The sequence below is a fragment of the Salmo salar genome, chromosome ssa05 (assembly GCF_905237065.1).
Source record: "Salmo salar chromosome ssa05, Ssal_v3.1, whole genome shotgun sequence".
Taxonomy (NCBI): Eukaryota; Metazoa; Chordata; class Actinopteri; order Salmoniformes; family Salmonidae; genus Salmo; species Salmo salar.
In genome coordinates this window covers 1,871,958-1,944,046 of record NC_059446.1, presented here as the reverse complement: position 1 = coordinate 1,944,046, position 72,089 = coordinate 1,871,958, and the positions used below count along the sequence as shown (strand labels likewise).

Here is a 72,089-nt window from a genome sequence, read left to right as displayed (position 1 = left end):
TAGTCTAGTACTGTAACCTCACTGTAGTCTAGTGATGTAACCTCACTGTAGTCTGGTACTGTAACCTCACTGTAGTCTGGTACTGTAACCTCACTGTAGTCTAGTACTGTAACCTCACTGTAGTCTGGTAGTGTAACCTCACTGTAGTCTAGTGGTGTAACCTCACTGTAGTCTGGTACTGTAACCTCACTGTAGTCTGGGTAACCTCATGTAGTGTGTAACCTCACTGTAGTCTAGTACTGTAACCTCACTGTAGTCTGGTACTGTAACCTCACTGTAGTCTAGTACTGTAACCTCACTGTAGTCTGGTAATGTAACCTCACTGTAGTCTGGTACTGTAACCTCACTGTAGTCTGGTACTGTAACCTCACTGTAGTCTGGTAGTGTAACCTCACTGTAGTCTGGTACTGTAACCTCAATGCAGTCTAGTACTGTAACCTCACTGTAGTGTAGTACTGTAACCTCACTGTAGTGTAGTAGTGTAAACTCACTGTAGTCTAGTGGTGTAACCTCACTGTAGTCTAGTACTGTAACCTCACTGTAGTCTAGTAGTGTAACCTCACTGTAGTCTAGTGGTGTAACCTCACTGTAGTCTAGACTGTAACCTCACTGTAGTCTAGTACTGTAACCTCACTGTAGTCTGGTACTGTAATCTCACTGTAGTCTGGTAGTGTAACCTCACTGTAGTCTGGTACTGTAACCTCACTGTAGTCTGGTAATGTAACCTCACTGTAGTCTGGTACTGTAACCTCACTGTAGTCTAGTAGTGTAACCTCACTGTAGTCTGGTAATGTAACCTCACTGTAGTCTAGTACTGTAACCTCACTGTAGTGTGGTACTGTAACCTCACTGTAGTCTGGTGCTGTAACCTCACTGTAGTCTAGTACTGTAACCTCACTGTAGTCTGGTAGTGTAACCTCACTGTAGTCTGGTAGTGTAACCTCACTGTAGTCTGGTAGTGTAACCTCACTGTAGTCTAGTGGTGTAACCTCACTGTAGTCTGGTACTGTAACCTCACTGTAGTCTGGTACTGTAACCTCACTGTAGTCTAGTACTGTAACCTCACTGTAGGCTGGTGGTGTAACCTCACTGTAGTCTAGTAGTGTAACCTCACTGTAGTCTGGTAGTGTAACCTCACTGTAGTCTAGTACTGTAACCTCACTGTAGTGTGGTAGTGTAACCTCACTGTAGTCTGGTGCTGTAACCTCACTGTAGTCTGGTACTGTAACCTCACTGTAGTCTGGTAGTGTAACCTCACTGTAGTCTGGTAGTGTAACCTCACTGTAGTCTAGTAGTGTAACCTCACTGTAGTCTGGTACTGTAACCTCACTGTAGTCTGGTACTGTAACCTCACTGTAGTCTGGTACTGTAACCTCACTGTAGTCTGGTAGTGTAACCTCACTGTAGTCTAGTACTGTAACCTCACTGTAGTCTGGTACTGTAACCTCACTGTAGTCTGGTACTGTAACCTCACTGTAGTCTAGTACTGTAACCTCACTGTAGTCTAGTAGTGTAACCTCACTGTAGTCTGGTAGTGTAACCTCACTGTAGTCTGGTACTGTAACCTCACTGTAGTCTGGTACTGTAACCTCACTGTAGTGTGGTAGTGTAACCTCACTGTAGTCTGGTAGTGTAACCTCACTGTAGTCTAGTACTGTAACCTCACTGTAGTGTGGTAGTGTAACCTCACTGTAGTCTAGTACTGTAACCTCACTGTAGTCTAGTACTGTAACCTCACTGTAGTCTGGTAGTGTAACCTCACTGTAGTCTGGTGCTGTAAACTCACTGTAGTCTAGTACTGTAACCTCACTGTAGTCTGGTAGTGTAACCTCACTGTAGTCTAGTGGTGTAACTCACTGTAGTCTAGTACTGTAACCTCACTGTAGTCTGGTGGTGTAACCTCACTGTAGTCTAGTACTGTAACCTCACTGTAGTGTAGTACTGTAACCTCACTGTAGTCTGGTACTGTAACCTCACTGTAGTCTGGTACTGTAACCTCACTGTAGTCTGGTAGTGTAACCTCACTGTAGTCTGGTACTGTAACCTCACTGTAGTCTAGTACTGTAACCTCACTGTAGTCTGGTAGTGTAACCTCACTGTAGTCTGGTACTGTAATCTCACTGTAGTCTGGTACTGTAACCTCACTGTAGTCTGGTAGTGTAACCTCACTGTAGTCTAGTGGTGTAACCTCACTGTAGTCTAGTAGTGTAACCTCACTGTAGTCTGGTAGTGTAACCTCACTGTAGTCTGGTACTGTAACCTCACTGTAGTCTGGTACTGTAACCTCACTGTAGTCTGGTAGTGTAACCTCACTGTAGTCTGGTACTGTAACCTCACTGTAGTCTGGTACTGTAACCTCACTGTAGTCTAGTACTGTAACCTCACTGTAGTCTAGTAGTGTAACCTCACTGTAGTCTGGTACTGTAACCTCACTGTAGTCGGGTACTGTAACCTCACTGTAGTCTGGTAGTGTAACCTCACTGTAGTCTGGTAGTGTAACCTCAATGCAGTCTGGTACTGTAACCTCACTGTAGTGTAGTACTGTAACCTCACTGTAGTGTAGTACTGTAAACTCACTGTAGTCTAGTGGTGTAACCTCACTGTAGTCTAGTACTGTAACCTCACTGTAGTCTAGTAGTGTAACCTCACTGTAGTCTAGTGGTGTAACCTCACTGTAGTCTGGACTGTAACCTCACTGTAGTCTAGTACTGTAACCTCACTGTAGTCTGGTAGTGTAACCTCACTGTAGTCTGGTAGTGTAACCTCACTGTAGTCTGGTACTGTAACCTCACTGTAGTCTGGTAATGTAACCTCACTGTAGTCTGGTACTGTAACCTCACTGTAGTCTAGTAGTGTAACCTCACTGTAGTCTGGTAATGTAACCTCACTGTAGTCTAGTACTGTAACCTCACTGTAGTGTAGTAGTGTAACCTCACTGTAGTCTGGTACTGTAACCTCACTGTAGTCTAGTACTGTAACCTCACTGTAGTCTGGTAGTGTAACCTCACTGTAGTCTGGTAGTGTAACCTCACTGTAGTCTGGTACTGTAACCTCACTGTAGTCTGGTACTGTAACCTCACTGTAGTCTGGTAGTGTAACCTCACTGTAGTCTGGTACTGTAACCTCACTGTAGTCTGGTAGTGTAACCTCACTGTAGTCTAGTACTGTAACCTCACTGTAGTCTGGTACTGTAACTCACTGTAGTCTGGTAGTGTTATCTCACTGTAGTCTAGTACTGTAACCTCACTGTAGTGTAGTACTGTAACCTCACTGTAGTCTGGTACTGTAACCTCACTGTAGTCTAGTACTGTAACCTCACTGTAGTGTAGTACTGTAATCTCACTGTAGTCTGGTACTGTAACCTCACTGTAGTCTAGTACTGTAACCTCACTGTAGTCTGGTAGTGTAACCTCACTGTAGTCTAGTCGTCTAACCTCACTGTAGTCTGGTAATGTAACCTCACTGTAGTCTAGTACTGTAACCTCACTGTAGTCTGGTAGTGTAACCTCACTGTAGTCTGGTAGTGTAAACTCACTGTAGTCTGGTACTGTAACCTCACTGTAGTCTGGGTACTGTAACCTCAATGTAGTCTAGTACTGTAACCTCACTGTAGTCTGGTAGTGTAATCTCACTGTAGTCTAGTACTGTAACCTCACTGTAGTGTAGTACTGTAACCTCACTGTAGTCTGGTACTGTAACCTCACTGTAGTCTGGTACTGTAAACTCACTGTAGTCTAGTACTGTAACCTCACTGTAGTCTGGTACTGTAACCTCACTGTAGTCTAGAACTGTAAACTCACTGTAGTCTGGTAGTGTAACCTCACTGTAGTCTGGTACTGTAACCTCACTGTAGTCTAGTACTGTAACCTCACTGTAGTCTAGTGCTGTGACCTCACTGTAGTCTGGTGGTGTAACCTCACTGTAGTCTAGTACTGTAACCTCACTGTAGTCTAGTACTGTAACCTCACTGTAGTCTGGTACTGTAACCTCACTGTAGTCTAGTGGTGTAACCTCACTGTAGTCTAGTACTGTAACCTCACTGTAGTCTGGTACTGTAACCTCACTGTAGTCTAGTACTGTAACCTCACTGTAGTGTAGTACTGTAACCTCACTGTAGTCTAGTGGTGTAACCTCACTGTAGTCTGGTGGTGTAACCTCACTGTAGTCTGGTGGTGTAACCTCACTGTAGTCTAGTACTGTAACCTCACTGTAGTCTAGTACTGTAACCTCACTGTAGTCTGGTACTGTAACCTCACTGTAGTCTGGTAGTGTAACCTCACTGTAGTCTAGTACTGTAACCTCACTGTAGTCTAGTAGTGTAACCTCACTGTAGTCTAGTACTGTAATCTCACTGTAGTCTGGTAGTGTAACCTCACTGTAGTCTGGTAGTGTAACCTCACTGTAGTCTAGTACTGTAACCTCACTGTAGTCTAGTACTGTAACCTCACTGTAGTCTGGTAGTGTAACCTCACTGTAGTCTAGTGGTGTAACCTCACTGTAGTCTAGTACTGTAACCTCACTGTAGTCTGGTACTGTAACCTCACTGTAGTCTGGTACTGTAACCTCACTGTAGTCTGGTACTGTAACCTCACTGTAGTCTAGTGGTCTAACCTCACTGTAGTCTGGTACTGTAACCTCACTGTAGTCTGGTACTGTAACCTCACTGTAGTCTGGTACTGTAACCTCACTGTAGTCTAGTACTGTAACCTCACTGTAGTCTGGTAGTGTAACCTCACTGTAGTCTGGTACTGTAACCTCAATGTAGTCTAGTGCTGTAACCTCACTGTAGTCTGGTAGTGTAACCTCACTGCACTGTAGTCTGGTACTGTAACCTCACTGTAGTCTGGTACTGTAACCTCACTGTAGTCTGGTACTGTAACCTCACTGTAGTCTAGTACTGTAACCTCACTGTAGTCTGGTAGTGTAACCTCACTGTAGTCTAGTCGTCTAACCTCACTGTAGTCTGGTAATGTAACCTCACTGTAGTCTAGTACTGTAACCTCACTGTAGTCTGGTAGTGTAACCTCACTGTAGTCTGGTAGTGTAACCTCACTGTAGTCTGGTACTGTAACCTCACTGTAGTCTGGTACTGTAACCTCAATGTAGTCTAGTACTGTAACCTCACTGTAGTCTGGTAGTGTTATCTCACTGTAGTCTAGTACTGTAACCTCACTGTAGTGTAGTACTGTAACCTCACTGTAGTCTGGTACTGTAACCTCACTGTAGTCTAGTACTGTAAACTCACTGTAGTGTAGTACTGTAACCTCATTGTAGTCTGGTACTGTAACCTCACTGTAGTCTAGAACTGTAAACTCACTGTAGTCTGGTAGTGTAACCTCACTGTAGTCTAGTACTGTAACCTCACTGTAGTCTAGTACTGTAACCTCACTGTAGTCTGGTGGTGTGACCTCACTGTAGTCTGGTGGTGTAACCTCACTGTAGTCTAGTACTGTAACTTCACTGTTGTCTAGTACTGTAACCTCACTGTAGTCTGGTACTGTAACCTCACTGTAGTCTGGTAGTGTAACCTCACTGTAGTCTAGTACTGTAACCTCACTGTAGTGTAGTACTGTAACCTCACTGTAGTCTGGTACTGTAATCTCACTGTAGTCTGGTACTGTAACCTCACTGTAGTCTGGTAGTGTAACCTCACTGTAGTCTAGTACTGTAACCTCACTGTAGTCTAGTACTGTAACCTCACTGTAGTCTGGTAGTGTAACCTCACTGTAGTCTAGTGGTGTAACCTCACTGTAGTCTGGTACTGTAACCTCACTGTAGTCTGGTAGTCTAACCTCACTGTAGTCTAGTACTGTAACCTCACTGTAGTCTGGTACTGTAACCTCACTGTAGTCTAGAACTGTAACCTCACTGTAGTCTAGTAATGTAACCTCACTGTAGTCTGGTACTGTAACCTCACTGTAGTCTGGTACTGTAACCTCACTGTAGTCTAGTACTGTAACCTCACTGTAGTCTGGTAGTGTAACCTCACTGTAGTCTGGTAGTGTAACCTCACTGTAGTCTGGTACTGTAACCTCACTGTAGTCTGGTACTGTAACCTCAATGTAGTCTAGTACTGTAACCTCACTGTAGTCTGGTACTGTAACCTCACTGTAGTGTAGTACTGTAACCTCACTGTAGTCTGGTACTGTAACCTCACTGTAGTCTAGTACTGTAACCTCACTGTAGTGTAGTACTGTAACCTCACTGTAGTCTGGTACTGTAACCTCACTGTAGTCTAGAACTGTAAACTCACTGTAGTCTGGTAGTGTAACCTCACTGTAGTCTAGTACTGTAACCTCACTGTAGTCTAGTACTGTAACCTCACTGTAGTCTGGTGGTGTAACCTCACTGTAGTCTAGTGGTGTAAACTCACTGTAGTCTAGTACTGTAACCTCACTGTAGTCTAGTACTGTAACCTCACTGTAGTCTGGTACTGTAACCTCACTGTAGTCTGGTACTGTAACCTCACTGTAGTCTAGTACTGTAACCTCACTGTAGTGTAGTACTGTAACCTCACTGTAGTCTAGTACTGTAACCTCACTGTAGTCTAGTAATGTAACCTCACTGTAGTCTGGTACTGTAACCTCACTGTAGTCTGGTACTGTAACCTCACTGTAGTCTAGTACTGTAACCTCACTGTAGTCTGGTAGTGTAACCTCACTGTAGTCTAGTGGTGTAACCTCACTGCAGTCTGGTACTGTAACCTCACTGTAGTCTGGTAGTCTAACCTCACTGTAGTCTAGTACTGTAACCTCACTGTAGTCTGGTACTGTAACCTCACTGTAGTCTAGAACTGTAACCTCACTGTAGTCTAGTAATGTAACCTCACTGTAGTCTGGTACTGTAACCTCACTGTAGTCGGGTACTGTAACCTCACTGTAGTCTGGTAGTGTAACCTCACTGTAGTCTGGTACTGTAACCTCAATGCAGTCTAGTACTGTAACCTCACTGTAGTGTAGTACTGTAACCTCACTGTAGTGTAGTACTGTAAACTCACTGTAGTCTAGTGGTGTAACCTCACTGTAGTCTAGTACTGTAACCTCACTGTAGTCTAGTAGTGTAACCTCACTGTAGTCTAGTGGTGTAACCTCACTGTAGTCTAGACTGTAACCTCACTGTAGTCTAGTACTGTAACCTCACTGTAGTCTGGTAGTGTTATCTCACTGTAGTCTGGTAGTGTAACCTCACTGTAGTCTGGTACTGTAACCTCACTGTAGTCTGGTAATGTAACCTCACTGTAGTCTGGTACTGTAACCTCACTGTAGTCTAGTAGTCTAACCTCACTGTAGTCTGGTAATGTAACCTCACTGTAGTCTAGTACTGTAACCTCACTGTAGTGTAGTACTGTAACCTCACTGTAGTCTGGTACTGTAACCTCACTGTAGTCTAGTACTGTAACCTCACTGTAGTCTGGTAGTGTAACCTCACTGTAGTCTGGTAGTGTAACCTCACTGTAGTCTGGTAGTGTAACCTCACTGTAGTCTGGTAGTGTAACCTCACTGTAGTCTGGTACTGTAACCTCACTGTAGTCTGGTACTGTAACCTCAATGTAGTCTAGTACTGTAACCTCACTGTAGTCTGGTAGTGTTATCTCACTGTAGTCTAGTACTGTAACCTCACTGTAGTCTGGTACTGTAACCTCACTGTAGTCTGGTAATGTAACCTCACTGTAGTCTAGTACTCTAACCTCACTGTAGTCTGGTAGTGTAACCTCACTGTAGTCTGGTAGTGTAACCTCACTGTAGTCTGGTACTGTAACCTCACTGTAGTCTGGTACTGTAACCTCAATGTAGTCTGGTAGTGTTATCTCACTGTAGTCTAGTACTGTAACCTCACTGTAGTGTAGTACTGTAACCTCACTGTAGTCTGGTACTGTAACCTCACTGTAGTCTAGTACTGTAACCTCACTGTAGTGTAGTACTGTAACCTCACTGTAGTCTGGTACTGTAACCTCACTGTAGTCTAGAACTGTAAACTCACTGTAGTCTGGTAGTGTAACCTCACTGTAGTCTAGTACTGTAACCTCACTGTAGTCTAGTACTGTAACCTCACTGTAGTCTGGTGGTGTAACCTCACTGTAGTCTAGTGGTGTAAACTCACTGTAGTCTAGTACTGTAACCTCACTGTAGTCTAGTACTGTAACCTCACTGTAGTCTGGTACTGTAACCTCACTGTAGTCTGGTACTGTAACCTCACTGTAGTCTAGTACTGTAACCTCACTGTAGTGTAGTACTGTAACCTCACTGTAGTCTGGTACTGTAATCTCACTGTAGTCTGGTACTGTAACCTCACTGTAGTCTGGTAGTGTAACCTCACTGTAGTCTAGTACTGTAACCTCACTGTAGTCTAGTACTGTAACCTCACTGTAGTCTGGTAGTGTAACCTCACTGTAGTCTAGTGGTGTAACCTCACTGCAGTCTGGTACTGTAACCTCACTGTAGTCTGGTAGTCTAACCTCACTGTAGTCTAGTACTGTAACCTCACTGTAGTCTGGTACTGTAACCTCACTGTAGTCTAGAACTGTAACCTCACTGTAGTCTAGTAATGTAACCTCACTGTAGTCTGGTACTGTAACCTCACTGTAGTCTGGTACTGTAACCTCACTGTAGTCTGGTAGTGTAACCTCACTGTAGTCTGGTACTGTAACCTCAATGTAGTCTAGTACTGTAACCTCACTGTAGTGTAGTACTGTAACCTCACTGTAGTCTGAGTACTGTAACCTCACTGTAGTCTAGTACTGTAACCTCACTGTAGTCTAGTAGTGTAACCTCACTGTAGTCTAGTGGTGTAACCTCACTGTAGTCTAGACTGTAACCTCACTGTAGTCTAGTACTGTAACCTCACTGTAGTCTGGTAGTGTTATCTCACTGTAGTCTGGTAGTGTAACCTCACTGTAGTCTGGTACTGTAACCTCACTGTAGTCTGGTAATGTAACCTCACTGTAGTCTGGTACTGTAACCTCACTGTAGTCTAGTAGTCTAACCTCACTGTAGTCTGGTAATGTAACCTCACTGTAGTCTAGTACTGTAACCTCACTGTAGTGTAGTACTGTAACCTCACTGTAGTCTGGTACTGTAACCTCACTGTAGTCTAGTACTGTAACCTCACTGTAGTCTGGTAGTGTAACCTCACTGTAGTCTGGTAGTGTAACCTCACTGTAGTCTGGTACTGTAACCTCACTGTAGTCTGGTACTGTAACCTCAATGTAGTCTAGTACTGTAACCTCACTGTAGTCTGGTAGTGTTATCTCACTGTAGTCTAGTACTGTAACCTCACTGTAGTGTAGTACTGTAACCTCACTGTAGTCTGGTACTGTAACCTCACTGTAGTCTAGTACTGTAACCTCACTGTAGTGTAGTACTGTAATCTCACTGTAGTCTGGTACTGTAACCTCACTGTAGTCTGGTACTGTAACCTCACTGTAGTCTAGTACTGTAACCTCACTGTAGTCTGGTAGTGTAACCTCACTGTAGTCTGGTAGTGTAACCTCACTGTAGTCTGGTACTGTAACCTCACTGTAGTCTGGTACTGTAACCTCAATGTAGTCTAGTACTGTAACCTCACTGTAGTCTGGTAGTGTTATCTCACTGTAGTCTAGAACTGTAAACTCACTGTAGTCTGGTAGTGTAACCTCACTGTTGTCTAGTACTGTAACCTCACTGTAGTCTAGTACTGTAACCTCACTGTAGTCTGGTGGTGTAACCTCACTGTAGTCTAGTGGTGTAACCTTACTGTAGTCTAGTACTGTAACCTCACTGTAGTCTAGTACTGTAACCTCACTGTAGTCTGGTACTGTAACCTCACTGTAGTCTGGTACTGTAACCTCACTGTAGTCTAGTACTGTAAACTCACTGTAGTGTAGTACTGTAACCTCACTGTAGTCTGGTACTGTAAACTCACTGTAGTCTGGTACTGTAACCTCACTGTAGTCTGGTAGTGTAACCTCACTGTAGTCTAGTACTGTAACCTCACTGTAGTCTAGTACTGTAACCTCACTGTAGTCTGGTAGTGTAACCTCACTGTAGTCTAGTGGTGTAACCTCACTGTAGTCTGGTACTGTAACCTCACTGTAGTCTGGTAGTGTAACCTCACTGTAGTCTGGTACTGTAACCTCACTGTAGTCTGGTAGTGTAACCTCACTGTAGTCTAGAACTGTAACCTCACTGTAGTCTAGTACTGTAACCTCACTGTAGTCTGGTACTGTAACCTCACTGTAGTCTGGTACTGTAACCTCACTGTAGTCTGGTAGTGTAACCTCACTGTAGTCTGGTACTGTAACCTCAATGTAGTCTAGTACTGTAACCTCACTGTAGTGTAGTACTGTAACCTCACTGTAGTCTGGTACTGTAAACTCACTGTAGTCTAGTGGTGTAACCTCACTGTAGTCTGGTACTGTAACCTCACTGTAGTCTAGTAGTGTAACCTCACTGTAGTCTAGTGGTGTAACCTCACTGTAGTCTAGTACTGTAACCTCACTGTAGTCTAGTACTGTAACCTCACTGTAGTCTGGTAGTGTAACCTCACTGTAGTCTGGTAGTGTAACCTCACTGTAGTCTGGTACTGTAACCTCACTGTAGTCTGGTACTGTAACCTCACTGTAGTCTGGTAGTGTAACCTCACTGTAGTCTGGTAGTGTAACCTCACTGTAGTCTGGTAGTGTAACCTCACTGTAGTCTGGTACTGTAACCTCACTGTAGTCTAGTACTGTAACCTCACTGTAGTCTGGTAGTGTAATCTCACTGTAGTCTAGTACTGTAACCTCACTGTAGTGTAGTACTGTAACCTCACTGTAGTCTGGTACTGTAACCTCACTGTAGTCTAGTGCTGTAACCTCACTGTAGTCTAGTACTGTAACCTCACTGTAGTCTGGTAGTGTAACCTCACTGTAGTCTAGTACTGTAACCTCACTGTAGTCTGGTACTGTAACCTCACTGTAGTCTAGTGGTGTAACCTCACTGTAGTCTAGTACTGTAACCTCACTGTAGTCTAGTACTGTAACCTCACTGTAGTCTCGTACTGTAACCTCACTGTAGTCTGGTAGTGTAACCTCACTGTAGTCTGGTACTGTAACCTCACTGTAGTCTGGTACTGTAACCTCACTGTAGTCTAGTGGTGTAACCTCACTGTAGTCTGGAAGTGTAAACTCACTGTAGTCTGGTAGTGTAAACTCACTGTAGTCTAGTACTGTAACCTCACTGTAGTCTAGTACTGTAACCTCACTGTAGTGTGGTACTGTAACCTCACTGTAGTCTAGTGGTGTAAACTCACTGTAGTCTAGTACTGTAACCTCACTGTAGTCTGGTACTGTAACCTCACTGTAGTCTGGTACTGTAACCTCACTGTAGTCTAGTGGTGTAACCTCACTGTAGTCTGGTACTGTAACCTCACTGTAGTGTGGTACTGTAACCTCACTGTAGTCTGGTACTGTAATCTCACTGTAGTCTGGTACTGTAACCTCACTGTAGTCTGGTAGTGTAACCTCACTGTAGTCTGGTACTGTAACCTCACTGTAGTCTAGTACTGTAACCTCACTGTAGTCTGGTAGTGTAACCTCACTGTAGTCTAGTGCTGTAACCTCACTGCAGTCTGGTACTGTAACCTCACTGTAGTCTGGTAGTGTAACCTCACTGTAGTCTAGTACTGTAACCTCACTGTAGTCTGGTAGTGTAACCTCACTGTAGTCTAGAAGTGTAACCTCACTGTAGTCTAGTAATGTAACCTCACTGTAGTCTGGTACTGTAACCTCACTGTAGTCGGGTACTGTAACCTCACTGTAGTCTGGTAGTGTAACCTCACTGTAGTCTGGTACTGTAACCTCAATGTAGTCTGGTACTGTAACCTCAATGTAGTGTAGTACTGTAACCTCACTGTAGTCTGGTACTGTAAACTCACTGTAGTCTAGTGCTGTAACCTCACTGTAGTGTAGTACTGTAACCTCACTGTAGTCTAGTAGTGTAACCTCACTGTAGTCTAGTACTGTAAACTCACTGTAGTGTAGTACTGTAACCTCACTGTAGTCTGGTACTGTAACCTCACTGTAGTCTAGTAGTGTAAACTCACTGTAGTCTAGTGGTGTAACCTCACTGTAGTCTAGACTGTAACCTCACTGTAGTCTAGTACTGTAACCTCACTGTAGTCTGGTGGTGTTATCTCACTGTAGTCTGGTGGTGTAACCTCACTGTAGTCTGGTACTGTAACCTCACTGTAGTCTGGTAATGTAACCTCACTGTAGTCTGGTACTGTAACCTCACTGTAGTCTGGTAGTGTAACCTCACTGTAGTCTGGTAATGTAACCTCACTGTAGTGTAGTACTGTAACCTCACTGTAGTGTGGTACTGTAATCTCACTGTAGTCTGGTACTGTAACCTCACTGTAGTCTGGTAGTGTAACCTCACTGTAGTCTGGTAGTGTAACCTCACTGTAGTCTGGTACTGTAACCTCACTGTAGTCTGGTAGTGTAACCTCACTGTAGTCTGGTGGTGTAACCTCACTGTAGTCTGGTACTGTAACCTCACTGTAGTCTGGTAGTCTAACCTCACTGTAGTCTAGTACTGTAACCTCACTGTAGTCTGGTAGTGTAACCTCACTGTAGTCTAGTACTGTTACCTCACTGTAGTCTAGTACTGTAACCTCACTGTAGTCTGGTACTGTAACCTCACTGTAGTCTGGTAATGTAACCTCACTGTAGTCTAGTACTGTAACCTCACTGTAGTCTGGTAGTGTAACCTCACTGTAGTCTGGTAGTGTAACCTCACTGTAGTCTGGTACTGTAACCTCACTGTAGTCTGGTACTGTAACCTCAATAGGACTCACTGTAGTCTGGTAGTGTTATCTCACTGTAGTCTAGTACTGTAACCTCACTGTAGTGTAGTACTGTAACCTCACTGTAGTCTGGTACTGTAACCTCACTGTAGTCTAGTACTGTAACCTCACTGTAGTGTAGTACTGTAACCTCACTGTAGTCTGGTACTGTAACCTCACTGTAGTCTAGAACTGTAAACTCACTGTAGTCTGGTAGTGTAACCTCACTGTAGTCTAGTACTGTAACCTCACTGTAGTCTAGTACTGTAACCTCACTGTAGTCTGGTGGTGTAACCTCACTGTAGTCTAGTGGTGTAAACTCACTGTAGTCTAGTACTGTAACCTCACTGTAGTCTAGTACTGTAACCTCACTGTAGTCTGGTACTGTAACCTCACTGTAGTCTGGTACTGTAACCTCACTGTAGTCTAGTACTGTAACCTCACTGTAGTGTAGTACTGTAACCTCACTGTAGTCTGGTACTGTAATCTCACTGTAGTCTGGTACTGTAACCTCACTGTAGTCTGGTAGTGTAACCTCACTGTAGTCTAGTACTGTAACCTCACTGTAGTCTAGTACTGTAACCTCACTGTAGTCTGGTAGTGTAACCTCACTGTAGTCTAGTGGTGTAACCTCACTGCAGTCTGGTACTGTAACCTCACTGTAGTCTGGTAGTCTAACCTCACTGTAGTCTAGTACTGTAACCTCACTGTAGTCTGGTACTGTAACCTCACTGTAGTCTAGAACTGTAACCTCACTGTAGTCTAGTAATGTAACCTCACTGTAGTCTGGTACTGTAACCTCACTGTAGTCGGGTACTGTAACCTCACTGTAGTCTGGTAGTGTAACCTCACTGTAGTCTGGTACTGTAACCTCAATGCAGTCTAGTACTGTAACCTCACTGTAGTGTAGTACTGTAACCTCACTGTAGTGTAGTACTGTAAACTCACTGTAGTCTAGTGGTGTAACCTCACTGTAGTCTAGTACTGTAACCTCACTGTAGTGTAGTAGTGTAACCTCACTGTAGTCTAGTGGTGTAACCTCACTGTAGTCTAGACTGTAACCTCACTGTAGTCTAGTACTGTAACCTCACTGTAGTCTGGTAGTGTTATCTCACTGTAGTCTGGTAGTGTAACCTCACTGTAGTCTGGTACTGTAACCTCACTGTAGTCTGGTAATGTAACCTCACTGTAGTCTGGTACTGTAACCTCACTGTAGTCTAGTAGTCTAACCTCACTGTAGTCTGGTAATGTAACCTCACTGTAGTCTAGTACTGTAACCTCACTGTAGTGTAGTACTGTAACCTCACTGTAGTCTGGTACTGTAACCTCACTGTAGTCTAGTACTGTAACCTCACTGTAGTCTGGTAGTGTAACCTCACTGTAGTCTGGTAGTGTAACCTCACTGTAGTCTGGTACTGTAACCTCACTGTAGTCTGGTACTGTAACCTCAATGTAGTCTAGTACTGTAACCTCACTGTAGTCTGGTAGTGTTATCTCACTGTAGTCTAGTACTGTAACCTCACTGTAGTGTAGTACTGTAACCTCACTGTAGTCTGGTACTGTAACCTCACTGTAGTCTAGTACTGTAACCTCACTGTAGTGTAGTACTGTAATCTCACTGTAGTCTGGTACTGTAACCTCACTGTAGTCTAGTACTGTAACCTCACTGTAGTCTGGTGGTGTAACCTCACTGTAGTCTAGTGGTGTAACCTTACTGTAGTCTAGTACTGTAACCTCACTGTAGTCTAGTACTGTAACCTCACTGTAGTCTGGTACTGTAACCTCACTGTAGTCTGGTACTGTAACCTCACTGTAGTCTAGTACTGTAACCTCACTGTAGTGTAGTACTGTAACCTCACTGTAGTCTGGTACTGTAAACTCACTGTAGTCTGGTACTGTAACCTCACTGTAGTCTGGTAGTGTAACCTCACTGTAGTCTAGTACTGTAACCTCACTGTAGTCTAGTACTGTAACCTCACTGTAGTCTGGTAGTGTAACCTCACTGTAGTCTAGTGGTGTAACCTCACTGCAGTCTGGTACTGTAACCTCACTGTAGTCTGGTAGTCTAACCTCACTGTAGTCTAGTACTGTAACCTCACTGTAGTCTGGTACTGTAACCTCACTGTAGTCTAGAACTGTAACCTCACTGTAGTCTAGTAATGTAACCTCACTGTAGTCTGGTACTGGAACCTCACTGTAGTCTGGTACTGTAACCTCACTGTAGTCTGGTAGTGTAACCTCACTGTAGTCTGGTACTGTAACCTCAATGTAGTCTAGTACTGTAACCTCACTGTAGTGTAGTACTGTAACCTCACTGTAGTGTAGTACTGTAAACTCACTGTAGTCTAGTGGTGTAACCTCACTGTAGTCTAGTACTGTAACCTCACTGTAGTCTAGTAGTGTAACCTCACTGTAGTCTAGTGGTGTAACCTCACTGTAGTCTAGACTGTAACCTCACTGTAGTCTAGTACTGTAACCTCACTGTAGTCTGGTAGTGTTATCTCACTGTAGTCTGGTAGTGTAACCTCACTGTAGTCTGGTACTGTAACCTCACTGTAGTCTGGTAATGTAACCTCACTGTAGTCTAGTAGTGTAACCTCACTGTAGTCTAGTGGTGTAACCTCACTGTAGTGTAGTACTGTAACCTCACTGTAGTCTAGTACTGTAACCTCACTGTAGTCTGGTACTGTAACCTCACTGTAGTCTGGTACTGTAACCTCACTGTAGTCTGGTAGTCTAACCTCACTGTAGTCTAGTACTGTAACCTCACTGTAGTCTGGTACTGTAACCTCACTGTAGTCTAGAACTGTAACCTCACTGTAGTCTAGTAATGTAACCTCACTGTTGTCTGGTACTGTAACCTCACTGTAGTCTGGTACTGTAACCTCACTGTAGTCTGGTAGTGTAACCTCACTGTAGTCTGGTACTGTAACCTCACTGTAGTCTGGTACTGTAACCTCACTGTAGTCTAGAACTGTAACCTCACTGTAGTCTAGTAATGTAACCTCACTGTTGTCTGGTACTGTAACCTCACTGTAGTCTGGTACTGTAACCTCACTGTAGTCTGGTAGTGTAACCTCACTGTAGTCTGGTACTGTAACCTCAATGTAGTCTAGTACTGTAACCTCACTGTAGTCTGGTAGTGTAACCTCACTGTAGTCTAGTGGTCTAACCTCACTGTAGTCTGGTACTGTAACCTCACTGTAGTCTGGTACTGTAACCTCACTGTAGTCTAGTACTGTAACCTCACTGTAGTCTAGACTGTAACCTCACTGTAGTCTAGTACTGTAACCTCACTGTAGTCTAGACTGTAACCTCACTGTAGTCTAGTACTGTAACCTCACTGTAGTCTGGTAGTGTTATCTCACTGTAGTCTGGTAGTGTAACCTCACTGTAGTCTGGTACTGTAACCTCACTGTAGTCTAGTGGTGTAACCTCACTGTAGTCTGGTAATGTAACCTCACTGTAGTCTAGTACTGTAACCTCACTGTAGTCTGGTACTGTAACCTCACTGTAGTCTGGTACTGTAACCTCACTGTAGTCTAGTGGTGTAACCTCACTGTAGTGTAGTACTGTAACCTCACTGTAGTGTAGTACTGTAACCTCACTGTAGTCTAGTACTGTAACCTCACTGTAGTCTGGTAATGTAACCTCACTGTAGTCTGGTAATGTAACCTCACTGTAGTGTAGTACTGTAACCTCACTGTAGTGTAGTACTGTAACCTCACTGTAGTCTGGTAGTGTAACCTCACTGTAGTCTAGTGGTGTAACCTCACTGTAGTCTGGTAATGTAACCTCACTGTAGTCTAGTACTGTAACCTCACTGTAGTCTAGTAGTGTAACCTCACTGTAGTCTGGTAGTGTAACCTCACTGTAGTCTAGTAGTGTAACCTCACTGTAGTCTAGTACTGTAACCTCACTGTAGTCTTCATACAGCATCGTCTAGTCTTTCTAGATGCCACAACATCTGCTGCTATTATGAGTGTCAGAGAGGAGAAGGCTGTTTGGTTGGCCTGCTAGGGGGGGTAGGGGGGACCCTGTCGAGACAATTAGTAAGTCTTCTTTCATCTTCATATGTCTTACATTGTCAGATGTTTCTCTTCTCTGTTGCTAAAAGTTAAGTACTACACTACATGACCAAAAGTATGTGGACACCTGCTCTTCAAACATCACATTCCAAAATCATGGGCATTAATATGGAGTTGGTCCCCCCTTTGCTGCTATAACAGCCTCCACTCTTCAGGGAAGTCATTAATATGGAGTTGGTCCCCCCCTTTGCTGCTATAACAGCCTCCACTCTTCAGGGAAGTCATTAATATGGAGTTGGTCCCCCCTTTGCTGCTATAACAGCCTCCACTCTTCAGGGAAGTCATTAATATGGAGTTGGTCCCCCCTTTGCTGCTATAACAGCCTCCACTCTTCTGGGAAGTCATTAATATGGAGTTGGTCCCCCCCTTTGCTGCTATAACAGCCTCCACTCTTCTGGGAAGTCATTAATATGGAGTTGGTCCCCCCCTTTGCTGCTATAACAGCCTCCACTCTTCTGGGAAGTCATTAATATGGAGTTGGTCCCCCCCCTTTGCTGCTATAACAGCCTCCACTCTTCTGGGAAGTCATTAATATGGAGTTGGTCCCCCCTTTGCTGCTATAACAGCCTCCACTCTTCAGGGAAGTCATTAATATGGAGTTGGTCCCCCCTTTGCTGCTATAACAGCCTCCACTCTTCTGGGAAGTCATTAATATGGAGTTGGTCCCCCCCTTTGCTGCTATAACAGCCTCCACTCTTCTGGGAAGGCTTTCCACTAGATGTTGGAACATTGCTGCGGGGACTTGCTTCCATTCAGCCAGAAGAGCATTAGTGAGGTTGGGCACTGATGTTGGGCGATTAGGCCTGGCTCGCAGTCGGTGTTCCAATTCATCCCAAAGGTGTTTGATGGTGTTGAGGTCAGGGCTCTGTCCAGGCCAGTCAAGTTCTTCCACACTGATCTCGATAAACCATTTCTGTATGGACCTCGCTTTGTGCACGGGGGCATTGTCATGCTGAAACAGGAAAGGGCCTTCCCCAAACTGTTGCCACAAAGTTGGAAGCACAGAGTCATCTGGAATGTCATTGTATGCTGTAGCGTTAAGATTTCCCTTCACTGGAACTAAGGTGACCGAACCATGAAAAACAGCCCCAGACCATTATTCCTCCTCCACCAAACTTTACAGTTGGCACTATGCATTGGGGCAGGTAGCGTTCTCCTGCCCAGATTCGTCCGTTGGACTGCCAGATGGTGAAGCATGATTCATCACTCCAGAGAACACGTTTCCGCTGCTCCAGAGTGCAACAGAGGCAAGCTTTACACCACTCCAGCCGACGCTTGGCATTGCGCATGGTGATCTTAGGCTTGTGTGCGGCTGCTCGGCCATGGAAACCCATTTCATGAAGCTCCCAAGGAACAGCTCCTAGTGCTGACGTTGCTTCCAGAGGCAGTTTGGAACTCGGTAGTGAGTGATGCAACCGAGGACAGACGATTTTTATGCGCTACGCGCTTCAGCACTCGGAGGTCCCGTTCTGTGAGCTTTTGTGGCCTACCACTTCACGGCTGAGCCGTTGTTGCTCCTAGATGTTTCCACTTCACAGTAACAGCACTTACAGTTGACCGGGGCAGCTCTAGCAGGGCAGAAATTTGACGAACTGACTTGTTGGAAAGGTGGCATTCTATGACGGTGCCATTTTGAAAGTCACTGAGCTCTTCAGTAAGGCCATTCTACTGCCAATATTTGTCTATGGAGATTGCATGGCTGTGTGTTTGATTTTATACACCTGTCAGCAATGTGTTTGGCTGAAATAGAATCCTCTAATTTGAAGTGGTGTCCACATACTGCTGTATATATATATATATATAGTGTCTCTTCAGTTTGTCTCAATACAAGCCTATTCTTTTCAGGATTTCTCATTCGTTGTCATCGGTATTTAATTGAAATGCAATCTAGCTGCACCATCCATGTCCTCGACTGTACCAACTGTATTAATGTTTTACATTTATCACACAGTCAATAAGTTTTACACGCATCACAGCTTATCACATCTCTTTACATTGATCCTATAACTTATGTGCCAAGTTCTGCCAACACTGCTACACCTGGATGCTCCCTCACGGCCAATCTGTCTCCATCACATATACATACTAGGTAGTAGTGTATTCTCTCTCTGTCTGTCTGTCTGTCTGTCTGTCTGTCTGTCTGTCTGTCTGTCTGTCTGTCTGTCTGTCTGTCTGTCTGTCTGTCTGTCTGTCTGTCTGTCTGTCTGTCTGTCTGTCTGTCTGTGTCTGTCTCTCTCTCTCTCTCTCTCTCTCTCCAGCTCAGACCGGACGTCCCAATGACTCGTCAGACGATGAGTTGTCTCTCTACACGTTGCTTTAGAACACGCTGACATTCTCTCAACTTCCATTGGTCAATCCCCCTCTCTCCATTCATTCCTTCCTGGAATTCTCTGGTTGCCGTGGTGAATGGCTTGGCTAGAGTAGTGTCATCTCAGCTAGTCTGATCAACTTTCCATCACTTGTTCATTACTAGTCCTCAGACCCCTCCCTTGGTGCTACTCGAACAGCTGACGACTAACCCCAAACCCTTTTTCGTATTTGCAGTGAACGCTGGTTAAGTATCTTTATTATGTATAAAAGTGGTTCTCATCAGGAACAGTCTTTGTCTTCTTCAGATGGTTCAGGTGGGTTATCTCAGGGTGGGTGAGGCAGTCGTACTGGCCTGACGCCAGTCCAGTCTCTCTCCCTCCATCTCTCCCGCCGTATCCGTTCAGAGAAGAGATTTTCTCCTCCGCTCGACTCTGTGCTCTCCTCCAGAGTGAGGTCTTACGGCCTAAAGAGACCTTTCTGTAGTAGGACCCCCCCCCCTCCTCTCTCTCCTCAGTCATCTCCACTGCTCTGCTCTGACCCCTCTGAGGTCAAACAGTCTTCTCATAGTGTTAACGTCCAGGAACACAAGCTATGTTTATCTCTCTGGTCGGTGGTCCTCGGAAGAACGGGACGGGGGGCCTTTTGGCTGGAGGGGCAATACATATAAACACCTTCACAGGGGGAGTGAGGCTGGAGGTGTGGGAGCGAGGTCAGTGGGAGTACTGAGTCCTGTCCTTAGTGCCAAACATCCACCTCTCTTCCTCTCTTTCCTCCTCCTCATCCCTCTCTCCCAGGCTCATCCCTGGTCACCTGTATTGGAACAGATCTCTGTAAGCCTGGGGGATCTTCTCTATCTCCACAGGCCGAGGCAGGAAGTGCGTTAGTTTCTGGTGTTTCTTAGTCCTCCCCCCCTCCCGCGGCGAGCCGTCCTTGTTGAGCGCTACGTAGTAGAAGCGTCCGGTGTCCGTGTGTTTGTAGAGCGTGGAGGAGTACGTGTTGTACCAATTCTCTTCGAACTGCTCTCTGAACACACACTCTGCTGTTAACTTCTTCTGCGGAAAAGAGAAGGGAGAGATGGTTGAGTGTGTTGTCCGTACAGCAGCTTAATTAGGATATAATTCATGGATTAGTTCATTTATATTGTCATTAATATTTTTGCCAAACAGTTTGAGGAGGAAACTTCACAGCAACAGATCATAACACAATAATCAACAACAAAGAGCTGCTGAGCGGGTGAGAGAAGGTAAGAAGGTGGGACTAAGGGAGAGAAAGCCTGCTGAGCGGGTGAGAGAAGGTAAGAAGGTGGAATTAAGGGAGAGAAAGCCTGCTGAGCGGGTGAGAGAAGGTAAGAAGGGGGGACTAAGGGAGAGAAAGCCTGCTGAGGGGGTGAGAGAAGGTAAGAAGGGGGGACTAAGGGAGAGAAAGCCTGCTGAGCGGGTGAGAGAAGGTAAGAAGGTGGGACTAAGGGAGAGAAAGCCTGCTGAGGGGGTGAGAGAAGGTAAGAAGGGGAGAGAAAGCCTGCTGAGGGGGTGAGAGAAGGTAAGAAGGTGGGACTAAGGGAGAGAAAGCCTGCTGAGGGGGTGAGAGAAGGTAAGAAGGTGGAACTAAGGGAGAGAAAGCCTGCTGAGGGGGTGAGAGAAGGTAAGAAGGGGGGACTAAGGGAGAGAAAGCCTGCTGAGGGGTGAGAGAAGGTAAGAAGGTGGAACTAAGGGAGAGAAAGCCTGCTGAGGGGGTGAGAGAAGGTAAGAAGGGGGGACTAAGGGAGAGAAAGCCTGCTGAGGGGGTGAGAGAAGGTAAGAAGGGGGGACTAAGGGAGAGAAAGCCTGCTGAGGGGTGAGAGAAGGTAAGAAGCTGAGGTAATATAGCGGTAGGCAGGTGCTGGTTAAGACAGACCAGGGAGTCCCAGGGAGTCTGAGTCCCAAATGGTCCCCTATTACCTTTATACTGCACTACGGCCCATAGGGATTACCATAGGTCTCTAGTCAAAAGTAGTACACTACATAGGGAATACATGAATCCAAGATGGCGTAGCAGTTCAGATGTCTTTGTCTTGTCGTGTCCCGAGTATATATATTTTCTTCCCCTCCGTATATATTTCGTACATATTTTTTATATTTTTAACCTCAGGTTCAACATACTCTTCTGCAACCTGCCTCACCCAATGTGGTATGGATCTGCTATTTTCTTTACTTCAGAACCGGAACTCCTAAAAGAAGCTAGCCAGCTAACTAGCTACTAGCTAGTAGTCAGTTAGCCACTCCTAGCGGTCATCAGCTAACCTTTAGCCCGGACAACTCCTGCCAGTCTGCACAGCGTGATTCAACCCAGAGCATACCGGACTGCTTTTTCTCCGGATTCCTACCGCAAGCTCTGAACCTTTTCACCTGGATCATCGCAGCTAGCTAGCTGCTATCCGAGTGGCTACCCCCCTGGCTAACGTCTCTGTCCCGAAGCAAGAACCAATTAGCCTGGAGCTAACCTCGTGCTATACATATTTTGCCAATTGGCCTGGACCCCTTTTACTGCCGACACGGAGCCCCGCCAATCCATCACGACTGGTCAACCGACGTAATTCACCCGAGGGGTTTCAACAGGCTCCGTCGTCGCGACGTCCCCTGAAGGCCCATCCGCTAGCCTGGTAGCCGCGGCCCGCTAGCTGTCTAGAGCATATCGGACTGTTAGCTGAAGAGGACCATCAGCCAATTTCTTGGGCTACAATACCTGCTTTGCCAACTGGCCTGGACCCTTTTACTGCCGACACGGAGCCCCACCAATCCATCACGACTGGTCTGCCGACGTAACCGTCCAAGGGGGCTACAACTGACTCTTCCGTCGCGACGTCCCTCTAAGGCCCTTCTGCTAGCTTGTTAAACCCGGCCTGCTAGCTGTCTGAAACGCCGTGTCTCGAGCTCGCCTAGCTACTCACTGGACCCTATGATCACTCCGCTACGCATGCCTCTCCCTAATGTCAATATGCCTTGTCCATTGCTGATTTGGTTAGTGATTATTGCCTTATTTCACTGTAGAGCCTCCAGCCCTGCTCAATACGCCTTAGCTAACCCTTTAGTTCCACCCTCCACACGCATGCGGTGACATCACCTGGTTTAAATGATGTCTCTAGAGACAAAACCTCTCTCATCGTCACCCAATGTCTAGGTTTACCTCCACTGTATTCACATCCCACCATACCCTTGTCTGTTCATTATGCCTTGAATCTATTCTTCCACACCCAGAAACCTGCTCCTTTTACTCTCTGTTCAGAACGCACTAGACGACCAGTCCTTATAGCCTTTAGCCGTACCCTTATCCTACTCCTCCTCTGGTGATGTAGAGGTTAACCCAGGCCCTGCAGCCACCAGCACCACTCCCATTCCCCAGGTTCTTATAGCCTTTAGCCGTACCCTTATCCTACTCCTCCTCTGTTCCTCTGGTGATGTAGAGGTTAACCCAGGCCCTGCAGCCCCCTGCACCACTCCCATTCCCCAGGTTCTTATAGCTTTTAGCCGTACCCTTATCCTACTCCTCCTCTGTCCCTCTGGTGATGTAGAGGTTAATCCAGGTCCTGCAGCGCCTAGCTCCACTCCTATTCCCCAGGCGCTCTCTTTTGATGACTTCTGTAACCGTATAAGCCTTGGTTTCATGCATGTTAACATCAGAAGCCTCCTCCCTAAGTTTGTTTTATTCACTGCCTTAGCACACTCTGCCAACCTGGATGTCCTAGCCGTGTCTGAATCCTGGCTTAGGAAGGCCACCAAAAATCCAGAAATGTCCATCCCTAACTATAAAACTTTCCGACAAGATAGAACTGCCAAAGGGGACGGAGTTAGCAGAGTGCTGTCTTACTATCCAGGTCTGTGCCCAAACAATTCAAGCTTCTACTTCTACAAATCCACATCTCCAGAAACAAGTCTCACGGTTGTCGCTAGCTATAGACCTCCCTCTGCCCCCAGCTGTGCCCTGGACCCCATATGTGAATTGATTGCCCTCCATCTATCTTCAGAGTTCGTTCTGTTAGGTGACCTAAACTGGGATATGAATAACATCCCGGCCATCCTACAATCTAAGCTAGATGCCCTCAATCTCACACAAATTATCATGGAACTTACCAGGTACAACCCTGAATCTGTAAACACGGGCACCCTCATAGATATCATCCTGACCAACTTGCCCTTTAAATACACCTCTGCTGTCTTCAACCAAGATCTCAGCGATCACTGCCTCATTGCCTGCATCCGTAATGGGTCAGCGGTCAAACGACCACCCCTCATCACTGTCAAACGCTCCCTGAAACACTTCTGCGAGCAGACCTTTCTAATCGACCTGGCCCTGGTATCCTGGAAGGCTATTGACCTCATTCCATCAGACGAGGATGCCTGGTTATTCTTTAAAAGTGCTTTCCTCACCATCTGAAATAAGCATGCCCTGTTCAAATAATGTAGAACCAGGAACAGATATCGCCCTTGGTTCACTCCAGACGTGACTGCCCTTGACCAGCACAAAAAACATCCTGTGGCGTTCTGCATTAGCATCAAATAGCCCCCGTGATATGCAACTCTTCAGGGAAGTCAGAAACCAATATACACAGGCAGTTAGGAAAGCAAAGGCTAGCTTTTTCAAGCAGAAATTTGCATCCTGTAGTACTAACTCCACAAAGTTCTGGGACATGGTAAAGTCCATGGAGAATAAGAGCACCTCCTCCCAGCTGCCCACTGCACTGAGGATAGGAAACACTGTTACCACCAATTAAATCCACTATAATTGAGAATTTCAATAAGCATTTCTCTACGGCTGGCCATGCTTTCCACCTGGCTACCCCTACCCTGGTCAACAGCCCTGCACCCCCCACAGCAACTTGTTCTCAACTGGCCTACCTGGTTAAATAAAGGACTTGTTCTCAACTGGCCTACCTGGTTAAATAAAGGTGGAGTAAATAAAGGTCCACAATCAGCTGAACTGAACCTATGGAAAGTGTTCCAGGCTCTGTGAGGCAGGTGCTGGTTATGACAGACCAGGGAGTCCCAGGGAGTCTGAGTCCCAAATGGTCCCCTATTACCTTTATACTGCACTACGGCCCATAGGGATTACCATAGGTCTCTAGTCAAAAGTAGTGCACTATATAGGGAATAGGGTGCTACGGCCCATAGGTCTCTGGTCTAAAGTAGTGCACTATATAGGAAATAGACTATTCCCTAGACTAGTCTACAACAACACAATGATCCTCCCTAGACTAGTCTACAACAACACAATGATCCTCCCTAGACTAGTCTACAACAATACAATGATCCTCCCTAGACTAGTCTACAACAATACAATGATCCTCTCTAGACTAGTCTACAATACAATGATCCTCCCTAGACTAGTCTACAACAATACAATACAATGATCCTCCCTAGACTAGTCTACAACAATACAATGATCCTCCCTAGACTAGTCTACAACAATACAATGATCCTCCCTAGACTAGTCTACAATACAATGATCCTCCCTAGACTAGTCTACAACAATACAATGATCCTCCCTAGACTAGTCTACAACAATACAATGATCCTCCCTAGACTAGTCTACAACAATACAATGATCCTCCCTGGTCTAGTCTACAACTCCACAACAGTCTGACTTGGTGTACAGGGAAAACACTGTAAGAACGGCCCATGTTCTGAATTCTGTCGCTGTATATTTCAGAAGTGCTGAACAAATAGTTATATTTACTACGTCCGTCGTCGCTCGCTCATTAATGTCTTAATTGAAGTTACGGATTGCCTCTTATCCGCTAGTCGTTCCCTTATGCCATAGTTGGTACATCTCAATTGTCAGTAGAAACCACATTTGTTTAAGCAAGTCAGCCATATCAGCTATGTTTTTATGTGTAGTGGCTGTGTTGGCATGCATCCCACTTTTTTTGCCCCACCAAAATGTACATGCTAAAATCGGCACTGGTTATTGACACCCTGAAGACTCTGGCAAGTGCGCTACTCCAACAGGACAGAACAATAGAACACAACAGGACAGAACAATAGAACACAACAGGACAGAACAATAGAACACGGTGGTCCCGTGTGGCTCAGTTGGTAGAGCATGGTGTTTGCAACGCCAGGGTTGTGGGTTCGATTCCCACGGGGGACCAGTACGGAGAAAAAAATGTATGAAATGAATGCATTCACTACTGTAAGTCGCTCTGGATAAGAGCGTCTGCTAAATGACTAAAATGTAAATGTGGACAGAACAATAGAACACAACAGAACAATAGAACACAACTGGACAGAACAATAGAACGCAACAGGACTGTCACGTCCTGACCCTTGTAAGATGTCATTTTCTATAGTAGAGTAGGTCAGGGCGTGACAGGGGGTGTTTTTGGGTGTTTTTCTATGTTATCTATTTCTATGTGGTTATTCTAGGTTTCTATTTCTATGTTGGGGTTTTTGGGATGATCTCCAATTAGAGGCAGCCAGTCCTCATTGTCTCTAATTGGAGATCATATTTAAGTAGTTTATTTTTCCACTTGTGTTTGTGGGTTGTTATCTTTTGAGTAGTGTTTATTTCTCTCTGCGTCACGGTTTGTTGTTTTTGTTATTCAAGTTGTTTGTGTATCGCAACGTTTCACGGTATAAATAAATATGTGGAACAACAACCATGCTGCGCGTTGGTCCGATCCTTTAGACAACCGCGACAGAACAACCCACCACAAAAGGACCAAGCAGCGTGGTAGGGATCAGCTGGAGGAATGGACTTGGGAGGAGATTTTGGACGGGAAAGGACCCTGGAGGCAGGCTGGGGAGTATTGCCGCCCGAGGGAGGAGATTGAGGCAGCAAAAGTGGAGCGGCGATACTACGAGGCGCTATATCCACCAAGAGGCAAGAGTGAGAGGCAGCCCCCCCGCACACGGGGAGTTTGGCAGAGTCAGGGTGGAGACCTGAGCCAACTTCCCGTGCTTACCGTGGAGAGCCGAGTAGTGAACTGGAGCCAGTCAGGGAGTCGAGCGTGGAGCTCAACGCAAGATTCCGGAGAGAGGTGCTGGCGTTGAGAGCGTTGCGGAGCGGGCGTGCTGAGGAGCGAGTGACTGAACGAGCACCGTGTTATGCGGTGATGCGCACTGTATCGCCCATATGCACTCACAGCCCGGTGCGCTCGGTGCAAGCTCCTCACCGTTGTTGGGCTAAGATTGGCATTCAGCCAGGAAGGAGTATGCCTGCTCAGCATTCCTGGTCTCCAGTTCACCTCCATAGCCCAGTACGTCCTGTTCCTGCTCCCTGCACTCGTCCTGAGGTGTGTGTTACCAGTCTGGCGCCACCTAGGCCAGTCCCACGCATCAGGCTTCCAGTGCGCATTCCCAGTCCAGAGCTTCCGGCGACAGTTCCCAGTCCAGAGCTTCCGGCGACAGTTCCCAGTCCAGAGCTTCCGGCGACAGTTCCCAGTCCAGAGCTTCTGGCGACAGTTCCCAGTCCAGAGCTTCCGGCGGCAGTTCCCAGTCCAGAACCTACTGAGACGGCCTACAGTCCGGAACCTCCAGCGACGCTCCCCAGTCCGGAGCCTCCAGCGACGCTCCCCAGTCCGGAGCCTCCAGCGACGCTCCCCAGTCCGGAGCCTCCAGCGACGCTCCCCAGTCTGGAGCCTCCAGCGACAGTCTGCAGCCCAGAACCTCCAGTGGCGGTCTGCAGCACAGAGCTTCCGGTGATGATCTACAGTCCGATTCCTCAGATGACGATCCACGGTCCGGTGTTACAGAAGCGGAGGGATCTGCGGGCGGAACAGGGGTTACGCCCTGAACCGGAGCCACCTCCGCTGCTGGAGGATTAGAGGAAGAGGAAGGTTCTGGGTTTTGCACTAGAGCCACCATAGACTTTTGTCACCCTCCCTTTGTGTTTTGTGGTTGCTTTTGTTGTTGTTTTTTGCATTCGGAGTCTGCACCTTTGGGGGGGGGGGTACTGTCAAGTCCTGACCCTTGTAAGATGTCATTTTCTATAGTAGAGTAGGTCAGGGCGTGACAGGGGGTGTTTTTGGGTGATTTTCTATGTTATCTATTTCTATGTGGTTATTCTAGGTTTCTATTTCTATGTTTTTATTTTATTTTGATCTCCAATTAGAGGCAGCCGGTCCTCGTTGTCTCTAATTGGAGATCATATTTAAGTAGGGTTTTTTCCCCACTTGCATTTGTGGGTTGTTATCTTTTGAGTAGTGTTTATTTCTCTCTACGTCACGGTTTGTTGTTTTTTTGTTATTCAAGTTATTTGTGTATCGCAACGTTTCACGGAATAAATAAATATGTGGAACTACAACCATGACAAGGACAGAACAATCGAACACAACAGGACAGAACAATAGAACACAACAGGACAGAACAATTGAACACAACAGGACAGAATAGAACACAACAGGACAGAACAACAGGACAGAACAAGAGAACACAACAGGACAGAACAATAGAACACAACAGGACAGAACAATAGAACACAACCGTGACAGAACAATCGAACACAACAGGACAGAACAATAGAACACAACAGGACAGAAGAACAGAACACAACAGGACAGAACAACAGAACACAACAGGACAGAACAATAGAACACAACAGGACAGAAGAATAGAACACAAAAGGACAGAACAATCGAACACAACAGGACAGAACAATAGAACACAACAGGACAGAACAATAGAACACAACAGGACAGAACAACAGGACAGAACACAACAGGACAGAACAATAGAACACAACAGGACAGAACAATAGAACACAACAGGACAGAACAATAGAACACAACATTACAGAACAATAGAACACAACAGGACAGAACAACAGAACACAACAGGACATAACAGGACAGAACAATAGAACACAACTGGACAGAACAATATAACACAACAGGACAGAACACAACAGGACAGAACAACAGAACACAACTGGACAGAACAATAGAACACAACAGGACAGAACAATAGAACACAACAGGACAGAACAAGAGAACACAACAGGACAGAACACAACAGGACAGAACAATAGAACACAACAGGACAGAACAATAGAACACAACAGGACAGAACAACAGGACAGAACAATAGAACACAACAGGACAGAACAATAGAACACAACTGGACAGAACAATAGAACACAACATTACAGAACAATAGAACACAACAGGACAGAACAACAGAACACAACAAGACAGAACAACAGAACACAACAGGACAGAACAATAGAACACAACAGGACAGAACAATAGAACACAACTGGACAGAACAATAGAACACAACAGGACAGAACACAACAGGACAGAACAACAGAACACAACTGGACAGAACAATAGAACACAACAGGACAGAACAATAGAACACAACAGGACAGAACAATAGAACACAACTGGACAGAACAATAGAACACAACAGAACAGAACAACAGGACAGAACAACAGAACACAACAGTACAGAACAATAGAACACAACAGGACAGAACAATAGAACACAACAGGACAGAACAATATAACACAACAGGACAGAACAATAGAACACAACAGGACAGAACAATAGAGCACAACAGGACAGAACAATAGAGCACAACAGGACAGAACAATAGAACACAACTGGACATAACAATAGAACACAACAGGACTGAACAATAGAACGCAACAGGACAGAACAATAGAACGCAACAGGACAGAACAATAGAACGCAACAGGACAGAACAATTGAACACAACAGGACAGAACAATAGAGCACAACAGGACAGAACAATAGAACACAACTGGACAGAACAATAGAACACAACAGGACAGAACAATAGAACACAACAGGACAGAACAATAGAACACAACTGGACATAACAATAGAACACAACAGGACTGAACAATAGAACACAACAGGACAGAACAATAGAACACAACTGGACAGAACAATAGAACACAACTGGCAGAACAATTGAACACAACAGGACAGAATAGAACACAACAGGACAGAACAACAGGACAGAACAAGAGAACACAACAGGACAGAACAATAGAACACAACAGGACAGAAGAATAGAACACAACAGGACAGAATAATAGAACACAAAAGGACAGAACAATCGAACACAACAGGACAGAACAATAGAACACAACAGGACAGAACAATAGAACACAACAGGACAGAACAACAGGACAGAACACAACAGGACAGAACAATAGAACACAACAGGACAGAACAATAGAACACAACAGGACAGAACAATAGAACACAACATTACAGAACAATAGAACACAACAGGACAGAACAACAGAACACAACAGGACATAACAGGACAGAACAATAGAACACAACAGGACAGAACACAACAGGACAGAACAACAGAACACAACTGGACAGAACAATAGAACACAACAGGACAGAACAATAGAACACAACAGGACAGAACAAGAGAACACAACAGGACAGAACACAACAGGACAGAACAATAGAACACAACAGGACAGAACAATAGAACACAACAGGACAGAACAACAGGACAGAACAATAGAACACAACAGGACAGAACAATAGAACACAACTGGACAGAACAATAGAACACAACATTACAGAACAATAGAACACAACAGGACAGAACAACAGAACACAACAAGACAGAACAACAGAACACAACAGGACAGAACAATAGAACACAACAGGACAGAACAATAGAACACAACTGGACAGAACAATAGAACACAACAGGACAGAACACAACAGGACAGAACAACAGAACACAACTGGACAGAACAATAGAACACAACAGGACAGAACAATAGAACACAACAGGACAGAACAATAGAACACAACTGGACAGAACAATAGAACACAACAGAACAGAACAACAGGACAGAACAACAGAACACAACAGTACAGAACAATAGAACACAACAGGACAGAACAATTGAACACAACAGGACAGAACAATAGAGCACAACAGGACAGAACAATAGAACACAACTGGACAGAACAATAGAACACAACAGGACAGAACAATAGAACACAACAGGACAGAACAATAGAACACAACTGGACATAACAATAGAACACAACAGGACTGAACAATAGAACACAACAGGACAGAACAATAGAACACAACTGGACAGAACAATAGAACACAACTGGCAGAACAATAGAACACAACAGGAAAGAACAATAGAACACAACTGGACAGAACAATGGAACACAACAGGAAAGAACTATAGAACACAACAGGACAGAACAAGAGAACACAACAGGACAGAACAATAGAACACAACAGGACAGAACAAGAGAACACAACAGCCTGACAACACCACTCTGTCAGGGTGGGTGTGTTTCAGTGTCTGTCTGTGTCTGTCTCTGTGTGTGTGTGTGTGTGTGTGTGTGTGTGTGTGTGTGTGTGTGTGTGTGTGTGTGTGTGTGTGTGTGTGTGTGTGTGTGTGTGTGTGTGTGTGTGTGTGTGTGTGTGTGTGTGTGTGTGTGTATGTGTTCGCCCAACCTCTGGGGTATCTGAATAGTCTGCCCTCTTGGCCCAGCTCTCTGCTGTTTGGCTGAGCGTAGTATAACCTGACATCATAAGATAGAAGATGGTAGCCTATTCCCTATATAGTGCAGTACTATTGGCCAGGGCCCATAGGGAATAGGGTGCCATTTGGGATGAACACTTGGACTGCAGGCAGCACATGAATGGAATCTATATAGTGGTCCAGATCTATAACTCAGTGCAGGCAGCAGATCAATGTGTTTGATCAGCAGATCAATGTGTTTGATCAGCAGATCTATGCATTTGATCAGCAGATCAATGTGTTTGACCAGCAGATCAATGTGTTTGACCAGCAGATCAATGCGTTTGATCAGCAGATCAATGTGTTTGATCAGCAGATCAATGTCTTTGATCAGCAGAACAGCATTGTGAGGTGGCGTTCTGAAACAGTTCCGTCAATTAGTCGGCAGGTTGTGGTTGACATCTACACCACTGAGAATCACTGTACCATCTAAACCACTGAGAATCATTGTACCATCTAAACCACTGAGAATCATTATACCATCTAAACCACTGAGAATCATTATACCATCTACACCACTGAGAATCAGTATACCATCTACACCACTGAGCATCATTATACCATCTACACCACTGAGAAACATTATACGATCTAAACCACTGAGAATCATTATACCATCTACACCACTGAGAATCACTACCATCTAAACCACTGAGAATCACTACCATCTAAACCACTGAGAATCATTATACAATCTAAACCACTGAGAATCATTATACCATCTAAACCACTGAGAACCACTGAACCATCTACACCACTGAGAATCATTATACCATCTAAACCACTGAGAATCATTGTACCATCTAAACCACTGAGAATCATTGTACCATCTAAACCACTGAGAATCACTGTACCATCTAAACCACTGAGAATCATTGTACCATCTACACCACTGAGAATCACTACCATCTAAACCACTGAGAATCACTACCATCTAAACCACTGAGAATCATTATACCATCTAAACCACTGAGAATCATTATACCATCTAAACCACTGAGAACCACTGAACCATCTACACCACTGAGAATCATTATACCATCTAAACCACTGAGAATCATTGTACCATCTAAACCACTGAGAATCATTACACCGTCTAAACCACTGAGAATCACTACCATCTAAACCACTGAGAATCATTATACCATCTAAACCACTAAGAATCACTGAACCATCTAAACCACTGAGAATCATTATACCATCTAAACCACTGAGAATCATTATACCATCTAAACCACTGAGAATCATTGTACCATCTAAACCACTGAGAATCATTGTACCATCTAAACCACTGAGAATCATTATACCATCTAAACCACTGAGAATCATTATACCATCTAAACCACTGAGAATCATTATACCATCTACACCACTGAGAATCATTATACCATCTAAACCACTGGGAATCATTATACCATCTAAACCACTGGGAATCACTGTACCATCTAAACCACTGAGAATCATTATACCATCTAAACCACTGAGAATCACTAACATCTAACCACTGAGAATCATTGTACCATCTAAACCACTGAGAATCACTGTACCATCTAAACCACTGAGAATCATTATACCATCTAAACCACTGAGAATCATTATACCATCTAAACCACAGAGAATCACTACCATCTAAACCACTGAGAATCATTATACCATCTACACCACTGAGAATCACTGTACCATCTAAACCACTGAGAATCATTATACCATCTAAACCACTGAGAATCATTGTACCATCTAAACCACTGACAATCATTACACCGTCTAAACCACTGAGAATCACTACCATCTAAACCACTGAGAATCATTGTACCATCTAAACCACTGACAATCATTACACCGTCTACACCACTGAGAATCATTGTACCATCTAAACCACTGAGAATCATTATACCATCTAAACCACTGAGAATCACTGTACCATCTAAACCACTGAGAATCATTACACCGTCTAAACCACTGAGAATCATTATACCATCTAAACCACTGAGAATCACTGTACCATCTAAACCACTGAGAATCATTATACCATCTAAACCACTGAGGATCACTACCATCTAAACCATTGAGAATCATTGTACCATCTAAACCACTGAGAATCATTATACCATCTAAACCACTGAGAATCATTATACCATCTACACTACTGACAATCATTGTACCATCTAAACCACTGAGAATCATTATACCATCTAAACCACTGAGAATCATTGTACCATCGAAACCACTGAGAATCATTACACCGTCTAAACCACTGAGAATCACTACCATCTAAACCACTGAGAATCATTATACCATCTAAACCACAGAGAATCACTGTACCATCTAAACCACTGAGAATCATTATACCATCTAAACCACAGAGAATCACTGTACCATCTACACCACTGAGAATCATTATACCGTCTACACCACTGAGAAACATTATACGATCTAAACCACTGAGAATCATTATACCATCTACACCACTGAGAATCATTAAACCATCTAAACCACTGAGAATCTTTATACCATCTACACCACTGAGCATCATTATACCATCTACACCACTGAGAAACATTATACGATCTAAACCACTGAGAATCATTATACCATCTAAACCACTGAGAATCACTACCATCTAAACCACTGAGAATCATTATACCATCTAAACCACTGAGAATCATTATACCATCTAAACCACTGAGAATCACTACCATCTAAACCACAGAGAATCACTGTACCATCTAAACCACTGAGAATCATTATACCATCTACACCACTGAGAATCACTGTACCATCTAAACCACTGAGAATCATTATACCATCTAAACCACTGAGAATCATTGTACCATCTAAACCACTGACAATCATTACACCGTCTAAACCACTGAGAATCACTACCATCTAAACCACTGAGAATCATTGTACCATCTAAACCACTGACAATCATTACACCGTCTACACCACTGAGAATCATTGTACCATCTAAACCACTGAGAATCATTATACCATCTAAACCACTGAGAATCACTGTACCATCTAAACCACTGAGAATCATTACACCGTCTAAACCACTGAGAATCATTATACCATCTAAACCACTGAGAATCACTGTACCATCTAAACCACTGAGAATCATTATACCATCTAAACCACTGAGAATCACTACCATCTAAACCATTGAGAATCATTGTACCATCTAAACCACTGAGAATCATTATACCATCTAAACCACTGAGAATCATTATACCATCTAAACCACTGAGAATCATTATACCATCTAAACCACTGAGAATCACTACCATCTAAACCACTGAGAATCATTATACAATCTAAACCACTGAGAATCACTGTACCATCTAAACCACTGAGAATCATTATACCATCTACACTACTGACAATCATTGTACCATCTAAACCACTGAGAATCATTATACCATCTAAACCACTGAGAATCATTGTACCATCGAAACCACTGAGAATCATTACACCGTCTAAACCACTGAGAATCACTACCATCTAAACCACTGAGAATCATTATACCATCTAAACCACAGAGAATCACTGTACCATCTAAACCACTGAGAATCATTATACCATCTAAACCACAGAGAATCACTGTACCATCTACACCACTGAGAATCATTATACCGTCTACACCACTGAGAAACATTATACGATCTAAACCACTGAGAATCATTATACCATCTACACCACTGAGAATCATTAAACCATCTAAACCACTGAGAATCTTTATACCATCTACACCACTGAGCATCATTATACCATCTACACCACTGAGCATCATTATACCATCTACACCACTGAGAAACATTATACGATCTAAACCACTGAGAATCATTATACCATCTAAACCACTGAGAATCACTACCATCTAAACCACTGAGAATCATTATACCATCTAAACCACTGAGAATCATTATACCATCTAAACCACTGAGAATCATTATACCATCTACACCACTGAGAATCATTAAACCATCTAAACCACTGAGAATCATTATACCATCTACACCACTGAGAATCACTGTACCATCTAAACCACTGAGAATCATTATACCATCTAAACAACTGAGAATCATTGTACCATCTAAACCACTGAGAATCATTACACCGTCTAAACCACTGAGAATCACTACCATCTAAACCACTGAGAATCATTGTACCATCTAAACCACTGAGAATCACTGTACCATCTAAACCACTGAGAATCATTGTACCATCTACACCACTGAGAATCATTGTACCATCTAAACCACTGAGAATCATTATACCATCTAAACCACTGAGAATCACTGTACCATCTAAACCACTGAGAATCATTATACCATCTAAACCACTGAGAATCATTGTACCGTCTAAACCACTGAGAATCATTGTACCATCTAAACCACTGAGAATCATTATACCGTCTAAACCACTGAGAATCATTATACCATCTAAACCACTGAGAATCACTGAACCATCTAAACCACTGAGATTCACTGTACCATCTAAACCACTGAGAATCATTATACCATCTAAACCACTGAGAATCATTATACCATCTAAACCACTGAGAATCATTATACCGTCTAAACCAGTGAAATATATTATCCATAACCTCAATCATTGTATTTTCAGTTGTTTGAGTCTGGTGTACAAAAGTAAAAGAACGGGAAGCATAGAAATAGAGCACATAGAACAGATCTACCGCTTCTTAGACTGGCTTTCATTTAGAATGACAGATCTATAACTCACATTTCCATGTGTATTGGATTGGGTCGCCCAGAAATGTACACATTGCCACTTGAAAGGTTTCATCTGAAACAAAAAATTCAGCTTTATCAAAGTATTTTAAAACCGTCTATCAGGGCCACCTCAGCCTCACATACACCCTGTGAGTTAACCAGCAAATAGTCCCGACTGTGTATACTTAGCGAACTTGGTAAAATATGTAAATATTTTAACGGCTCTAAAACTAAATGAAGGGGGTTCCTATCTCGTCCCATCTCAGGGAACGGATGAATTATGGGACCTGGGAAGACTTTCGAATATTTCCCAGAAGCCCAGAGTCATGAGAGGTAAACACCATGCCTGTCTGTTTTGCGCTGCTCTAGTTGTTTCTATGACAACCTGTACCGCACAGAGGTCCGCTATAGTTCCACACGGTATCTTTACTCATCTCTCATCTGGGTTCCTGCTACAGGTTCCACTATAGCTCCACACCTGGGTTGCACTATAGCTCCACACCTGAGTTCCTGCTACAGGTTCCACTATAGCTCCACACCTGGGTTCCACTATAGCTCCACACCTGGGTTCCACTATAGCTCCACACCTGGGTTCCTGCTATAGCTCCACACCTGGGTTCCACTATAGCTCCACACCTGGGTTCCACTATAGCTCCACACCTGGGTTCCACTATAGCTCCACACCTGGGTTCCTGCTATAGCTCCACACCTGGGTTCCACTATAGCTCCACACCTGGGTTCCACTATAGCTCCACACCTGGGTTGCACTATAGCTCCACACCTGGGTTCCTGCTATAGCTCCACACCTGGGTTCCTGCTACAGGTTCCACTATAGCTCCACACCTGGGTTCCACTATAGCTCCACACCTGGGTTCCACTATAGCTCCACACCTGGGTTGCACTATAGCTCCACACCTGGGTTCCTGCTATAGCTCCACACCTGGGTTCCTGCTACAGGTTCCACTATAGCTCCACACCTGGGTTCCACTATAGCTCCACACCTGGCTTCCTGCTATAGCTCCACACCTGAGTTCCTGCTACAGGTTCCACTATAGCTCCACACCTGGGTTCCTGCTACAGGTTCCACTATAGCTCCACACCTGAGTTCCTGCTATAGCTCCACACCTGAGTTCCTGCTACAGGTTCCACTATAGCTCCACACCTGGGTTCCTGCTACAGGTTCCACTATAGCTCCACACCTGAGTTCCTGCTATAGCTCCACACCTGAGTTCCTGCTACAGGTTCCACTATAGCTCCACAGCTGAGTTCCTGCTATAGCTCCTCACCTGGGTTCCACTATAGCTCCACACCTGGGTTCCTGCTATAGCTCCACACCTGGGTTCCACTATAGCTCCACACCTGGGTTCCACTATAGCTCCACACCTGGGTTGCACTATAGCTCCACACCTGGGTTCCTGCTATAGCTCCACACCTGGGTTCCTGCTACAGGTTCCACTATAGCTCCACACCTGGGTTCCACTATAGCTCCACACCTGGCTTCCTGCTATAGCTCCACACCTGAGTTCCTGCTACAGGTTCCACTATAGCTCCAAACCTGGGTTCCTGCTACAGGTTCCACTATAGCTCCACACCTGAGTTCCTGCTATAGCTCCACACCTGAGTTCCTGCTACAGGTTCCACTATAGCTCCACACCTGAGTTCCTGCAACAGGTTCCACACGGTATTTTTTACTCATCTCTCATCATAGAATGATTTGAAGCCTTTTACCCTGGCAGCTAAACTCATCGGTACACTAGCAGTGGCTGCCAGTCCTGACGTCAATGGGAACTGCCATCTTTGGATTGGATTTCTATGGTTGGTTTCCCTTTCACAAATTTCAGAACACAATTGCGATAAAAATGTAGGCGTACCATTTGGAAAGCACTCCTGAAAAGTAAATACTAATCTGTCTGTAGAAGGTAAACACTTTTTTCTCAACAACTTTTGAGCGGTTCTGAGCAAACAGCACTGTTTTTCAAAGTACACTCTTACAAAAAAGGGTTCAAAAAGGGTTCTTCCGCTGTCCCCATAAGAGAACCCTTTTTGGTTCCATGTAGAACCCCTTTTTGGTTCCAGGTAGAACCCTTTTAAGTTCCAGGTAGAACCCGTTTTGGTTCCAGGTAGAACCCTTTTTGGTTCCAGGTAGAACCCTTTTTGGTTCCAGGTAGAACCCTTTTTGGTTCCAGGTAGAACCCCCTTTTGGTTCCAGGTAGAACCCCTTTAAGGTTCCAGGTAGAACCCGTTTTGGTTCCAGGTAGAACCCCGTTAAGGTTCCAGGTAGAACCCGTTAAGGTTCCAGGTAGAACCCTTTTTGGTTCCAGGTAGACCCCTTTTTGGTTCCAGGTAGAACCCCTTTTTGGTTCCAGGTAGAACCCCTTTTTGGTTCCAGGTAGAACCCCTTTTTGGTTCCAGGTAGAACCCCTTTTTGGTTCCAGGTAGAACCCCTTTTTGGTTCCAGGTAGAACCCCTTTAAGGTTCCAGGTAGAACTCTTTTGGGTTCCATGTAGAACCCTCTGTGGATGACGGTTCAAACCGATGTTTCCCAGTCAGAGTTGATTAAAAAATATATATATATTTTGTTCCCGGTTGTTTTGAATGTGGCATTAGAGTTGGGATTATATTTCGTTGTCTAAACAAAAGACTGTTTACACCTTCTGTATCCTGTGCATGTGTCAAATAAACATAGATTGTATTTGATGTAGTGTGTGTTTACCAGAGACGGTAATGTGAAGAACAACATGACCTGAACCAAAGTCAGATTAGGATATAGGCCAAGGACGAGAGAAAGTGTGTTTTTACTACTACTTTATTCTACTACTTTCACCACTTTTAAGTCTTGAAATCTTTGGTTGTTTACTACACTGCCTTACTCCCTCTATTTAGCAAATGGCTTCACTTGTGAATCCTTAAAGAGATGGGTGGGACTAAGGATTAAGAGGGTGTGAACAATGTTGAATGGGTGTAGACAAAGAAGAGCTCTCCAGTAGCTACCAAAACATTCAAGAGCCATTTTACCATAAGTGGAGTTACAAATTTATCAAATGTTTCTACATTGGACCGGATCCAGGTGGTGGGTAAAATATATACACTCAGTGTACAAAACATTAAGAACTACCTTACCCTGTTCAAAGGCACTTCGATCTATTGTCATACCCATTCACCCTCTGAATGGCACACAGACACAATCCATGTCTCAATTGTCTCAAGGCTTAAAAATCCTTCTTTAACCTGTCTCCTCCCCTTTCATCTACACTGATTGAAGTGGATTTAACAAGTGACATCAATAAGGAATCATAGCTTTCACCTGGATTCACCTGGTCAGTCTATGTTCATAATGTTTTGTACATTCAGTGTATATTATATATCAGGGTTAGCGTTAGGAACATTTGGCGTCCGGACAAGTGACTGGGAAGATTTAAAAAAACGGCCATCCATATGCCTAAGCCTTTAGGGCGACCACCCATACAGTCAGCACCTTCATTAAACCAGGGGAAATGGCCAAATGAAACACATTTACATGTCATTAAAACAGCCTATTACATATGACATGTCATTATAACAGTCTATAACATATAACATGTCATTATAACAGCCTATAACATATGCCATGTCATTATAACAGCCTATAACATATAACATGTCATTATAACAGCCTATAACATATAACATGTCATTATAACAGCCTATATCATGTCATTATAACCGTCTATAACATGTCATTATAACAGTCTATAACATGTCATAACAGACTATAACATGTCATTACATATGACATGTCATTATAACAGCCTATAACATATGACATGTCAGCCTATAACATGTCATAACAGACTATAACATGTCATTATAACAGCCTATAACATGTCATTATAACAGTCTATAACATGCCATTATAACAGCCTATAACATGTCATTATAACAGCCTATAACCTGTCATAACAGACTATAACATGTCATTATAACAGCCTATAACATGTCATTATAACAACCTATAACATGTCATAACAGACTATAACATGTCATTACAACCTATAACATGTCATTATAACCGTCTATAACATGTCATTACAGCCTATAACATGTCATTATAACAGCGTATATAACATGTCATAACAGACTATAACATGTCATTATAACAGTCTATAACATGTCATAACAGACTATAACATGTCATTACATATGACATGTCATTATAACAACCTATAACATGTCATAACAGACTATAACATGTCATTATAACAGTCTATAACATGTCATTATAACCGTCTATAACATGTCATTATAACCGTCTATAACATGTCATTACAACCTATAACATGTCATTATAACAGCCTATAACATGTCATTATAACAGCCTATAACATGTCATTATAACAGCCTATAACATGTCATTATAACAGACTATAACATGTCATTATAACAGCCTATAACATGTCATTATAACAGCCTATAACATGTCATTATAACAGCCTATAACATGTCATTATAACAGTCTATAACATGTCATTATAACAGCGTATATAACATGTCATAACAGACTATAACATGTCATTATAACCGTCTATAACATGTCATTATAACAACCTATAACATGTCATTATAACAGTCTATAACATGCCATTATAACAACCTATAACATGTCATTATAACAACCTATAACATGTCATTATAACAGTCTATAACATGTCATTATAACAACCTATAACATGTCATTATAACAGTCTATAACATGTCATTATAACAACCTATAACATGTCATTATAACAGTCTATAACATGTCATTATAACAACCTATAACATATGACATGTCATTATAACAGCGTATAACATATGACATGTCATTATAACAACCTATAACATGTCATAACAGACTATAACATGTCATTATAACCGTCTATAACATGTCATTATAACAACCTATAACATGTCATTATAACAGTCTATAACATGTCATTATAACAGCCTATAACATATGACGTCATTAACACAGCCTATAACATATGACATGTCATTATAACAACCTATAACATGTCATTATAACAGTCGATAACATGTCATTATAACAACCTATAACATGTCATTATAACAGCCTATAACATGTCATTATAACAACCTATAACATGTCATTATAACAGACTATAACATGTCATAACAGACTATAACATGTCATTATAACAGTCTATAACATGTCATAACAGACTATAACATGTCATTACATATGACATGTCATTATAACAGCCTATAACATGTCATTATAACAGCCTATAACATATGACATGTCATTATAACAACCTTGTATTTCTATTTCTACCACACTTTTATATTGTTTTATTGGTTTTTACACGTTCTCCACCCTTCGCCACCTTCTACTTTCCTAAAACAATAATTGTCCGGTTCATCTGCCAGAGAATTGAGCACTAAATGCATAGACCTGTAGGTTATAGGTGTCCACTGTATTAATAGTTTAAAATACTATATATACATATAAATACTATATATACATATATATATAAGAGAAGGCCTAGCCTCTGAGAGAGAGAGAGACAGAGAGATAGGCCTGTGTCATGCTACCACACCAACAGGAATTTCTTTATTCTTGCCAGATGGCTACTGCGTCTGCTATACACATATAGACGTACAGAAGGAGGTTAAATTCGTTAATTTCCTATCAGAATATATATTTTTTTTTATAAAGATAAGCATTATATTGTTATATTATAAGAATAACTCTGGTAGGGCTGAAACATTCTTCTTCACCTCAAATTTGTAGCAACGTTTTAATTTAATGTCATATGTTGGACATCCTTTTACTGTCCATCTCTAATGCTGAACTGTTACGGACTACTGAGTTCCTCCAAGCTCTTTCTCTCTCGCTCTCCAAGACAAAGGGTCATAAAGGGGTAAATCACACCTATTAGTGATACCATGTAATCTCACAGGACTACAAAAGGACTCTACTGTATCCCCCCTCAACTCTCTTAGCCTCTTATCCTGCTGGACCTCTCGACTCTGGATCTACATCTTCAGCAGGCCAACCACAGGCCCTGGACCTTTGCCTTAAATGGCAAGAACTGGTAACTGGTAAATTTAGGGAAAAAGTACCTTTTAGGGAATATATCTGTGATCCAGTAGAGAAATTGGGACAGAAGTGCCCACTAAACAGGGTCAGAAGAAGACAGCAGCTTTAAAAGAGCCTAAACGGTACATTACAGATCCCCGTCTTCAAGGAAAGAAGGAGACAATTAGAGCACTTGAGTCTTTGCAACTCAAGCAAGGAGCCTACAAAGAAGAGCAACAAGCATAAGGACACCAACTCAGGACCAGAGGAGACACCTGAAGGAGGAACCACCCAACTCAGGACCAGAGGAGACACCTGAAGGAGGAACCACCCAACTCAGGACTACAGGAAACACCTGAAGGAGGAACCACCCAACTCAGGACTAGAGGAGACACCTGAAGGAGGAACCACCCAACTCAGGACCAGAGGAGACACCTGAAGGAGGAACCACCCAACTCAGGACTACAGGAGACACCTGAAGGAGGAACCACCCAACTCAGGACTAGTGGAGACACCTGAAGGAGGAACCACCCAACTCAGGACCAGAGGAGACACCTGAAGGAGGAACCACCCAACTCAGGACTAGAGGAGACACCTGAAGGAGGAACCACCCAACTCAGGACTAGAGGAGACACCTGAAGGAGGAACCACCCAACTCAGGACTAGAGGAGACACCTGAAGGAGGAACCACCCAACTCAGGACCAGAGGAGACACCTGAAGGAGGAACCACCCAACTCAGGACCAGAGGAGACACCTGAAGGAGGAACCACCCAACTCAGGACTACAGGAGACACCTGAAGGAGGAACCACCCAACTCAGGACTAGAGGAGACACCTGAAGGAGGAACCACCCAACTCAGGACTACAGGAGACACCTGAAGGAGGAACCACCCAACTCAGGACTAGAGGAGACACCTGAAGGAGGAACCACCCAACTCAGGACCAGAGAAGACACCTGAAGGAGGAACCACCCAACTCAGGACTACAGGAGACACCTGAAGGAGGAACCACCCAACTCAGGACTAGAGGAGACACCTGAAGGAGGAACCACCCAACTCAGGACCAGAGGAGACACCTGAAGGAGGAACCACCCAACTCAGGACTAGAGGAGACACCTGAAGGAGGAACCACCCAACTCAGGACTAGAGGAGACACCTGAAGGAGGAACCACCCAACTCAGGACCAGAGGAGACACCTGAAGGAGGAACCACCCAACTCAGGACCAGAGGAGACACCTGAAGGAGGAACCACCCAACTCAGGACTACAGGAGACACCTGAAGGAGGAACCACCCAACTCAGGACTAGAGGAGACACCTGAAGGAGGAACCACCCAACTCAGGACTACAGGAGACACCTGAAGGAGGAACCACCCAACTCAGGACTAGAGGAGACACCTGAAGGAGGAACCACCCAACTCAGGACCAGAGAAGACACCTGAAGGAGGAACCACCCAACTCAGGACTACAGGAGACACCTGAAGGAGGAACCACCCAACTCAGGACTAGAGGAGACACCTGAAGGAGGAACCACCCAACTCAGGACCAGAGGAGACACCTGAAGGAGGAACCACCCAACTCAGGACTAGAGGAGACACCTGAAGGAGGAACCACCCAACTCAGGACTAGAGGAGACACCTGAAGGAGGAACCACCCAACTCAGGACTAGTGGAGACACCTGAAGGAGGAACCACCCAACTCAGGACTAGAGGAGACACCTGAAGGAGGAACCACCCAACTCAGGACCAGAGGAGACACCTGAAGGAGGAACCACCCAACTCAGGACCAGAGGAGACACCTGAAGGAGGAACCACCCAACTCAGGACTACAGGAGACACCTGAAGGAGGAACCACCCAACTCAGGACCAGAGGAGACACCTGAAGGAGGAACCACCCAACTCAGGACCAGAGGAGCCACCTGAAGGAGGAACCACCCAACTCAGGACTACAGGAGACACCTGAAGGAGGAACCACCCAACTCAGGACTAGAGGAGACACCTGAAGGAGGAACCACCCAACTCAGGACTACAGGAGACACCTGAAGGAGGAACCACCCAACTCAGGACTAGTGGAGACACCTGAAGGAGGAACCACCCAACTCAGGACCAGAGGAGACACCTGAAGGAGGAACCACCCAACTCAGGACCAGAGGAGACACCTGAAGGAGGAACCACCCAACTCAGGACTACAGGAGACACCTGAAGGAGGAACCACCCAACTCAACCAGAAAGAACACTGACATCTTCTTATTTTATTCTCCTCCATGCAGCCTGAACCATCAAGAAACCACAACAGACTGATTATAACACCATTTAATGTTCAGGATCTCCAGGTCTTCACGTCTTATCTTTCATGATTATTCTCATTATGTTTGTAAATATTTCGATGAGTGTTATTACATTTTGTTTGTATAAATCAGTTGTGTTTGTCTTGTTATTCAATCTGGTGTTTTCTCTAATGACCTTAGTGATCACTGTTTTACAGCCTGTGTTCGTAATGGCTGCTCAGTGAAACGACCTGTCAAGATTTGTCATAGACGCTTGCTAAAAAACTTTTAATGAGCAAGCCTCTAAAATGGTATAGAATCAGCTTGATCCCCTCTGTCGAAGAAGCTTGGACCTTCTTTTTGATATTTTCAGTGGTATTGTTAACAAACACGCCCCCATAAAGAAAACAAGTATTAAAAACAGGTTCAGCCCCTGGTTCGACTGTGATCTTGCAGAGTTAGTCCACCTCAAGAATTGCATTTGGCGAAAGGCTCGGCACACACATACTCAGGCTGACTGGCTCTAATTCAGGCAAATGAGAAATAAGTGCACTCAGGCTATCCGGAAGGCCAAAGTTAGTTACTTTAAGGAGCAGTTCTCTCTCTGTGGGTCTAACCCCAAGAAGTTCTGGAAAACGGTTAAAGACCTGGAGAATAAACCCTCCTCCTCACAGCTGCCCATGTCCCTTAATGTTGATGATGTTGTTACTGACAAGAAGCACATGGCTGAGCTCTTTAACCTCTCTTGGGTAGGGGGCGGTATTTTCATGTCTGGATGAAAAGCATGCCCAAAGTAAACTGCCTGTTACTCAGTACCAGAAGCCAGGATATGCATATAATTAGTAGATTTGGATAGAAAACACTCTGAAGTTTCTAAAACTTAAAATTATGTCTGTTAGTATAACAGAACTGATATGGCAGGCGAAACCCCGATGAAATACCATCCAAAAACCAAAAAAATCTGCCTACCCCTATTTTCAATGGCTATCACTTTTATTATAAGGCCAAGTCCTCCCAGATTGCAGTTCCTAGGGCTTCCACTAGATGTCAACAGTCTTTAGAAAGAGTTTCAGGCTGGTTTTTGGAAAAATTTGCCAGAAATTGTAGTTTTTCTAGGTGGCTCCGATTTTTGGCTGTAGTTTTTCCAAGCGTGTGGAAGAGAGCGCGTTCTTTGGTATTTTTCTCCGGTTAAGACAATAACGATACTCCATCTTAAATTGTATTATTTATTTACGTATTAGGGTACCTAAGGTTTGATTATAAACGTTGTTTCACTTGTTTGGAAAAGTTTATTAGTAACGTTTGGGATTCATTTTGTATGCATTTTGATGGAGGGAAACTGGGTGGATTATTGACTGAAGCGCGCCAGCTAAACTGAGTTTTTATGGATATAAAGAAGGACATTATCGAACAAAAGGACCATTTGTGATGTAACTGGGACCTTTTGGAGTGCCAACAGAAGAAGATCATCAAAGGTAAGGCATATTTTATATCGCTATTTCTGATATATTATTTTTTTTTTTCATGTGTTTGTGTGCGGTGCGCTGTCCTCAGATAATCGCATGGTTTGCTTTCGCCGTAAAGACTTTTTGAAATATGACACAGCGGCTGGATTAACAAGAAGTTAAGATTTATTTTGATGTATTACACTTGTGATTTTATGACTTCATTAAGTCAGGATTCCTGTTTGACTCAGCCATGCCTCCTTGCCCACTCAAAATTTCCTCATCTCCCACCCCATTTAATGCGACTATCCCCTATGCTCCTCCCTCTTTTTCCTCTGCCCCACTACAAAGTTTCTCCCTGCAGGCAGTCACTGAGTCCGAGGTGCTAAAGGAGCTCCTTAAACTTCACCCCAAAAAAACATCTGGTTCAGATGGTTAAGAACCTTTCTTCTTTAAGGTTGCTGCCCCTATCATCACCAAGCCTATCTCTGACCTTTTAAACCTGTCTCTCCTCTCTGGGGAGGTTCCCATTGCTTGGAAGGCAGCCACGGTTCATCCTTTATTTAAAGGGGGAGATCAAGCTGATCCTAACTGTTATAGGCCTTTTTTTAAATTTTTCCCTGTTTATCAAAAGTGTTAGAAAAACTTGTCAATAATTAACTGACTGGCTTTCTTGATTCTAAGCTTTTGTTGTGCTGCTTTTTTATTGACTTGGCCAAAGCTTTTGATACGGTAGACCATTCCATTCTTGTGGGCCGGCGAAGGAGTATTGGTGTCTCTGAGGGGTCTTTGGCCTGGTTTGCTAACTACCTCTCTCAAAGAGTGCAGTGTATAAAGTCAGAACATCTGCTGTCTCAGCCACAGCCTGACACCAAGGGAGTACCCCAAGGCTAGATCCTAGGCCCCATGCTCTTCTCAATTTACATCAACAACATAGCTCAGGCAGTAGGAAGCTCTCTCATCCATTTATATGCAGATGATACAGTCTAATACTCAGCTGGCCCCTAGAGCTTGAGGTAGTCACCTCATACAAGTACTTGGGAGTATGGCTAGATGGTACACTGTCCTTCTCTCATCACATATCAAAGCTGCAGGCTAAAGTTAAATCTAGACTTGGTTTCCTCTATTGTAATCGCTCCTCTTTCACCCCAGCTGCCAAACTAACCCTGATTCAGATGACCATCCTACCCATGCTAGATTACAGAGATGTAATTTATAGATCGGCAGGTAAGGGTGCTCTCGAGTGGCTAGATGTTCTTTAACCATTCGGCCATCAGATTTGCCACCAATGCTCCTTATAGGACACGTCACTGCACTCTATACTCTGTAAACTGGTCATCTCTGTATACACGTCACAAGACCCACTGGTTGATGCTTATTTATAAAACCCTCTTAGGCCTCACTCCCCCCTATCTGAGATATCTACTGCAGCCCTCATCCTCCACATACAACACCCGTTCTGCCAGTCACATTCTGTTAAAGGTCCCCAAAACACACACATCCCTGGGTCACTCGTCTTTTCAGTTCGCTGCAGCTAGCGACTGGAACGAGCTGCAACAAACACTCAAACTGGACAGTTTTATCTCAATCTCTTCATTCAAAGACTCAATCATGGACACTCTTACTGACAGTTGTGGCTGTATAGCGTGATGTATTGTTGTCTCTACCTTCTTGCCCTTTGTGCTGTTGTCTGTGCCCGATAATGTTTATACCATGTTTTGTGCTGCTACCATGTTGTGTTGTCATGTGTTGCTGCCTAACTATGTTGTTGTCTGAGGTCTCTATGTAGTGTTGTCTCTCTTGTCGTGATGTGTGTTTTGTCCTATATTTCAATGTTATTTTTAATCCCAGCCCCCGTTACCTGCAGGAGGCCTTTTGTATTTTGGTTCTTATTGTAAATAAGAATTTGTTCTTAACTGACTTGCCAAGTTAAATAAAAGTTGGAAACTCTGGGAAAGAACTCCAATTGATTCTGAAAGTATTCATACCTTCAGATTATTAGTAATCTTACAGAGTTATTACTAAAATACTGGACTGTAGCCTGCAGTGTCAGCCTGTAATACTGGACTGTAGCCTGCAGTGTCAGCCTGTAATACTGGACTGTAGCCTGCAGTGTCAGCCTGTAATACTGGACTGTAGCCTACAGTGTCAGCCTGTAATACTGGACTGTAGCCTGCAGTGTCAGCCTGTAATACTGGACTGTAGCCTGCAGTGTCATCCCACAATACTGGACTGTAGCCTGCAGTGTCAGCCTGTAATACTGGACTGTAGCCTGCAGTGTCAGCCTGTAATACTGCACTGTAGCCTGCAGTGTCAGCCTGTAATACTGGACTGTAGCCTGCAGTGTCAGCCTGTAATACTGGACTGTAGCCTGCAGTGTCAGCCTGTAATACTGGACTGTAGCCTGCAGTGTCAGCCTGTAATACTGGACTGTAGCCTGCAGTGTCAGCCTGTAATACTGGACTGTAGCCTGCAGTGTCATCCCACAATACTGGACTGTAGCCTGCAGTGTCAGCCTGTAATACTGGACTGTAGCCTGCAGTGTCAGCCTGTAATACTGGACTGTAGCCTGCAGTGTCAGCCTGTAATACTGGACTGTAGCCTGCAGTGTCAGCCTGTAATACTGGACTGTAGCCTGCAGTGTCAGCCTGTAATACTGGACTGTAGCCTGCAGTGTCATCCCACAATACTGGACTGTAGCCTGCAGTGTCAGCCTGTAATACTGGACTGTAGCCTGCAGTGTCAGCCTGTAATACTGGACTGTAGCCTGCAGTGTCAGCCTGTAATACTGGACTGTAGCCTGCAGTGTCAGCCTGTAATACTGGACTGTAGCCTACAGTGTCAGCCTGTAATACTGGACTGTAGCCTGCAGTGTCATCCCACAATACTGGACTGTAGCCTGCAGTGTCAGCCTGTAATACTGGACTGTAGCCTGCAGTGTCATCCCACAATACTGGACTGTAGCCTGCAGTGTCAGCCTGTAATACTGGACTGTAGCCTGCAGTGTCAGCCTGTAATACTGGACTGTAGCCTGCAGTGTCAGCCTGTAATACTGGACTGTAGCCTGCAGTGTCAGCCTGTAATACTAGACTGTAGCCTGCAGTGTCAGCCTGTAATACTGGACTGTAGCCTGCAGTGTCAGCCTGTAATACTGGACTGTAGCCTGCAGTGTCATCCCACAATACTGGACTGTAGCCTGCAGTGTCAGCCTGTAATACTGGACTGTAGCCTGCAGTGTCAGCCTGTAATACTGGACTGTAGCCTGCAGTGTCAGCCTGTAATACTGGACTGTAGCCTGCAGAGTCATCCCACAATACTAGACTGTAGCCTGCAGTGTCAGCCTGTAATACTGGACTGTAGCCTGCAGTGTCATCCCACAATACTGGACTGTAGCCTGCAGTGTCAGCCTGTAATACTGGATTGTAGCCTGCAGTGTCAGCCTGTAATACTGGACTGTAGCCTACAGTGTCAGCCTGTAATACTGGACTGTAGCCTGATTCCTGTGATTAATCGTTTTGGCTATTTAAGCTTCATTAGGAGTTAGCTAGAGCCGATTTGAAATCAGAAGCAGAAACGTATTTTATTTTTCACTAATTATTACGCCAATTTAGCCCCTTGACCTGTCCTTTGTTTATGCCATATTCACAACGAAGAGCATTTTTTATATGACTGGGCGCCATTTAGGTTAGGGTTCTTGACAGGCAAACGTGCAAGATGTAAAAAGTGTCTGTCTCATGAAATTGTCATTAATTTGATCTCCAGCTTGTAGGCTACAGAAAAGGCCATATACTTTTAGGCTACCATTGGCTATATGCTACCATAGGCTATATGCTACCATAGGCTATATGCTACCATAGGTTATAGGCTACCATAGGCTATGGGCTACCATAGGCTATAGGCTACCATAGGCTACCATAGGCTACCATAGGCTATAGACTACCATAGGTTATAGGCTACCATAGGCTATAGGCTACATAGGATATAGGTTATCATAGGCTATAGGCTACCATAGGCTACCATAGGCTATAGGCTACATAGGATATAGGTTACCATAGGCTATAGGCTACCATAGGCTATAGGCTACCATAGGCTATATGCTACCATAGGCTATAGGCTACCATAGGCTATATGCTACCATAGGCCATAGGCTACCATAGGCTACCATAGGCTATAGGCTACATAGGATAGGATATAGGTTACCATAGGCTACCATAGGCTACCATAGGCTACCATAGGCTATAGGCTACCATAGGCTATAGGCTACCATAGGCTACCATAGGCTACCATAGGTTATAGGCTACCATAGGCTATAGGCTACCATAGGCTACCATAGGCTATAGGCTACCATAGGCTACCATAGGCTATAGGCTACCATAGGCTACAGGCTACATAGGCTACCATAGGCTATAGGCTACCATAGGCTATAGGCTACCATAGGCTACCATAGGCTATAGACTACCATAGGTTATAGGCTACCATAGGCTATAGGCTACCATAGGCTACAGGCTACATAGGCTATAGGCTACCATAGGCTATAGGCTACCATAGGCTACCATAGGCTATAGGCTACATAGGATATAGGTTATCATAGGCTATAGGCTACCATAGGCTACCATAGGCTATAGGCTACATAGGATATAGGTTACCATAGGCTATAGGCTACCATAGGCTATAGGCTACCATAGGCTATATGCTACCATAGGCTATAGGCTACCATAGGCTATATGCTACCATAGGCTATAGGCTACCATAGGCTACCATAGGCTACCATAGGCTATAGGCTACATAGGATAGGATATAGGTTACCATAGGCTACCATAGGCTACCATAGGCTATAGGCTACCATAGGCTACATAGGCTACCATAGGCTATAGGCTACCATAGGCTATAGGCTACCATAGGCTACCATAGGCTACCATAGGCTATAGGCTACATAGGATATAGGTTACCATAGGCTATAGGCTACCATAGGCTATATGCTACCATAGGCTATAGGCTACCATAGGCTATAGGCTACATAGGCTACCATAGGCTATAGGCTACCATAGGCTATAGGCTACCATAAGCTATAGGCTACTATAGGCTACCATAGGCTATAGGCTACTATAGGCTACTATAGGGTACCATAGGCTATAGGCTACATAGGCTACCATAGGCTATAGGCTACATAGGCTACCATAGGCTATAGGGGCGGCAGGGTAGGTTGCAAGTTTAAATCCCCCAGCTGACAAGGTACAAATCTGTCATTCTGCCCCTGAACAGGCAGTGAACCCACTGTTCCTGGGCCGTCATTGTAAATAAGAATTTGTTCTTAACTGACTTGCCTAGTTAAATAGGCTACCATAGGCTATAGGTTACCATAGGCTATAGGTTACCATAGGCTATAGGCTACCATAGGCTACCATAGGCTATAGGCTACCATAGCCTATAGGCTACCATAGGCTACCATAGGCTATAGGCTACCATAGCCTATAGGCTACCATAGGCTATAGGTTACCATAGGCTATAGGCTACCATAGGCTATAGGCTACCATAGGCTACCATAGGCTATAGGCTACCATAGGTTACCATAGGCTATAGGCTATCATAGGCTATAGGCTACCATAGGCTATAGGCTACCATAGGCTACCATAGGCTATAGGCTACCATAAGTTACCATAGGCTATAGGCTACCATAGGCTATAGGCTACCATAGGCTACCATAGGCTATAGGCTATCATAGGCTATAGGCTACCATAGGCTACCATAGGCTATAGGCTACCATAGGTTACCATAGGCTATAGGCTATCATAGGCTATAGGCTACCATAGGCTATTATGCTAAATTCTTCTATCATGTATATGACATAGAATTGCATGAAATGCAAAAAACAATTACAGAATCTGCTACAAGAAAATGTGTGGAAATCCTAAAAACGTGTCTGCTCAACTGTATGCCACTACGCAAATGCAATCATAGATGCATGCAATGTTTTATGATTCTACCCCCCCCCCCAGCACCCCAGCACCCCCAACTCAAAACATCTTCCCTCGGCTATGGAGGAGAGGAGAGGAGGGGAGAGGAGGGCAGGGAGGAGAGGAAGGAGGGGAGGGGAGGGAGGAGAGGGAGGAAAGGAGAGGAGGAGAGGAGGGAGAAGAGGGAGTAGAGGAAGGAGGGGAGAGGAGGAGAGGAGATGAGGGAGGAAAGGAGAGGAGGACAGGAGGGAGGGAGGGAGGGAGGGAGGGAGGGAGGGAGGGAGGGAGGGAGGGAGGGAGGGAGGGAGGGAGGGAGGGAGGGAGGGAGGGAGGGAGGGAGGGAGGAGGGGAGGGAGGAGAGGAGAGGAGGGAGGGAGGAGGCAAGGAGAGGAGAGAGGAGAGGATAGGAGGGAGGAGAGAAGAGGAGGAGAGAATATGTAGAGGCGGAAAGAGGAGAGGAGGAGTGTTTAACTTACCGACCCATAGAGCTCTCCTCTCTCGTTCATGCCCAGGTAGAGTCCTGCATCCACTCCTCTAATACTGACCAGCCCTACAGCCAGACTGATGAACTCTAGGATACCTGGAGAGGACAGAGACAAAACCTGTCAGAGATATAGTTTAACTTATAGCACTGGCCAGACTGATGAACTCCACGATGGAGAGGACAGAGACAACACCTGTAAGAGATATAGAGATAGATCTAGAAATTATAGAAGTAGAACTATAAGTTATAGAAGTTAGAGAAGTAGATCTAGAAATTATAGAAGTAGAACTATAAGTTATAGAAGTTATAGAAGTAGATCTAGAAGTTATATAAGTTATAGAAGTAGATCTAGAAGTTATATAAGTTATAGAAGTATAACTATAAGTTATAGAAGTATAACTAGAAATTATAGAAGTAGAACTATAAGTTATAGAAGTAGAACTATAAGTTATAGAAGTAGAACTAGAAATTATAGAAGTAGAACTATAAGTTATAGAAGTGATAGAAGTAGATCTATAAGTTATAGAAGTTATAGAAGTAGATCTAGAAGTTATATAAGTTATAGAAGTAGAACTAGAAGTTATAGAAGTAGATCTATAAGTTATAGAAGTAGATCTATAAGTTATAGAAGTAGATCTATAAGTTATAGAAGTAGATCTAGAAGTTATAGAAGTAGAACTATAAGTTATAGAAGTAGAACTATAAGTTATAGAAGTAGATCTCTAAGTTATAGAAGTAGATCTATAAGTTATAGAAGTAGATCTATAAGTTATATAAGTAGATCTATAAGTTATAGAAGTAGATCTATAAGTTATATAAGTAGATCTATAAGTTATAGAAGTAGATCTATAAGTTATAGAAGTAGATCTATAAGTTATAGAAGTAGATCTAGAAGTTATAGAAGTAGATCTAGAAGTTATAGATGTAGAACTATAAGTTATAGAAGTAGAACTATAAGTTATAGAAGTAGATCTATAAGTTATATAAGTAGATCTATAAGTTATAGAAGTAGATCTATAAGTTATAGAAGTAGATCTATAAGTTATAGAAGTAGATCTAGAAGTTATAGAAGTAGATCTAGAAGTTATAGATGTAGAACTATAAGTTATAGAAGTAGAACTATAAGTTATAGAAGTAGATCTATAAGTTATAGAAGTAGATCTATAAGTTATAGAAGTAGATCTATAAGTTATAGAAGTAGATCTAGACGTTATAGAAGTAGAACTATAAGTTATAGAAGTAGATCTAGAAGTTATATAAGTAGATCTAGAAGTTATAGAAGTAGATCTATAAGTTATAGAAGTAGATCTATAAGTTATAGAAGTAGATCTATACGTTATAGAAGTAGATCTAGAAGTTATAGAAGTAGATCTATAAGTTATAGAAGTAGATCTATAAGTTATAGAAGTAGAACTATAAGTTATAGAAGTAGAACTATAAGTTATAGAAGTAGATCTATAAGTTATAGAAGTAGATCTATAAGTTATATAAGTAGATCTAGAAGTTATAGAAGTAGAACTATAAGTTATAGAAGTAGAACTATAAGTTATAGAAGTAGAACTATAAGTTATAGAAGTAGATCTAGAAATTATAGAAGTACAACTATAAGTTATAGAAGTAGAACTAGAAGTTATAGAAGTAGAACTATAAGTTATAGAAGTAGATCTAGAAATTATAGAAGTACAACTATAAGTTATAGAAGTAGAACTAGAAGTTATAGAAGTAGAACTATAAGTTATAGAAGTAGAACTAGAAGATATAGAATTTATAGAAGTAGATCTATAAGTTATAGAAGTAGAACTATAAGTTATATAAGTAGATCTATAAGTTATAGAAGTAGATCTATAAGTTATATAAGTAGATCTAGAAGTTATAGAAGTAGAACTATAAGTTATAGAAGTAGAACTATAAGTTATAGAAGTAGAACTATAAGTTATAGAAGTAGATCTAGAAATTATAGAAGTACAACTATAAGTTATAGAAGTAGAACTAGAAGTTATAGAAGTAGAACTATAAGTTATAGAAGTAGATCTAGAAATTATAGAAGTACAACTATAAGTTATAGAAGTAGAACTAGAAGTTATAGAAGTAGAACTATAAGTTATAGAAGTAGAACTAGAAGATATAGAATTTATAGAAGTAGATCTATAAGTTATAGAAGTAGCTCTATAAGTTATAGAAGTAGGACTAGAAATTATAGAAGTAGAACTAGAAGTTATAGAAGTAGAACTAGAAGAAACCAAATAAATGACATCCAGCACAGGGCTCCAGCTTTGCATTTTCTTTGCTAACTTGCTAACTTGCTAACTTGCTAACTTGCTAACTTGCTAGCTAAGAGAGTAGATGTCAAGATCAAGCTTATTGGTTACAGCAGAGACATTAAATCCCCTCCTGGATCAAGATCCCTGTTGCCTAAAATGTTTTGTGCGTCCACATTTTTTTTAATATACAGTGCCAGTCAAAAGTTTGGACACACACACCTACTCATTCAAGGGTTTTTCTTTATTTTTTTACTATTTTCAACATTGTAGAATAATAGTGAAGACATCAAAACTATGAAATAACACATGAAATCATGTAATAACCAAAAAGTGTTAAACAAATCAAAACATATTTTAAATTTCACATTCTTCAAAAGTAGCCACCCTTTGCCTTGATGACATCTTTGCACACTCTTGGCATTCTCTCAACCAGCTTCATGAGGTAGTCCCCTGGAATGAATTTCAATTAACAGATGTGCCTTATTAAAAGTTAATTTGTGGAATTTCTTTCCTTCTTAATGCGTTTGAGCCAATCAGTTGTGTTGTGACAAGGTAGGGGTGGTATACAGAAGATAGCCCTATTTGGTAAAAGACCAAGTCTATATTATGGCAAGAACAGCTCAAATAAGCAAAGAGAAACGTCAGTCCATCATTACTTTAAGACATGAAGGTCAGTCAATCTGGAAAATGTCAAGAACTTTGAAAGTTTCTTCAAGTGCAGTTGCAAAAACCATCAAGCGCTATGATGAAGCAGGCTCTCATGAGGACCGCCACAGGAAAGGAAGATCCAGAGTTACCTCTGCTGCAGAGGATAAGTTCATTAGAGTTAACATCACCTCAGATTGCAGCCCAAATAAATGCTTCACAGAGTTCAAGTAACAGACACATTTCAATATCAACTGTTCAGAGGTGACTGCGTGAATCAGGCCTTTGAATTGCTGCAAAGAAACCACTACTAAAGGACACCAATAATAAAGAAGAGACTTGCTTGGGACAACAAACACGAGCAATGGACATTAGACCGGTGGAAACCTGTCCTTACTCTGCGTCTTTGTGAGACGAAGAGTAAGTAAACGTATGATCTCCTCATGTGTGGTTCCCACCGTGAAGCATGGAGGAGGAGGTGTGATGTTGTGGGGGTGCTTTGCTGGTGACACTGTCAGTGATTTATTTAGAATTCAATGCACACTTAACCAGGATGGCTGCCACAGCATTCTGCAGCGATACGCCATCTCATCTGGTTTGGGCTTAGTGGGACTATCATTTGTTTTTCAACAGGACAATGACCCAACACACCTCCAGGCTGTGTAAGGGCTATTTGACCAAGAAGGAGATTGATGGAGTGCTGCATCAGATAACTTGGCCTCCACAATCACCCAACCTCAACTCAATTGAGATGGTTTGGGATGAGTTGGACCGCAGAGTAAACGAAAAGCAACAAACAAGGGATCAGCATATTTTGGATCTCCTTCAAGACTGTTGAAAAAGCATTCCAGGTGAAGCTGGTTGAGAGAATGACAAGAGTGTGCAAAGCTGTCATCAAGGCAAAGGGTGGCTACTTTGAATAATCTAAAATATATTTGGATTTGTTTAACACTCTTTTGGTTACTACATGATTCCGAATGTGTTATTTCATAGTTTTGCTGTCTTCACTATTATTCTACAATGTAGAAAATAAAGACAAACCCTTGAATGAGTATGTGTGTCCAAACTTTTGACTGGTACTGTATGTCAGAGAGGGGGACTCCCTTAAGCAGTGCCCAGGAGGTGGCAACTCCCTTAAAGCAGTGCCCAGGAGGTGGAAACTCCCTTAAAGCAGTGCCCAGGAGGTGGAAACTCCCTTAAAGCAGTGCCCAGGAGGTGGCAACTCCCTTAAAGCAGTGCCCAGGAAGTGACAACTCCCTTAAAGCAGTGCCCAGGAGGTGACAACTCCCTTAAAGCAGTGCCCAGGAGGTGGCAACTCCCTTAAAGCAGTGCCCAGGAGGTGACAACTCCCTTAAAGCAGTGCCCAGGAGGTGACAACTCCCTTAGGCTGATCAGAGCGACGGATCGCCTGAGTCTGCTCCACGTACGCGTTTAGGGATCTCACAGGACACAGAGAGCATCAACATCCTGAAGGGCATGGAGGTGGACAAGGCTTTTCCACTTTTCAAGTTCAAAATAAATATATATTTCACCTTTATTTAACCAGGTAGGCCAGTTGAGAACAAGTTCTCATTTACAACTGCGACCTGGCCAAGATTGCGACAAAAACAACAGCACAGAGTTACACATGGAATAAACAAACATACAGCCAATAACAAAATAGAAAGTCTATATATACAGTGTGTGCAAATGGAGTAAGGAGGTAAGGCAAAAAAATAGGCCAGAGTGGCGAAATAATTACAATTTAGCAAATAACACTGGAGTGATAGATGAGCAGATGAGGATGTGCAAGTAGAAATACTGGTGTGCAAAAGAGCAAAAAGTTAATAAAAACAATATGGAGATGAGGTAAGTAATTGGTTGGGCTATTTACAGACGGGCTGTGTACAGCTGCAGCGATCGGTTAGCCGATGCCGATGACAGCCGATGCTTGAAGTTAATGAGGGAGATATAAGTCTCCAACTTCAGTGATTTTTTTCAATTCGTTCCAGTCATTGGCAGCAGAGAACTGGAAGGAAAGGCGGCCAAAGGATATGTTGGCTTTGGGGATGACCAGTGAGATATACCTGCTGGAGCGCGTGCTACGGGTGGGTGTTGTTATCGTGACCAGTGAGCTGAGCTTTACCTAGCATCGACTTGGAGCCAGTGGGTCTGGCGACGAATATGTAGCGAGGGCTAGCCGACTAGAGCATACAGGTTGCAGTGGTGGGTGGTATATGGTGCTTTGGTAACAAAACGGATGGCACTGTGATAGACTGCATCCAGTTCGCTGAGTAGAGTATTGGAAGCTATTTTGTAAATGACATCGCCGAAGTCGAGGATCGGTAGGATAGTCAGTTTTACGAGGGTATGTTTGGCGGCGTGAGTGAAGGAGCCTTTGTTGTGAAATAGGAAGCCGATTCTAGATTTAACCTTGGATTGGAGATGTTTAATGTGAGTCTGGAAGGAGAGTTTACAGGCTAGCCAGACACCTAGGTATTTATAGTTGTCCACATATTCTAAGTTAGAACCGTCCAAAGTAGTGATGCTTGTCGGGCGGGGCGGGTGCGGGCAGCGAACGGTTGAAGAGCATGCATTTGGTTTTACTAGTGTTTAAGAGCAGTTGGAGACCACGGAAGTATTGTTGTATGGCATTGAAGCTCGTTTGGAGGGTTGTTAACACAGTGTCCAAGGAAGGGCCAGATGTATACAGAATGGTGTCGTCTGCGGAGAGGTGGATCAGGGAATCACCTGCAGCAAGAGTGACATCATTGAAATATACAGAGAAAAGAGTTGGCCCGAGAATTGAACCCTGTGGTACCCCCATAGAAACTGCCAGAAGTCCGGACAACAGGCCCTCTGATTTAACACACTGAACTCTATCTGAGAAGTAGTTGGTGAACCAGGCGAGGCAGTCATTTGAGAAACCAAATCAAATCAAATTTATTTGTCACATACACATGGTTAGCAGGTGTTAATGCAAGTGTAGCAAAATGCTTGTGCTTCTAACCAAGGCTATTGAGAGTGCCGATAAGAATACGGTGATTGACAGAGTCGAAAGCCTTGGCCAGGTCGATGAAGACGGCTGCACAGTACTGTCTTTTATCGATGGAGGTTATGATGTCGTTTAGTACCTTGAACGTGGCTGAGGTGCACCTGTGACCAGCTCGGAAACCGGATTGCACAGCAGAGAAGGCACGGTGGGATTCGAAATGGTCAGTGATCTGTTTATTGACTTGGCTTTCGAAGAATTTAGAAAGGCAGGGCAGGATGGATATCGGTCTATAGCAGTTTGGGTCTAGAGTGTCACCCCCTTTGAAGAGGGGGATGACCGCGGCAGCTTTCCAATCTTTAGGGATCTTGGACGATACAAAAGAGAGGTTGAACAGGCTAGTAATAGAGGTTGCAACAATGGCGGCGGATAATTTTAGAACGAGCGGGTCCAGATTGTCTAGCCCGGCTGATTTGTACGGGTCCAGGTTTTGCAGCTCTTTCAGAACATCTTCTCTCTGGATTTGGATGAAGGAGAAGCTGGGGAGGCTCAGGCAAGTAGCTGCGGGGGGCGCGGAGCTGTTGGCCGGGGTTGGAGTAGCCAGGTGGAAAGCATGGCCAGCCGTAGAGAAATGCTTATTGAAATTCTAAATTATCGTGGATTTATCGGTGGTGACCGTGTTACCTAGCCTCATTGCAGTGGGCAGCTGCGAGGAGGTGCTCTTGTTCACCATGGACTTTACAGTGTCCCAAAACTTTTTGGAGTTAGAGCTACAGGATGCAAATTTCTGTTTGAAAAAGCTAGTCTTTGCTTTCCTGACTGACTGCGTGTATTGGTTCCCGACTTCCCGGAAAAGTTGCATATCGCAGGGACTATTCGATGCTAATGCAGTCCGCCACAGGATGTTTTTGTGCTGGTTAAGGGCAGTCAGGTCTGGAGTGAACCAAGGGCTATATCTGTTCTTAGTTCTAAATTTTTTTGAAAAGTGGCATGCTTATTTAAGATGGTGAGGAAATTACTTTTAAAGAATAACCAGGCATCCTCGTCTGATGGGATGAGGTCATTATCCTTCCAGGATACCCGGGCCAGGTCGATTAGAAAGGCCTGCTCAATGAAGGGTTTTAGGGAGCGTTTGACAGTGATGAGGGGTGGTCGATTGACCCGTATATTTAATTTAAAAATGGAAAAAGAGATTGAAAAGAAATTTAAAATAATGCAACAAAAAAAAGGACGAAAAATACAAAAAGTAATACCCCGTCTGCTACGCCATCTTGGAAAGTTGGATACAGTTCATCGGAGAACTTGAGGCACTGAGGAATGTACACTGCTGTTAGGTTCTGAATGAATATCCAGAGGTTTCAGAAGCCCAGAATGGAGCTTCTGAATATCAGCTGATGAACAGTCCGCTTCACTCTCAGCGCTCTCTGAGCCGTGGCTCGCTTACAGGTGTAGTAGACCTGTGATTTAAAAAAAAAAAACTTAACAGACAACAAAACATTGCAGAGCTTTGCGAAGCTTTGGACGTTAATAAGGTTTGACTCGGTGATCACCCCATACAACTTCTGGAGAGCAGCAGTGTTTAGAGCTAGATAACACACAGTCTGTCCTAGCCTGGGTGACTAGCACAGTGTTTAGAGCTAGATAACACACAGTCTGTCCTAGCCTGGGTGACTAGCATAGTGTTTAGAGTTAGATAACACACAGTCTGTCCTAGCCTGGGTGAATAGCATATAGAATAGAAATATAACCAACTCTATCCATTACCTAGAAGACTGTCCTGGGAACTGTCGCAATAGGACGCTAAACAACACAAGTCTCCCACTATGTACAATTATGTTGGCATGATACTGATCTAGGGACAGGGCTACTGTTACCCTCCTGATGGCTGCGTGGGCCGTTGCCAAGCTACGCCGTGACTAGTAGGAGGGTCGCCATGGAAGCACGGGGCGCTGGCCCGGGTGGAGCCGCCGCGGGTCCAGTTCTTGGTGTTAGTAGCAAATATTCATACGAGAACTTTGAAGGTTTGAGCCCCAAATGGAACCCTATTCCCTATATAGTGCACTACTTTAGACCAGAGCCCTATGGAACCCTATTCCCTATATAGTGCACTACTTTAGACCAGAGCCCTATGGAACCCTATTCCCTATATAGTGCACTACTTTATACCAGAGCCCTATGGAACCCTATTCCCTATATAGTGCACTACTTTATACCAGAGCCCTATGGAACCCTACTCCCTATATAGTGCACTACTTTATACCAGAGCCCTATGGAACCCTACTCCCTATATAGTGCACTTTTGACCAGGGCTCATAGCACTCTGATAAAGTGAGGTGCGTCCCACTCGTTCTAGGTGTTTCTCTCTATGAAGTGCGTCCCAAATGGCACCCTATTATTCCCTTTATAGTGTGCTACTTTTGACCAGAGCCCATAGACAGAACATATTGAATGTTTTTCCCACAGTATTTGGTCTCTACCTGAAACCTGAACAAGGATGTTTTCTATTAGTTTATATAAACTGGATAAACACTACCACAGCTGACTGTTTATTGGTGTTTAACGTCCGGTCCTCCCCTGGCCAGGACACAACAACACCCGGGCTGTGGTCCAAATGTAGTGCACTACTTTTGACCAGGGCAATAGGATGCCATTTGGAGACGCAAACAGCCTCGTCCTGCTCCCTAATCCTCTACGATGATGCTGCCAGGGAATGAAAGGGCAGAACTCTCTGATCCTCTACGATGATGCTGGCAGGGAATGAAAGAGCAGAACTCTTTGATCCTCTACGATGATGCTGGCAGGGAATGAAAGAGCAGAACTCTCTGATCCTCTACAATGATGCTGCCAGGGAATGAAAGAGCAGCTCTCTCTGATCCTCTACAATGATGCTGGCAGGGAATGAAAGAGCAGCTCTCTCTGATCCTCTACGATGATGCTGGCAGGGAATGAAAGGGAAGAACTCTCTGATCCTCTACGATGATGCTGCCAGGGAAAGAAAGAGCAGAAATCTTTGATCCTCTACGATGATGCTGGCAGGGAATGAAAGAGCAGAAATCTTTGATCCTCTACGATGATGCTGCCAGGGAATGAAAGGGCAGAAATCTTTGATCCTCTACGATGATGCTGCCAGGGAATGAAAGGGAAGAACTCTCTGATCCTCTACGATGATGCTGGCAGGGAACCCTCCCTCTCTTCTCTCTCCCAGCCTCCCAGCACGGACACCTGCTCTAACCCAAAGTGAAGCCAGAATCAAACACCTTCCTGGAGTGGGCAGACCACCCAGCCCTGTTTATCCCTACTCAGCCCTGTTTATCCCTACTCAGCCCTACTCAGCCCTGTTTATCCCTACTCAGCCCTGTTTATCCCTACTCAGCCCTGTTTATCCCTCCTCAGCCCTGTTTATCCCTCCTCAGCCCTGTTTATCCCTACTCAGCCCTGTTTATCCCTACTCAGCCCTACTCAGCCCTACTCAGCCCTGTTTATCCCTACTCAGCCCTGTTTATCCCTACTCAGCCCTGTTTATCCCTACTCAGCCCTACTCAGCCCTACTCAGCCCTGTTTATCCCTACTCAGCCCTGTTTATCCCTACTCAGCCCTGTTTATCCCTACTCAGCCCTGTTTATCCCTACTCAGCCCTGTTTATCCCTACTCAGCCCTGTTTATCCCTACTCAGCCCTGTTTATCCCTACTCAGCCCTGTTTATCACTACTCAGCCCTGTTTATCCCTACTCAGCCCTGTTTATCCCTACTCAGCCCTGTTTATCCCTACTCAGCCCTGTTTATCCCTACTCAGCCCTACTCAGCCCTGTTTATCCCTCCTCAGCCCTGTTTATCCCTACTCAGCCCTACTCAGCCCTGTTTATCCCTACTCAGCACTGTTTATCCCTACTCAGCCCTGTTTATCCCTACTCAGCCCTGTTTATCCCTACTCAGCCCTACTCAGCCCTGTTTATCCCTCCTCAGCCCTGTTTATCCCTACTCAGCCCTGTTTATCCCTACTCAGCCCTGTTTATCCCTCCTCAGCCCTGTTTATCCCTATTCAGCCCTGTTTATCCCTCCTCAGCCCTGTTTATCCCTACTCAGCCCTGTTTATCCCTACTCAGCCCTACTCAGCCCTGTTTATCCCTACTCAGCCCTACTCAGCCCTGTTTATCCCTACTCAGCCCTGTTTATCCCTACTCAGCCCTCCTCAGCCCTGTTTATCCCTACTCAGCCCTGTTTATCCCTACTCAGCCCTGTTTATCCCTACTCAGCCCTGTTTATCCCTACTCAGCCCTGTTTATCCCTACTCAGCCCTACTCAGCCCTGTTTATCCCTACTCAGCCCTGTTTATCCCTACTCAGCCCTGTTTATCCCTACTCAGCCCTGTTTATCCCTACTCAGCCCTGTTTATCCCTACTCAGCCCTGTTTATCCCTACTCAGCCCTACTCAGCCCTGTTTATCCCTACTCAGCCCTGTTTATCCCTACTCAGCCCTGTTTATCCCTACTCAGCCCTCCTCAGCCCTGTTTATCCCTACTCAGCCCTGTTTATCCCTACTCAGCCCTGTTTATCCCTACTCAGCCCTACTCAGCCCTGTTTATTCCTACTCAGCCCTCTTCAGCCCTACTCAGCCCTGTTCAGACCTGTACACTACCGGCTCTCTCTCTCTCTCTCTCTCTCTCTCTCTCTCTCTCTCTCTCTCTCTCTCTCTCTCTCTCTCTCTCTCTCTCTCTCTCTCTCTCTCTCTCTCTCTCTCTCTCTCTCTCTCTCTCTCTCTCTCTCTCTCTCTCTCTCTTTCTCTCTCAATTCAATTCAAGGGTCTTTATTGACATGGGAAACATGTCAAAGCAAGTGAAGTAGATAATAAACAAAAGTGAAATAAACGTATACAAACAAATGAACAGTAAACATTACACTCACAAAAGCTCCAAAAGAATAAAGACATTACAAATGTCATATTATGTCTATATACAGTGGTGTAATGATGTACAAATGGTTAAAGTACAAAAGGGGAAATAATTAAGCATAAATATAGGTTGTATTTACAATGGTGTTTGTTCTTCAATGGTTGATCTTTTCTTGTGGCAACAGGTCACATCTTGCTGCTGTGATTGCATGCTGTGGAATGCTCTCTCCCCCCTCTCTCTCTCTGTCTCTCTCTTTCCCCGTCTCTCTCTCCCATTTCTCTCTGTCTCTTTCTCCCTCTCTCTCCCCTCTCCCCCCCTCTCTCTCTTTCCCCATCTCTCTCTCCCCATTTCTCTCTGTCTCTTTCTCCTTCTCTCCCCACCAGTCTCTCTCTTCCCATCTCTCTCTCGCCCCTCGCTCTCTCTTTCTCTCTCTGTCTCTCTCCCCCTCGCTCTTCTTTCTCTCTCTCTCTCTTCCCCTCTCTCTCTCTCTCTCTCTCTCTCTCTGTTTCTCTCTTTCCACATCTCTCTGTCTCTCTCTTTCCCTATCTCTTTCTCTCTCTCTTTCACAATCTCTTTCCCCATCTCTTTCTCTCTCTCTGTCTATCTCTTCCCCATCACACACTCTCTCTAACCTCCCATCTCTCTCTCCATATCTCTCCCCATCTCTCTCTCTTTCCCATCAATCTCTCTCTCTCTCTCCCCATCTCTCTCTCTCCCCATCTCTCCCTCTCTCCCCTTCTCTCTCTTCCCCCCCTCCCATCTCTTTCTTCACATCTCTCCCCATCTCTCTCTCTTTCCCCATCAATCTCTCTCTCTCCCATCTCTCTCCCCAACTCTCTCTCTCCCCATCTCTCTTCCCCTCCCCCTAACTCTCTCTTTCTCTCTCTCTCGCCCCCTCGCTCTCATTTTCTCTCCCCATCTCTCTCTCTAACTCCCCATCTCTGTCTCTCCCCTTCTCTCTCTTTCCTCATCTCTCTCTCTCTCTCTTTCCCCATCTCCCTCTCTCCCTCTCTCCCATCTCTCTCTCTCCCCATCTCTCCCTCTCCCCATCTTCCTCTCTCTCATCTCTCTCTCTCTCCCCATCTTCCTCTCTCTCTCTCCCCATCTCTCTCTCTCCACCTCTCCCCATCTTCCTCTCTCTCTCTCTCTCTCTCTCCCCTCTTCCTCTCTCTTTCTCTCCCTCCCCATCTCTCTCTCCCCATCTCTCTTTCTCTCTCTCTCTCTCTCTCTCTCTCCCTATGTCTCTCTCCCCCATCACTCGCTCCCCATCTCCCTCTCTGTCTCTCACCCTCTCTCCTCATATCTCTCTCTCTCTCCCATCACTCTCTCCCCATCACTCTGTCCCTCTCATCACTCTCTCCCCATCTCACTCTCTCTCCATCAATCTCTCCCCAACTCTCTCTTTCTCTCCCTGGCAGGCAGGCAGGCAGTGAGCCAAACAGAGAGGCTGCACCTGCAGAATGACTGCATGGACAAGACATGCAGAGAATGTGCATTTGTTCTCCGTGACCTCATGTGTCTGCGATAGTGATTGGAACCACACCTCCAATGATTCGTATTAATAGTAGAATTAGGAGAGAGAGAGCGAGCCGGTGTGTGGGCCAGGCGACAGGTCCCTTAGAACCAGTTAAACAGAGAAGCAGACACGGACCACAGCCTGTCCAGCTCTCTCTCTCTCTCTCAGGGGAGCCACCTGCTTGCCTGCCAGGTGCTCCAGCGCCCCGCTGAGGGTGGGTCGGACGGGGGGAAGGAAGGCATGTGGCTGTCCTGCTGACTGGATAACACACACACACACACACACACACACACACACACACACACACACACATCACACAGACACACACACATCACACACACACACACATCACACAGACACACACATATCACACACACACACACACACACATCACACACACACACACACACACACACCAGAATTCCTTCAGCAATATGACTAATCATATTCTGAGCAGTGGGCCATAATAGGAATCAAATGGCCTGCAGTAAAATCCTTCTGTTACCGGTTCAATATGACACATCATCTGTTACCGGTTCAATATGACACATCATCTGTTACCGGTTCAATATGACACATCATCTGTTATGGTTCAATATGACACATCATCTGTTACCGGTTCAATATGACACATCATCTGTTACCGGTTCAATATGACACATCGTCTGTTATGGTTCAATATGACACATCATCTGTTACCGGTTCAATATGACACATCATCTGTTACCGGTTCAATATGAGGTTCAATATGACACATCATCTGTTACCGGTTCAATATGACACATCGTCTGTTATGGTTCAATATGACACATCATCTGTTACCGGTTCAATATGACACATCATCTGTTATGGTTCAATATGACACATCATCTGTTATGGTTCAATATGACACATCATCTGTTACCGGTTCAATATGACACATCATCTGTTACCGGTTCAATATGACACATCATCTGTTACCGGTTCAATATGACACATCATCTGTTACCGGTTCAATATGAGGTTCAATATGACACATCATCTGTTACCGGTTCAATATGACACATCGTCTGTTATGGTTCAATATGACACATCATCTGTTACCGGTTCAATATGACACATCATCTGTTATGGTTCAATATGACACATCATCTGTTATGGTTCAATATGACACATCATCTGTTACCGGTTCAATATGACACATCATCTGTTACCGGTTCAATATGACACATCATCTGTTACCGGTTCAATATGACACATCGTCTGTTATGGTTCAATATGACACATCATCTGTTACCGGTTCAATATGACACATCATCTGTTACCGGTTCAATATGAGGTTCCAATATGACTCATCATCTGTTACCGGTTCAATATGACACATCGTCTGTTATGGTTCAATATGACACATCATCTGTTACCGGTTCAATATGACACATCATCTGTTACCGGTTCAATATGACACATCATCTGTTACCGGTTCAATATGACACATCATCTGTTACCGGTTCAATATGACACATCATCTGTTACCGGTTCAATATGACACATCATCTGTTACCGGTTCAATATGACACATCATCTGTTACCGGTTCAATATGACACATCTGGTACCGGAAAGACAGAGAAAGGTGCTCCTCTATCATCAAAGGCATCTCAACTCCTTGTGAAAAGAAACCCCGGCAAATAAATAACCAGGTGTCAAATTTAAAAGTTGTTGCAAAAGATGTTTCTCTTGGTCTTTGCACACAAAACCACACGAAGTTCACATGCAACTGGTAAAAACTCACCGAATCTGCTATGGTCTTGTCTTGTCCCGTACACGGTCCCGTTGGGGAATATCTCCAGCTGGAAGCCGGTCCGACAGTACAGCTGCCTCCGCCTCAGAATCCCTTTAAGGTGCTCGAAATCTGTCAGCGAGCCTCGCTGTAACCTCCCCTCAATCTGTCCCAGCCTCTCATCCAGTAACCCCGCTGGCGCCTCTGCCAAGGGCATACTTCCTAGTGCGGGGAAACTCTGTAAATCCAAGTCGAGTGTCCCTAGAAAGCTCCCAACCTCCGCCATGGCGCACAACTGAAGGGATCTGTTAATGCAATTAAAATGTCCGTTGAATCAAAGAAGTTTACCGTTCAACATAGGAAGTTAAATCCCATGCGCAAAACAAAACAACAAAAAAAAAAGCCACGAAGGTATGTTACCCGGCGTAATGCGTAATTCACCTCCTCCTCTTCGGTAAATCGGTTCCTTTCTTTAATAATGACGTGTCCTTTACTACTCATCACTTAGATTGGTGTGTTTATCAGACGGACAGGCTGGTTATATACATAATGGATATTGAAACGCAAGCCACGCCTGGCTTGCATCCCCGCTTTGCGTGCCGCATCATGACTGACAAAATATATCGTTTCATTCCAACTTTGATTATTGTACGATGCTGCTGCAGCCTTTGTGGGTTTTTTTTCTCTCGCTCTGCCACTGCCTCGTCCTGCTGCCGCTGTAGGAGATCACTAGTCTTCTGAACTAACTATCCCAGCCAGTTACTCTTCACTCCGTACTAGGCTGTCCCCCCTTGCTCGGCTCTCTGTGTCTTTCTGCTGATAAAAAAACCACAACGGAAACAAGAGCAGGAAACTGGCGATAGTTTGTGATGTATTGAAATATGGAACAGATTCCGGAATGAAAGCCGCAGTCATCATTAAAACACCGATGGAAGTTGACACAGAGTTGATAAACTACGTGTTTCACTGCATCACGCTACTAAATTCAGAATCCATCCCCGATAGAACTCTTAATAAATGACCTCTTATTAAACCGCTTGGCGTCTTATCATTATATCACTTCTATCTCAAACGCCCCCCCGGTGCCTCTATTATTTTCCCTCTGAAGAAAGTCAAAGAGCCGCAGACAGTCCTCATATCTTGCGTGGATTTCAAACAGAAAATCTCCGTTTTAACTCCGGTCCCATTTTATAGCGGGTGCAGCCAGTCAGTCACTCTGTGTTCGGATCAGACTGTTATTCTCAAGCCTGCTGGAGTTTTTGGAAGTTTTGATGAATGCGTTTCTATCCACATACTGTTAATTAAATAAAATTCAATTTCAATTCAATTCAAATGGCTTTATTGGCACATGGGGAAACATATGCTAACATTGCCAAAGCAAGTGAACTAGATAATAAACAAAAGTGAAATAAACAATAAAAATGAACAGTAAACATTACCCTCACAAAAGTTCCAAAAGAATTAAGACATTGGAAATGTCATATTATGTGCAAATAGTTAAAGTACAAATGGAAAATAAATAAACATAAATATGGGTTGTATTTACAATGGTGTTTTGTTCTTCACTGGTTGACCTGAAAAAAAATAAGAATCAAAATTGTCAACGGAACAACAGTAACAACAATAACCAAGGGTCAAAATAACCATTCTGTTACGTTCGTTGTTGGAAGGATTGGACCAAGGTGCAGCGTGGTAGGCGTACATCTTTCTTTATTCAATGAACACCGAAAACAAAACAAATACAAACGAAAACGTAACGTTCAGTAGGGCTACAAAGCACAGTACCAAAAACAAGATCCCACAAACTAAAGGTGGAAAAAAGGCAGCCTAAATATGATCCCCAATCAGAGACAACGATAGACAGCTGCATCTGATTGGGAACAATACCCGGCCAACAAAGAAATAGAAAACATAGATTGCCCACCCAAATCACACCCTGACCTAACCAAATAGAGAATAAAAGGGATCTCTAAAGTCAGGGAGTGACACAAACATTCAACAATAACAATAAGCGTACAGTAGAGGACATGTGCAGGTTGATTGGTCTGTCAAACACTGTCCCTCAACTTATGGCAGGCAGCAATGTAGTGCGCTGCCAACCCACAGCTCTCTGCGTCCTCCCCCAACAGGACGGGTAGCCTGTCCTCATCAGAGAGGTCTTTGAAACCTTTAATAAGGGTTTCACATTTCAAATCTCTCTCTCTCTCTCATCTGTCTGTCTGTGCTGGAGCAGGTGCTACCCTCATGCCTGGGTATCACATACAGTGCATTTGTAAAGTATTCAGACCGCTTCGTTGTCAAGCAATGATCAACAACCAATTTGATAGAGCTTTAATTATTTTGAAAAGAAAAATGGCCAAGCTCCAGGTATTGAAAGCTCTTAAAGACTTACCCCAAAAAGACTCACCACTGTAATCGCTGCCGAAGGTCCTTCTACAAAGTATTGACTCAGAATACTTACGTAAATTATATATTTCTGTATTTGATTTTCCCAAAATTTGTCAAAAAGCATGTTTTCACTTGTTTCATTATGGGTTATTGTGTGTAGAAGGGTGGAAATAAATATTTCATCAATTTTGAATTGAGACTTTAACACAACAAAACATGGAATAAGTCAAGGGGTATGAAAACTTTCTGAAGGCACTGTACATGTCCTCAAAGATGGAAGACAGGAGGCGAGATCAGGTGGGACCATTCTACCCAATGAGAGGGCAGATACGGCGTGTGAATAACAGACACAACTAAGTTGTTTTTCTGAAAGTTGCAGAATGCCACGTGTCCACTTGGATCAACCTAAACAGTTCACTCTATTTCATTAATAAGCTTCAGGTAATTTGACACTCTTTCATAGACCTCCATGCAAAAAGGTAATCCTCTCTATTCGGATAGATGAGGAGGTAATCCTCTCTCTTCAGATAGTGATGAGGAGGTAATCCTCTCTCTTCAGATAGTGATGAGGAGGTAATCCTCTCTCTTCAGATAGTGATGAGGAGGTAATCCTCTCTCTTCAGATAGTGATGAGGAGGTAATCCTCTCTCTTCAGATAGTGATAATGATGAGGAGGTAATCCTCTCTCTTCAGATAGTGATGAGGAGGTAATCCTCTCTCTTCAGATAGTGATGAGGTGGTAATCCTCTCTCTTCAGATTGTGATGAGGAGGTAATCCTCTCTCTTCAGATAGTGATAATGATGAGGAGGTAATCCTCTCTCTTCAGATAGTGATAGTGATGAGGAGGTAATCCTCTCTCTTCAGATAGTGATGAGGAGGTAATCCTCTCTCTTCAGATAGTGATGAGGAGGTAATCCTCTCTCTTCAGATAGTGATGGGGAGGTAATCCTCTCTCTTCAGATAGTGATGAGGAGGTAATCCTCTCTCTTCAGATAGTGATGAGGAGGTAATCCTCTCTCTTCAGATAGTGATGAGGAGGTAATCCTCTCTCTTCAGATAGTGATGAGGAGGTAATCCTCTCTCTTCAGATAGTGATGGGGAGGTAATCCTCTCTCTTCAGATAGTGATGAGGTGGTAATCCTCTCTCTTCAGATAGTGATAGTGATGAGGAGGTAATACTCTCTCTTCAGATAGTGATGAGGAGGTAATCCTCTCTCTTCAGATAGTGATGAGGAGGTAATCCTCTCTCTTCAGATAGTGATGAGGTGGTAATCCTCTCTCTTCAGATAGTGATGAGGTGGTAATCCTCTCTCTTCAGATAGTGATAGTGATGAGGAGGTAATACTCTCTCTTCAGATAGTGATGAGGAGGTAATCCTCTCTCTTCAGATAGTGATAATGATGAGGAGGTAATCCTCTCTCTTCAGATAGTGATGAGGAGGTAATCCTCTCTCTTCAGATAATGATGGGGAGGTAATCCTCTCTCTTCAGATAGTGATGAGGAGGTAATCCTCTCTCTTCAGATAGTGATGGGGAGGTAATCCTCTCTCTTCAGATAGTGATGAGGAGGTAATCCTCTCTCTTCAGATAGTGATGGGGAGGTAATCCTCTCTCTTCAGATTGTGATGAGGAGGTAATCCTCTCTCTTCAGATAGTGATGGGGAGGTAATCCTCTCTCTTCAGATAGTGATGAGGAGGTAATCCTCTCTCTTCAGATAGTGATGAGGAGGTAATCCTCTCTCTTCAGATAGTGATGGGGAGGTAATCCTCTCTCTTCAGATAGTGATGGGGAGGTAATCCTCTCTCTTCAGATAGTGATGAGGAGGTAATCCTCTCTCTTCAGATAGTGATGAGGAGGTAATCCTCTCTCTTCAGATAGTGATGAGGAGGTAATCCTCTCTCTTCAGATAGTGATGAGGAGGTAATCCTCTCTCTTCAGATAGTGATGAGGAGGTAATCCTCTCTCTTCAGATAGTGATGAGGAGGTAATCCTCTCTCTTCAGATAGTGATGAGGAGGTAATCCTCTCTCTTCAGATAGTGATGAGGTGGTAATCCTCTCTCTTCAGATAGTGATGAGGAGGTAATCCTCTCTCTTCAGATAGTGATGGGGAGGTAATCCTCTCTCTTTTCTCTCAGACAATTGCAATTTTCCTAAGTCCCTCTTTGTGGCTCCTGACCACACGACTCAACAGTAGTGACAAAACTAGGGCCTGTAGGACCTGCCTTGTTGATAGTGCTGTTACGAATGCAGAGCAGCGCTTTATTATGGACAGACTTCTCCCCTCATCTTAGCTACTGTTGCATCAATATGTTTTGACCATGACAGTTTACAATCCAGGGTTACTCCCAGCAGTTTAGTCTCCTCAACTTGCTAGATTTCCACATTATTCATTACAATATTTAGTTGAGATTTAGGGTTTAGTGAATGATTTGTCCCAAATATAATGCTTTTAGGTTTTGAAATATTTAAGACTAACTTATTCCTTGCTACCCATTCCGAAACGAATTGCAGCTCTTTGTTAAGTGTTGCAGTCATTTCAGTCGCTGTAGTAGCTGACGTGTATAATGTTGAGTCAAGTGTTACTTGAAGCCAATGGCAATTCGTTAGTAAAAATTGAAAAAAGTAAGGGGCCTAAACAGCTGCCCTGGGGAATTCCTGATTCAACCTGGATTATATTGAGAGGCTTCCATTGAAGAACACCCTCTGTGATCTGTTAGACAGGTAACTCTTTATCCACAATATAGCAGGAGGTGTAAAGCCATAATACATACGTTTTTCCAGTAACAGACAATGATCGATAATGTCAAATGCTGCACTGAAGTCTAACAAAACAGCCCCCACATTCTTTTTATCATTAATGTCTCTCAGCCAATTCATCAGTAATGTGTGTAAGTGCTGTGCTTGTTGAATGTCCTTCCCTATAAGCTTTCTGAAAGTCTGTTGTCCATTTGTTTACTGTAAAATAGCATTGTATCTGGTCAAACACAACTTTTTTCCAGAAGTTTACTGAGGGTTGGTAACAGGCTGATTGGTCGGCCATTTGGGCCAGTAAAGGGGTCTTTACTATTCTTAGGTAGCGGAATAACTTTTGCTTCCCTCCAGGCCTGAGGGCAACACACTTTCTAGTAGGCTTACATTTAAGATATGGCAAATAGGAGCGGCAATATTGTCCGCTATTGTCCTCAGTAATTTTCCATCCAAGTTGTCAGACCCCAATGGCTTGTCATTGTTGATAGACAACAATCATTTTCACCTCTTCCACACTGACTTTACGGAATTCAAAATTACATTTCTTGTCTTTCATACTTCTGCCGAAGTCGGTTCCTCTCCTTGTTCGGGGCGGCGTTCGGCGGTCGACGTCACCGGCTTTCTAGCCATCGCCGATCCACTTTTCATTTTCCATTGGTTTTGTCTTTGTTTCCCACACACCTGTTTTTCATTTCTCAATTACTGGTCATGTATTTAACCCTCTGTTTCCCCCATGTCTTCGTGTGGGTGTTGTTCAGGTTGGTATGTCTCCAGCTGTTTTTTTTTTCCAGGTGCTGTTTTTGTGGCAACCGTTATTGTTCGCACATTCGTATGTTTACTTTTTTTACTATTTCTTAAGTAAAGTGCGTTGTTCACTCATCTCTGCTCTCCTGCGCCTGACTTCATGCACCAGATACACCCGCCGCCTGGCAGTCAACGTTTGTTGCTGGCATGTCATTCCAAAGTTTGGCCAATGAAAAAAATAATTAATGTACACTGCTCAAAAAAATAAAGGGAACACTTAAACAACACAATGTAACTCCAAGTCAATCACACTTCTGTGAAATCAAACTGTCCACTTAGGAAGCAACACTGATTGACAATAAATTTCACATGCTGTTGTGCAAATGGAATAGACAACAGGTGGAAATTATAGGAAATTAGCAAGACACCCCCAATAAAGGAGTGGTTCTGCAGGTGGGGACCACAGACCACTTCTCAGTTCCTATGCTTCCTGGCTGATGTTTTGGTC

The 72,089-nt window shown here is 43.8% G+C and overlaps 1 protein-coding gene across 1 annotated transcript; it reads right to left on the bottom strand.

The window, feature by feature from the left end:
- Positions 1 to 19,728: 19,728 nt before the first annotated feature.
- On the bottom strand, positions 19,729 to 65,985 carry LOC106604097 (fibroblast growth factor 16). Its single transcript, XM_045719404.1, has 3 exons — positions 65,712 to 65,985; positions 51,653 to 51,756; positions 19,729 to 20,251 (listed from the first exon to the last, which is right to left on the bottom strand). The coding sequence occupies exons 1-3, from the start codon at positions 65,983 to 65,985 to the stop codon at positions 20,006 to 20,008; spliced, it is 624 nt and encodes a 207-aa protein (XP_045575360.1). The 3' UTR covers positions 19,729 to 20,005.
- Between the last annotated feature and the right edge of the window lie 6,104 nt (positions 65,986 to 72,089).

What these genes read in the sequence shown, in the direction of transcription:
- LOC106604097 (XM_045719404.1), bottom strand. Translation starts at nt 65,985, where the DNA reads ATGGCGGAGGTTGGGAGCTTTCTAGGGACACTCGACTTGGATTTACAG. An exon ending in ACAAGACCATAGCAGATTCG is followed by an intron (nt 51,757 to 65,711) that starts GTGAGTTTTTAC and finishes TGTCCTCTCCAG; the next exon opens with GTATCCTAGAGTTCATCAGT. An exon ending in GAGGAGAGCTCTATGGGTCG is followed by an intron (nt 20,252 to 51,652) that starts GTAAGTTAAACA and finishes TCTTTTCCGCAG; the next exon opens with AAGAAGTTAACAGCAGAGTG.